A 72,089-nucleotide genomic window follows, 5' to 3' on the forward strand; every position below is an offset into this window, starting at 1 on the left:
TCCTTGTTATCAGCCGATATCCAAACATCCCATGACCATATCAAATCCCCTGTTTCATGCGGATGAAAACCAGAACCTTCTTTCGGATTTCCCATGCTCCTCTCCGAATCCCCTGTTTCTCGTACATCCCGTTCATAATCCCATATATCCCACGGATCAGCTCTATCCTCCATCTTCACGGGATAAACTCCAACCAAACTCGCAGCCGTGTCATCATCCCCTGCCTCAAAACAGAGTTCGTTCCCAGCCGTCCGTGAATCCCAACGTCATCAGATTCCTCGTTTCCTCTGTTCTGGAATCAATCCCAGCCGATCTTCCGCATCCTTTCACTATTCGTCCAGAATCAAACGGAACAACTTCAACGTCCGCAGCTTCTCAAACCTCTCCGGATCAAAATCCAAATCACAACAGCCCAGCGAATCCATGCAACGGCAAAGGTTCATCTTTATCCGAGAATCAAAACAGGGAAGGAGAGAGGGAGTGATGGCAGCCTATAAAAGGGGTCAGGCTTGAGCAGAGGAGGCATTCTTCTCACCCATTCTCTCCTCCGTTCCATTCTTCTTCCCCCATTATTCCCTCACAGGCCAAATCCCACGGGAAGAAAGAAACAAAGAAGGGAGAGAAGAGTTTTGGATATTTTGGGAATGATTTCTCATATGGAAAAAAAATGAAGTGCTGAGAGGGAGTTCTTCAATGGAAGTCGCCAGAGGAAGAAAGAAAGAAGAGCTGGTCGCGATGGAAGTCTTCTCCACTGCTACGGCTGTTCAATTCTCCATGGAAGGCTGATCTCCTCACTAGGGCTGGATGCAGCCCTAACAAAGGGCTAAGGGTTTTATACTTTATTTTATATTCTTGGGGTTGTATGAATTTATTATTTTCAATGGATATCTTCTTTTGAATCATATTTAATTTCTGTGATTTTAAGTATGATGTTCGTACAACTGTTCTTCATGATCACTAAGTAAATATAAGATAGTCCATGCTTAGGAAAGATGAGATGTGCTGCCACCTTAGATTAGGGAAGACATTTCATGCCAACTGAAGATGGATTATGCCCAAATTACTTTTATGAATTTTTATTTAAATGCTTATTAGGCTTGTAGCCAATTTGCATGTTAATCCAAGAACGAAATAAAATATAAATAACCCTTGTTCCGATGTTAGTAGTAAATTCCTTGCCCTAGGTTTTTCCCAAACTGATATCATTTTAATCGCATTTTCATTAAATTGCTTAGTTTAATTTTCTTCATAAATTTTTCCTTTAAAATATTTTTTTAAAAGAAAACAACTATACCCCAATCCCTGTGGATCGATACCCGTAATCACTATCCTACCTGATACGTGCTATTGCGTGGTCTTTAAAATTGACTATCAGCGGGCGCTTCGGAGGGATCCATCTCTCGGTTGGTTCTTCAGTCGAGCTTCCTCCTCCGATGGTGTTGATGGTATCGGCGATAGGCCTGTTGCCATTTGGATCTTCGGGCAGTGCGGTATTTTCTACCGGCCTCCTTTCTTTGCGCCGGTCCCGCACAAATCGGTTGAGTACTCCGCGACGAATGAGCACCTCGATCTCATCCCGGAGCTGGAAGCACTCCTCCGTATCGTGGCTATGGTCCCGATGGAAGCGGCAATACTTCCTGGGATTGCGTCGAGCTCCTGTATCCCGCATCGGGGGTGGAGGTCAGAGGTAGTCTCGACCTTCTATCTCCATTAGGATCTCTGCCCGAGGTACATTGAGGGGAGTGTAGTTCTCGTACTTCCTTAGGGGCATTTGTGGCCGCGGTGGAGATCTCGGTCGAGGTGGGGACCTCGATCGAAGCTGTCCCCGCTGTCGAGGTGGACTTCTTAGCCGAGGCAGGTTCTTATCTCGACGGGGAGACCGACTCCTCGGGCGGCCGCTCTCCTTGTGGCGTCTCTTCTGCTTCTTTGAGGCCTGCTCGGTCGCACCCTGCCTGGAGGCGATAGCCTCTTCGGCCTTCGCATACTTTCAAGCTCGGGCCAACATCTCAGTGAAGTTGGCGGGGAAGCTCTTCTCAATAGAGAAGAGCAACCTGTAGGATCGAGCTCCAGTCTTCAGTACCGACATGGCTATCGACTGGTCGAGCTCGCGAACCTTCCAGGTTGCAGCGGTGAAACGGTCGAGGTAGTCTTTGAGGGACTCTCCTTCCTTTTGCTTGATGTCAAGGAGGGAATCCGACGTTCGCCGCTGACGTCGGCTGGCAGCAAAGTTGGTGGCGAACTGCCTGTCGAGCTGCTCAAAAGAAGATACCGTGCTCGGCTTCAGTCTAGAGAACTAGAGCCGAGCCGTTCCCCAAAGAGTCGCTGGGAAGGTCTTGCAGAGCACAGCCTCCGAGGACCCCTGCAATGCCATGAGGGCTCGGTAACTTTCCAAGTGGTCAAGGAGGTCGGTAGTTCCATTGTAGGGCTCCACTTGGGGCATTTTGAACCTCGGTGGGACCGGCTCATCCTCGATCTGGCCGAAAAAGGGGGACTTGGTGGTGAACTCAAAGTCACCCTCGCGCCTTGCCTTCTTGCTGTGGAGCGCCTCAATCTGGCGCTCGAGCTTCTCGACCTTCCTATCGAGTTCCCCGCCCTGGGGGATTGCCACGATAGTCTGCTCCGGTTCGTGTTGGTCCGGGGCCGACTCAGCTTCCGAATGCTGCGGCCTTTTGTCTATGCTCCTTCCTGGCGGTTCTCTCCGATGAGACGCTCGGGCTGAACCTTGGTAGCAGCACCGTTCTTCATTGTTAGCTCTCGAGGAGCCATGAAGATTTTGGCCATGGGGCGCCGGTTCGTCTGGAGGAAGCACTGGCTGGACCTGGGCCTGTGGAGGCGGCATAAGTGGGGCCTCCGCACGTTGCAGGCCTTGGATGGCTGCGGCCAAGGCTTGAACTTGTTGCACCAGGATGTTGAACTGTTCCGACTGGACTTGGGGGGGCTGGGTCCGCCAGAGGTCTTGGTGGTGAATTCTGGACAAAGTGTCCAAGACTTGGTGGGGGACGCCGGGAGGCATTGGAGGCTCCTTTGCTTCTCAACTTCATGGCCAGAACTCGGGCCCTTCCTCTAGCGCCAACTGTTACTGAAAATTAGACCCGGGGGCAACCTCTGGCTGAGAAGGAGGGAGCTCTGGCAAGAGATGGTGGGTGGCGGTCTGTCGGTGGGCGGCGTCCTCCGAGGGACCTGCAAAAAGCCGGTGGCCAGGGTTTCCGGCGCCGGTCCTCCGATGCTTAAGTCAGAGGGAGCTGATGTGTAAGGGGAGAGAGATTATCCTCTCTAGTTTTTTAGAGTCCAGCCCCGCTCTAAGAGGGAGGGGTTTTCCTTTTATAGAGAAGTACAGGGTTACCTATGACGTGATGGGGCGAACGAGTTACCGTCATGATTGAGCACGATCGTATGAATTAATGCACGATCGTGTGAATTGATGCATTGCCATAGGAGATCAGGCCGGAGCCAGTGAGTCGTCGTGGCTGATCGGACGTAGCTGAGTGGGTCAACTGATCGCCGTGGAGGGCCTGAGATCCGTGAATAGCATGCGCATTAACTGTTGAGTAAGCCGGAGATTTGCAGAGGCCATGCGCATTAACTGTTGACAGTGGTAGCAGGGCACGGTCCCCGGACGAGCTGCAGAAGGATGTGACCGCAGCAGGTGGATAGTAAGGTCGGGCTTCCGAAGTCGGGCACCTCAAAGTTGGGCGCCTTCAGGTCGGGCGCTTCCAAGCCGGGCGCCTCCAGGCCGGGCGCCTCCAGGCCGGGCGCTTTGGTCACGTGCTGGTGATGCGTTCATGCATTTTGGGGCAATCCGTTTTTCCCCCAACACTCTTAATTCTAGGTTTTGAAAGAAATTTTTAAAAAAGTTGGATTTATTTGTACTTGCAAGTAATGATTCATCTTCTCTATATTTTTTTATTAAATTAATACAAATATATTTTGATATTAGATAAATTACAAATCAATTAATCCACTATTTATAATTTTTAAAAAACTATGCCATAACAGAACCTCAATTTGTAAATCGGAAATAATATTTTTATTAACAAATATTATGTATGTTGTTAATAAAACTTGCATTGATTACATATATTTTTATTAGAATAAAGCATATATGATTTTGTAAAATGTTTTGACATATTTTGAATTTAGATTCTTAGCCTGACTATATTCTGAACCTCGTGGGAGGTATATATTGGTATTTGATCATTTCGAGATTTGATTATTGTGCACCTACTCTGTAGGAGTTAAATTCGGTACTTTAAATTTGTTCTACGAGAGTTAAGGACGATACTTTGGACCTACTCTATAGAGGTTAAATGCGGTATTATGAATCCTATCACAAGGTCATAGACAAAGATACTGTTCAATTGAACATATTTGTGCACTTTTGGATATTCTGAATCTTTTTATTAAAATATAATGATTTTGTTTATATACTCTAAAAAAATATTTAATTTGTTGCATGAATTATCTAATTTACGTATTTTATTATTTGGCCACTCCTTTTCTTACAACCACAGGCCGATGCCATCACCTTCCAGCCACAGGCTGATGCCAGACGTTCCCAATCATACCCTCCTCTATTTTGCGGTCACTGACACCAACGAGGAGGCGTCGGAATTGTTTGACGAGGACCTTTCTCTTCAGCACCTCCGCCACCGCCACGAACGCTACCTCTCGATCTCCCTCCGTTGCCATCCAACCATCCGAACAACAGTCGCCCGCAATCTCTCCCCAAGCTCCGTTTCCCCACCTGCCTCACCTCCTCAGCAATCCATTGCTGCATCTTCCTATTATTTCGCCACGCCCTTAATTTGTCGGTGCTCCCATTTTCGTAGTCGCTTCGAGCCAGAGGTCATGTTGGAACTCCTTGCCGTGAGAGAAGAAAGGATGAGTTTTATTTTCTTTTATGTTTTTTCGAAATTTATAAGGACAACTGGTTGTCAATTGACTGCAAAACAAGTCTGCTTTTTTTTTTTTTTTATTTGGTCAAAACGGCAAATTATCAAGTCTGCTTTCCTCCCCATGGCGTATCGACGGCTAAGATCTTCCTTTCTAAAATATATTATAAGTGTTCAAAATTTGAGAAGGTAGATGGATGTACATGAAATCATCTGATATTGTCAATTAAGGGACCAAGAAAGCTTGCATTGCAAGCTCGACCTTGAAAAGTCGTCGACAAACTGAAGTAGGATTTTTTTGCCTTTTTTCTTTTTCTTTTTTTCCTCAAGCTCCTTGAAACTCAAGGATTCAGTAGTTCCTAGACTTCTACAACCTCTTCTCTAAAAGTCTGCTGTTCAGCTTAATGGGAACCCGACAACCTGGTTCCCTTGTCGGCAATCTCAAGTAGAAAGACCCCACTACATAAACCTTCAGCATTGCCGGCATTTTTTAAGGCATCTACTGATGCGAAAAAGTATCGCAAAACTGCCCCCCCGATGGTTTCCGAAACGTCAAAAAAGCATCGACAATGCGAGTATGGAAAAATATTTTTATGATGTTTTTAGTTCGCGGGCATTAAAGCGAACGACGCTTCTATGAGTCGTCGAGCCGCTAATCGATGACGCTTTACTGGGCATCGGCAAGGGAATGCTTGGACATTGCTTCCGAAGATGCCTACAAGCATTGCAAATTAATAGCGCTTATTTGTGACCCTAAGTAACGACGCTTATTTGCCCCACTAATTATCAATTAACGAAGCTTATTTGGGTCGTTGGTGTACCTCTTCATGATGCTTTCATGTGTCGTTAAATTAAGAATATTGCGACGCTTTTAAAATGTTGCAAAAATAAACTATTTTTAAAAAAAATATTAAAAAATTAGAAAAACCTGCACACACATATACACCAAACATATGACATAATAACACATGTATCATATATAAAAATAGCAAATATTTACATTGTCAAACATGATTATATTTATATTGTCAAACATGATTGAATGTCCATTACAACTCAATGTGCTTGGAAAACATAAAAATATACACATATAAAACTCTCCCCCAAAAAAAGTCTAAGGGCTATCATTGGTCCATAGCAGCAGCATCATCATCTCTACGACTGCTTGAAGTATCAGAAACCTATAAAAAAAGATAGAAACTTTAGAAGTTGAAAATACAAAAATCACAAAGTATTATAAATCTTTAAGCTCATACAAAAATATACATGATAATTATGTAAAATATATAAATAGATATAGTTATTTACTTGAGGAGGGACAAACCTCTACAACAGGGATATAATCTGGTCAAGCTAAGCCCTCAAGGATTGTATCTATGTCTCCCTCTAGCTTACGAATGTCTGTAATGCTATTACTATATCTAGCATTCTAGGTATATGTGTTCACTGCAGACAACTGAGTAAGGATAATTCCAACGTCATAATCTCTCACTCGACCATAATGCTACAAGTCCATCAATTCGGTGAACACCCGAGCTTTAATGCGACTGATCTCTCTAGATGATAATGAGCCCACGACATGCTATGCAATAAGGGATGTAACCCTCTTCTATATTTAAGGAAAGAAAAGTTATATATTAATGTTTGAAAAATAAAACTATAAATTATTGCACAAATTAATTATCAATACAGACGACCATCTCTCTCAACTCTTTCAGACAAAGCTGCTATCTCGGTGGGTATGAGTCATCCTGTAGAACTCTACCTTACCAAGCGTCCTCCAATGCTCTTCCATCTACAATAAAAAGTATATGTTATATGATACATGGCCCATGATATGTGATGTATGATAGAAGATACATGATTCATAATACACATTATATGATTCATGATATATAATACATGATACATAGTTCAATATAAAGATTAAAGTTTCAATTTGAAGTAAAAAAGTCTAAAAGTTTTAATAAGACCTATAAGTATTACGATACATGGTACATGATACATAGTTTCTCAACTTTTTCTTTAATTCTTTTCATTTGTGATTGAGGGACTTCAGCACCCGGTCATGGCTCTCTCAAGAAAGCATAAACTTGCTCCACACCAAAGTAAAAAATATTATAAATGTTAAATCAAATTATATAATTATGATAGTTAACAAATTAATCTACAATATCAAATTCAATTCTTTACCGATACAATTCATAGAAGCTCAACCTTATACGAATGAAGCATATTATTTTACTTAGCATATAATTGAGCAGATACAACTAACCTTTCTGGACAACCGATCCTCGAAAACTTGCTAATATACCAATTTGCTTGCAGGCTATATGGTGGAATCAAGTTATCAAGCTTGTCAGGTTTGTTCTCCTCTGGTTTCATGTGAACCACGTTATACATTTCCTGCACCAACTAAAAACGAGCCTAGCTATTGCTATGCGGTGCCTAGGTGGTTAGGATTTGGCATATAGCTTATGCACCAATGTAGAATTGGTTCTCACAAATGTTGCTGGCTGCTGAAAGTTAAAATTGAGCAGGTGAATCACAATGATCAAATGTGGAATGCTTAATCAAATGAATGTTCCTTCAACATGACACCTTTGATGCCCTTTTAACCAAGCACCTTGAAACAACCTTGATATGATTTTGAATGTCCCAAGGCTCTTTCGATGTTTCTATATGTATGCATCATCATTTATCATGCCCGACCTTCAGAAGCAATCAAATGACAGTTTTACTGAACATCAAAATGCTAACAAGGCCAAGGTAATAGTAACCAATCATATGATTCCAACAAGTTTGGCAAAGTCGTCATCAGCACCCAAATCCGGAGAATCCAATTGACTTCTGAAGGATGTCTAATTTTTTTTTTTTTTTAAGGGCTACCGTTACGGCGCATCAGTGAACAGCCCTGCACATTCACATGAGACAGTAAAATATTCTTAGGTTGCAGATTATTTTTCCCTCCAGATGGAGTCCTACGTAAGTCATTCAAAGCAGGTACAGCACACACTGGATTACCAGCTGCTTTCCACAGCAATCGAATGCAAACAAGTCATGATATGCTGTGTTTAGCTGTGCTTTTGGATAGGTTTTCCTCATTTTGCTTCTCAATTCAGTATAATGAATATTTCAAATGCATCACAGAATTTATTGTCCCGGTGATACCAGACATCCCCCTACAGGCTATCATTTCATCGGTGATTAAGTAGCAAACTAAAGCAAATGATTTCGAAAGTCATAATTAGGTCAAATCCATGTTTAAGCATCAAAAGAAATAAAACAAGTTAACAAGTCATAACTAGATCTAGTCATGAGTTTAACTACAATAAATTTATTGAATATCATTAACTGCATCTTCTTCTAGTGGTACATAAACAAAAAGTAACATGATTGGATCTCAGTTTTCTAGTTATTAGATAGTAACACCATTTCTAAGCCTAAACAATTCTAGGTTTTGAAAAATTTGTTGAAGCCATGAGCAAATAAAAGACCCACAAAAAATATTCAGAAGAGGGACACCATGGTGACCGTCCCTGGTCGTGAGGGCTACAGGGTTGTAACAATAAAACAAATGAATAGAGGACTTGCCGCATGGAGAGATCTTTCAAAAAAAAAAAAAAAAAAAAAAGTATACCAGTGATGTCATCCGACGGGCACTGAGAGGGAGGGGCTTCTCGTAGGCGGTGGTAGATTGAGGCCGGGCAGCCGGCTACAAGGAAGGTAAAAGCCATGTGAGGGAGTCCAGAAGGAAATCGGATAGGAGTATAGGGCGGAGTAGAGGTAGGCAAGGAGGAAACTAATAAAGAAGGAGGAGGCCAACGGAGAGGCGGAGGAGGAGAAGGAAAATGGCAGAGAGGCAGCGGAGGAGAAGGAGATCGGTGGCAGTAGTTGATTGATGGTGGGTCGAGCTAGAATTTTGGAAAAATAAGTGGAATCCAATAACGCTTATTAGCATCGTCTTTTTATTGACTACTGATGACGCTTTTAAGTATCATAAAATAATGACGCTTTTAAGCATCATAAAATAATGACGCTTTTAAGTATCATAAAATAACGACGCTTACCAAAAAGTAGTTTTACTCGCCGACATTTTTAAGCGTCATAATTTGCCAATACTAATAAGCTACATCAGCAAATCTTGGCATGGTACGCAACTTAATAATGCTTCTTTGGTAAATTTACGTCAAAATTTCCTCTTTTTCCAGTAGTGCCCCCAGTCTCATATATCTTCATCTCAGCCTCAAGCGTCCTAAACTGCTTTTTTTTCTCCTAGTGGTAGCTTTTCCAAACATTCTGAATGGCCTCAACCCAAGTCAACTAACAGGAGGAATCAAAAAATTGCATCATGTTGATGATAGGGCAATCTCCATGCCCAACTTAAAACTCATACCCTACAGCTTCGAATTAAGTTTAGGTCCTTCAACAAAAGCTCTCTTTTTCATCGCCCAGGTGAACCAGATAATCATTTTCTGCTGTCAAAGATTTTTGCTTGGAAGTTGTAAAGGGTACGACTTCTGCTAACTTCCAAGATGGACCAGCCTCCGAAGCAGTAATAACTCTGATTTGCAGTCTTAGAAAAAAAATTGTTTATACCAAAAACTATATGGTCAATTTTGCTAAAGCAGAATTTTGACTCAAAAATATTCAACAATGGGGACTGATTAGTTGCACCAAGTATCAGTTAGGTATACCAATTAGAATCAAAAAATTACATCAGCTCATTACATATATCAAAATTGATTTCGTGGCTCTTCAACCTGATACCTGAGCATGACAATGTAAAAAGATACTCTAGATCCCAGAGGAATTAACAAGCTAAGGCATTAACAACTCTGATTTAGAGTTGTAGAAAAAGAAATTAACCGAAATGACTAAAAAACTGAAGTTTGACTCTCAAAATTATTTAGCAATAGGATTTGATTACTTACACCAAGTTTCGGTTAAGTACATTAATTAGAATTAGCAAATTGAATCTGCTCATTAGATATATACAAATTTATTTCATATCTACTTAAACCTAATACAGAGTATGATCATGTAAAAAGACACTCTATATCCCTGAGGAATTAACAAGCTCAAGAGAGAGAGCTCAAGTCTAGAGAAATGAGTAGGTTTTCATGATAAACCTCACACCATCTATTTTATCATCCATGTAGTAATATCATTCAAGCCTCACAGGAAACCACCAGTCAAAAACCAAGGATCGCAGTGCAGCTGCTAGGATAGCTTAGTCAAGTTCAGGAGCATTAGGTCATCTTAGAGGGTTATTTAACAAGTACTCGGAATCTGTCAATGTAATATGCAAGCTCCAGATATAAGAACCACATTGTTAAAGGAAGATCAGAACTTTGCAGAGCATCAAAAGAATAAAAAAGAATGATGACACCTTGATTGCTGGTAAAGGAGTTCATGGTTGAAAGAAACAGAATTACATGGAAGACTTTCATATTTTACAATTAAATGAACTACCTGGAAAGGATTCCTGTTTATAACATCATTAAAACATGAGAACATTTCACATTAGCTTACCTGGCAACTTGAATTGCATTTCAGTGAAATGTAACTAAAAGCACCAACTCCAACAGGCAAACGAGGAAGGAATGCGGCCAGTTTTTCTGATGTACTCTGCTTGCTGTGTTGTTCTAGTGGCTTGTTGATTTCTTTTGGCCTCTGCTGCTGCTCGCTTTTCCTCAGCTTTATGCCTTGCAGCTGCTAGCTTGTTCATAAGCCTCTCATGTGCACGAGCTCTCATTCTCTCTACCTCAACCTGTCATACATGGCCATCCATAAATAAGAAAATTAAAGTGTTGCAAATAACAAAGCAAAATTTTCCCTTTCAGTGTTTTGTTCTTTTGGGTTAAGAGGAACCACTTCAGCCCAGCATGAAAGCAGCATTGATAACTAAAACAATAAAATCAGTCAAATTGTTGAACTGTGGCTACCATTTTAATTTAACATCTCCAACTTAAGAGAGATGGAAGCGAACTTGAGTCATACTAGATTCTGGATTGAGGTATCACAGGGAGGGCCTGCCAACTATATCAATAAGAATATTGATACTTCATCAATATTTCATCCTGCCATGATATATAGTCAATCATGTGCCATGTTCAGCTTAATTGGTAGGCTTTTGCTCTCCCTTGGTTCTGTATAGTTAGAGATATTTGTCAGTTTTCTCAACTGAGTACTAGTAATGTCAGCTTATCCTTCTGAAACAATACTGTGGTGGGCCATGTACTTTGAAAAATCCCATATTTCTCAGACACATAAAGGTGTCAGACAGAAAATTCTAGGAGAATTTCACATGCATGGGGACTGGAGTGTTGTACATCTTCGGTGAATGAGTTTTACAAGAATTAGTTGGAATGCATATTCCAAAAAGAAAAGAGCAGGTGCATAATAGGGAAAACACAAGTTTCCTGATGCATGCATATAAATTTCTATGTTGGTACAAAATCTGCCTTCAATATTGCCCACCAAACACATCTCTTGCTGACCATGAATGGTGGAAGTTGCTTCGTTTGCTGACCATGGCCATTCTCCTGTTTCGCCAGCCATTTTTTGAATTTCGCGATTTTTAAGTGACGAAACAAGGGAACGGCCGTGGCTTCCCCTTGTTGCCCCAGTGCCGGCCCTCCGCCGGCCTCCCTCCCTTCCCTGCTCGCTCTCTTTTCCTCTCTTTCCCTCTCCTCCGCCTCCGACAATAGTTTTCGTTTCCGTTGTTGGAACTATACTGGTAGGCTATCGGTACGGCTCGGAACGGCCGGAACCGCCCGATTCGAGACGGTTCTGCTGACCCTGCAGGCAACCTTCACTCTAATCAAGTCACCATATCAGTCAGTGTCATTTCCACAAAACTATCAAATGGGAAAATTACGATAGGAAAATGTGAATATTATCTATATTTCTGAAATAGGTATTCGAACATTGTAAAATTCACTAGCCCCTATTGTCACTCTTCAATATACCTCGATATTTGATTCTCCATTTTGAACAAATAAGCTTTTATTGCTTTGTTTATCACTTGAACTTTAAGATACACATCTTTGTAAAGCATCAAGCTCAAAATACTCGCTGTCCCTCGGTATTCAAGTGGTAATTTCTTTAGAATCTTGGCTCGCAAACAAGCTTCAGTTTGCAGGTTCTACAGCCCCAGAATCTAAAAGTATCACTGAGTTCATCAACTCAACGCTTGAAAGTTCCTTGCCTAAATTCTGACTTGCCATATTGCTGGAACAAATGCAGGTATCTTTGAAAACTGGCTTTCAGCCAGATTCCTACTTATAAAAATTTCTTCATTCATCACCCATCAGATTCCAATCTTTAAGATAACAAAGGACACTGCCTTAGTCTCCAAAATACTAATGAGATTGATGCAACATACAAAATGCAGACAATTTCTTTGACCTGCCAAACTGCTCCTCCAAAGTACACCCAGATTCTTTGCTAGTCAATGATGTAGTAGGAATCACGCAACAAAATCATATATCCATGGTGCAACTTGGTACATTCTCTCCACGATGAATGCTACTCTTTCATGGTTCAAACTAGCAGTCACCTTGCAAGACGAGCTGCCATTTTTCAGCAAAGGTCAGGTCATCACGAAACTCTAAATATGGAGGGTCTTCAATGCCATGAATGCCTGTTGCTGCCTTCTGCCTTCAGAAGATGTAGCCCAACCATTAAGAACTAAATCAAGCTTGAAACAAAAATTCCAGTCATATATTGGTACAATCCAATTAGCAGGGATTAGTGTCCTATTATTCTTGTCGTAGTTGTACCACCATGAACTGGATTCATCCCTGACTAAGTAAACAATTACAACATAAGCCATATCTATTTTGAAATCATTTGCAGACATGCGAAGCTTGATGTGTGCAAGTGTCCTGCAGAACCCCTAGACCGCTAATTTGCCACCATGGTCTATACACATTTTTTTTCTATTTAGCCTCTTCTATTGTTTTGTTCTTTCACTCCAACTTTTCTTCTTTTTCTTTTTTTTTGGCTACAAACTCCAACTTTTCTTCTTAGAAGCACAGCTTTTCCTATAATCTGGCTTCCTAAATTAAAAATGTTAATTGGTGCAATCTCAAACAATCATAAATGATTTCCGTGCAACATCTCAGATGAATAAAATTTAAGAATCTGGATTAATAAATGAAGCACCTTTTATTTCTTGTCTAACCAACCAAATTAACCATTTAGCTTTTATCGGAAACCAGCCTTAAATAAGTCTCCTTGCCAATCTATTATTATTTGATTGTCAAAGCAAAATAATCATTCGCAAATCATGCAATTACTTAATTTACGGTAAAACAAGATCTATTATCTAGTGATGAGAAAGGAAATGTCTACACATATTAGACACTTTTTGTCTCTCTTTGATCAAATGGCAGCAATAAATGAGATTATTGGAGATCTAGTTAAGTGTAATAAGCAAGCAATGTCGATATCAGGCCCTTGATTAAAATATTTTAACTATGTTGATCACCAAGAGGTTCTAGTATCATTAGCTTATCTTGGAACCACTTTTTTTGAGGGAGGAAAAATTTTTCCCAATGCTAGGGATGCGCGCATTGTGATTGGCATGGAAGCTGTAGTTCTGTACATTATGAACAATATGGATATGGAGAACTTGTTTCACCTTCCAAAAACATACAAACATCCTTGTTCAGCGTCAGCACAATTGATAGTCACTAGATTACACCTAACCAATCATACTTCATAAACAACACCAGCTAGAAACACATCCTTAAGTTCAGCAACCTGTACATCTTCTTAATGCAAGATCATGTTAATTCATAGTGAACACACCTAGCCTTTACTAGGATTGCAACTTAGATGGGGCTCAACCTGAACGCACCGGCCTAACCTGCTTATGAGGTAGGTCTGGTTGATGTTTTATAAACTTGGGTGGGGATTGAGCTCAAAAATCCAAACCTGCTCTCAAGTAGGATTGGTTAGGGTTGACCTTCAACCCAACCCGAACCCGATCTAACCCAATCCAGCCCAACTTAACCTGACCCTACGCGATATATAAATAATTAAATAAACAATTCATATTTATGTTTCATAAAGAGTGCCTACATGTTTATATAACTACCTTTAATCTTATTAAATTGCATGCAAGTGTATAGTTGAAATAATGAATGACTCAGACCTCAATTCAACAAATATCAATTCAATAAAAATGTCCTACTCTTTTCCTTATCTTCAAATTTTTATTCAACCTGATTTAACCCAATTAACATGGCATAATCCACCTTAACCCGAAAACCTAACTGGACCATGCCACTCCAACCAGAATTTAGCTTATAATAATAGAGGGGATGAGGTTGAGGGATTTAGAAGTTGGATTGGGTTAAGGATTGCCATCAACCTGACCTAACATGCCCGAATTTCAGCCCTGATCTTTATAACTTTTGTCTAACTATTTCAAGTCTTACAAAAAAACAACTAATTGCTTAGGTTGTCATAGGTGAGCACCTAATGTTGGAAGTAGGGTATGCCTTAAAAACCATTTACATATTTAATACAAAAGAATAGTTAAAAAATAATAGCTACCTCCTATTCACACAGTCATATATGGTACACGGTTTGTGCAAACATTGGTCACAAAGTTAGAAAAGAATCCATTGAGAACTCCAAGGCTTTATTTCCAAGTGTATGGAAAGTTTTTCAAAAGGAAGATTGAATATTTCTAAGTACTCAAAATTTGTTCACAACTATAGATGAGATTGAGCATCACACTTATAAGGCTGTTGAGGTGGATAGTGACTTTATGGAGTTTCTCCTTCATCAATTCAGACCTTCCACTGACACTTGGGTGTGCCATCACACTGAATGGTCAACACTCGCAATCTACCTCACAAAGCATTGTCAGCGGTAGGAATATGAACCAGGTACACGAGCTTGCAAGTGGTCCCTTGAACTAAAGGATAAGATACATTTTCATATTTTAGAGGTCAATAAATTTAGGCCAAACCCATGTACTAATCATAATACTTTGGACTTTGCCTTTGACAGGGAGCATAGTGATTTACTGGATTCAGATACGTGCGAGGTTTAAGCTATCCAACATAGAAACCATCAAATAGCATACCGTCCATATTAAAACAACAGCATGTTCAGACATATTAGACCTAGTTGCATACTAACTTGAAAGATTTTGAAAGTAAATATTTTGCAGAATTATTATAGTTACAATTATTTTGAAAAGGGATTCGCATGAACAGTTTTCGTAAAAGGATATCTAGCTCGATGCAAGGTACTAATGGGCTAGAAATCATATGATTAAGAATTTGACAATGCTATAGACAATGGTCATACGAGGACACCGAAATGATGGACTAAATTGCATGATATAGCTTATGCAAGATCAAGGAGACTAACTAGTTCCATCCTACTCAATAAGAGGTTCAGTGATGCGATATAGGATCCATATCTCCATGCTAAACAATGTAGCTAACGTGTGACCAAACAGATAGGAGTAGGTAGATCTTTGATGAGTGGGAACCAAAGTTGACCAATCCCAGTAACACATTTAGTACATATATTTGACTTCAGGTCAATTAGAATAAGATTCAAGTTGATTATTCTCTTATAGATCAGATTAAGAAAGATCCATATTTCATTGGTGAAATGATTGGGCTACAGAAATAGTCTAGATACAGGGATAAGGCTAGGTCGGGTCAAGCAAGAACAAATCTAGGCTAATTCTAGGTCCACCTGGATGGGATCCAAGTGGCGGCCCCTAGGGCCAATGCCCCTTAGTCCTCTTTAGTGGGAGTCCAGCTAGGACTCCTAGGAAGCAACATGGTTAAGCATGCCACCACCTCCTCCTTATCTCTTAGAGTCCTACTAGAACTCTTGGTTGCCAAGCAAGAAAAGCTCTAGGTCCTTCCCTCAACTATAAAAAGGGAAGGGGTATCCTAGGGTTAGATGAGCAATCTCACAAACCACAAGAGCAAGGTGTAGGCTAGGTTTTTCCTTCTCCATTGTACTGTGAGAGAAAGAGAGAAGGGTTGTGAGACTAGTTTCAAGGTCCGTAGCACCGAAACTGGTACTCTTTCAAGGTCCGCAGCACCGAAACCGGTACTCGTACCAATAGGCTGGCAGCATGGTACAATATGCTACTATATTATACTGTCTCGGCGCGAACCGAAAAAGAAAAACCAAAGGGGGAGAGATAGGAGAGAGGAAAAGAGAGGGAGGGAGAGAGGGAGAAACAGGGGGAGAGAGAGAGAGAGATGCTAGGGGGGAGAGAGAGAGATGCTAGGAGGGGGAGAGAGAGGGGGTCAGAAGCCCACCTCTCCTCCTATGGTCCATTGGGCGGAGCCAAGCCTTGTTTCAAATGATATAGAGGCCGACTTCACTTAAAGAAGCTAAAAAAAAATAAAATTGAGCCCCTGTTTCATTCGAAACAGGGCTTGGCTCCGACCAATGGATGATCGGAGAGGAGGGCTTATGTTTATGTGGGGTCCTATTAGTGTGATGAATCTTACTACTTTAGGAAAGTTTTTTTTTTGGCTTTTTGCTAGGGAAGTAAAGGAAAGAGTCTTTCTTCTAGGAATGTTATTCTGAGAGTATTAGGGGTGTCTAGAATTGTAAAAAGGAGATAGTTTGTTGTAATTGCATTTAGTATGGCAACGATTTATAAAAAATTTCAGAATTTTCATTCTTCTTCCTCTTTCTTTCTTTTCTTTCAAATTTTTCACTGGTTTCCTTGAGCCCAAGACTTGTTCTTTGCCTTTGGAATGTCAAGTTCCCATGACACAGGTTTTTTGCACCTTATTTTGTTGTTTTCAGATCCAATGTGAAAATTCAGACTATAGAAGTATCATGCATTGGCCTTTTGGAGGATTGTTCTGCATAACCTAGAATATGAATCTTAAATGTAATAAAACTAAATTGACATCATCAACAATTTATCATTAAAATGTCTTCAAATCTTGGGATTTAAAGTCCAATCGCATCTTTGAGTAAATATTAAATGTTCAAAATCCATTAACACTAAAATTTTAGACATGGAGAACCGGGTAAGCTACAAATAACAATGTGGGGTCCATCTTACTGTAGTTTCGATGGGAGATTCAAGGAACCTATTCATAAACCTGTTGAATTTCTCAATTGCAATAGAAAGCTTAGTAAGCCAAACTAAAGAAAGAGTATTAGTAGTAGAAGATAAGATTGCCAATGTCAATTGGATAAACAGATAATAATAATTATCTAGCCTATTTATTCAACACTTCTAATGGTGTACCTAAATCTCGACACACCATCTTGTCAAAGAGAACAAAGGCTTCAATAGCAAAAATGTCCAAGCAAAATGAAGGCGGTGGAGCCAAGGTACACTGTACCGGTACCGGTAGGCGTACCGGTCGCCTACCGGACCGGTATAGTTTCGATTCGGACCGGTTTGAACCGGTATCGAACCGAAAAACACGCACAGCGCGTGAGCTACACGAACTCGCAAGCGCGGATGCGCACCCGCCACGTTAAATGCCACAGAGTGGCATTAAACGCGACCGCGCGGGCGCGCTGCCCCGAGAAATAGTGCCCAAAACTGCGCGTGGGCGCGATTCCTAGCACGTTTATACATAACGCACGCAGTAATTATTAAACACCCGAATCAGGACCTTCTTGAATGGGTGGAAGCTGGTGGCAGGGCTTGCTTAACCGGATACATGGAATTAGGATCTCTCTCGCATGCAATTTTTTCTATCGGAAAACCCTCGAAACTTCTATGTCTGTTGGTAGGAGCGGCGGGATCAGGGTGATTTTTTTTTTTTAATAAAAAAAGTATGACCTAGACTAGACCTCTTCTACCGCAGAAAGAGGTTCCAAAAGATGCTTGACCAACAAGAGAGGAAAGGAACGATCCCGCATTTGAGAAAGTTTAGCTACGCTCACAGCTCTTTCAAAAGAAAGCAGTCTTTTCAAGAAGAAAGTCATAGTCACACCGAGCGGAAGAAGAGATTCCCTACTACTGACTCTAATAAGACTATTAGCCATACCGCAGAAAGATGTGACAAGGATTATGTGCGCTGCACCAGGGAATCGCGCCCAGAACCGCGCGCGGACGCGGTTCCCAGCTCGCACCTGCGTGGGTGCGCTGTCCCGAGGGCAGGTACCGGTGCGAACCGGTCCAGTTCGCATCGGTACCGGGCTTGTACCGCTCAATTTCGGCCCCTTTGGGGCCGGAACCATTTTCCATACTTGAATCGGACCGGTTTGGTACGGGCCGATTCAGCATACCATGGATGGAGCCTAGTGAAGACCCAACCAAGGATACCTTTTCTTTTTTTAACTGCAGTCTAACAGTAATGTCAAATCTTTCATTTAGGCTGCCAAATTTTGTCTATTTTGCGATTAGTTTCTTCTTTTAAAAGTTGTTTGTCGTATATAGGTGCTTTTGATTAGAGTTGGGCACTGGGCCGGGCCGCCCACGGCCCGGCACGGCCCGGCACGAAGCGGGCCGTGCCTGGCACGGCCCGCTAGCTACAGTGCCGGGCCGTGCCTGGCACGGCCCATTTGAGAGGGCCGTGCTGGGTCACAGGGTACTGGCCCGCGGGCCGAGCCCGGCACGGCCCGCTTCGGGCCTGGGCCGGCACGGCCCGCTCTAGGCCCGCAGGCCAAGCACGGCACGGCCCGCGGGCCAGCCCGGCACGGCCCATAAGGGCCTGGGCTGGGCTGGCCCGCGGGCCTGGCACGGTCCGGGCCTGGGGACGAGGCGGAGGAGGTGGGGGTATTTGGGGACGAGGGAGGTGAGGAGGTCGTCGGGGAAGCCGAAGTCGCGCTTGACGTTGAGGAGCTTCTCGGCGGGGATGACCCTGTCCCTGGACATCATGAGGAGCTTGCAGAGCTTGGCGAGGACGAGGGGCTCCTGGCGGGCGCGGAGGGAGGCTTCGAGGGCGAGGAAGGAGCGGAGGCGGGGGGAAGGGCGGAGGAAGGGGACGGGCTCGGTCTTGGGCTTGATGCGGTCGGGGTAGAGGTCGAAGAGGTTGGGGTAGCGGGAGAGGAAGGTCTTCACCTTGACGGGGAGGTGGAGGCGTTCGCGGCGCTTCTCGAGGTAGCGGAGCGGGATGGCATGGCCGGGCTCGTTGAGGACCTCGCGGACGACACGGGCGCAGAGGTGCCACCGCTTGTCGCGCTCGATGGCGGAGTCGAGGAGGCGGTCCTTGCGCCAGGCTACCTTGAGGCTGGAGATGGAGCCGATCTGGATGAGGAGGAAGACGGGCCATGGGGAACGGAGATGAGCATTTGGTTTAGTAGGGTTTAGGGTTTGCAGGGGGATGGAGAGGGGGAATCGCGCGAACAAAGGCATGGTCATGGTGGGATGGACCACCGAGGTGGTGGTGGCGGCATTACTCACCTCTCCATAAGGGCCCATAAGGGCCTGGGCCCCCCTCTCCAGACGGGCCGTGCCTGGCACGGCCCGTTTGCGCCCGTTGCGGGCCGTGCCTGGCACGGCCCGTCTCGTGCCGGGCCCGGCCCGGCCCGCCAATAGACGGGCCTGGGGCCGGGCCGGGATGGCGTTCCGTGCTGGACGGGCCGGGCCAGGCACGGCCCGCTTCATAAGCGGGCCGGGCCAGGCACGGCCCGTTTAGTCCTCGGGCCCGGTGGGCCTGGGCCGGGCCGGCACGGCACGGCACGGCCCGTTGCCCAACTCTACTTTTGATGATGGATTAAGGATTATGCCAAACTCTTGCTCAAAGGAAGGGGTCCTATTGAGTCATGTCGGGTCTACAAATCCCCTAACACTGACTTGTTAGTAAACTTTAACCAATACCCTATCCATCAAGAATTCAGGTCCGGTCCTCAACTAGATAGAATTCACATGAATCATCAGGTCTAGGCATCAGGTTCGGGTATGTACAGATCCGTACATTACTCAAGACTCATTGGATTTGAATCATGCATGAATGAGGTCCAGTTTTGGGTCCCAAGCAGGATTGAACTTCAATTCCTTCATACACTCAAACAATTAAACGATGACAGTCTTCAAGTATAATTAGTAAAATATTTATAAGAAATATGAAGATATAAGTGTAAAAATACTATGCATCATGAAATCTATCAGATCTGGACTGTCTAGTTTGGGTTAGGATCATAAAAAGCAATCCCATGTGAGTATTATATGATTGGTTTAGTTAAGAGTTCAGGTCAGGTAAAATTTACCAGAATCATTTATGGACTGGAAAAGTTTTAGGGGTCTATCCATGGTCTAGATTTGACCCATGGGTCTATGGATTCAGAACAGGTCCAAGTCAGGTTCCAGGTTCGTAAACTGTAGGCTTGCTCAGTGGTAGAGGCTATGAGAGGATTAAGATATCAACTTGGCTAAGGTTGAGCTTCAAAGTTGAAAGTTTGCATATATTAATGATAGCCCTACTCGATGGTGGAGGCTGGGGAGGATCAAGGAGTCAACTCAGCCTACGAGCTGAGCTTTAGCATTGGAAGGGCGACAAGATGGTAGTTGGATATGGGCTCATGAAAATATGCATGAGCATTTCTTGTCCCTCTCCCATCTCTTCTTTCAGGGCTAAATCTCGAAAGCTGGGTATTATGACAGTCATGCTAAGTATCTAGAGTTTTTCTCTAGCTTTTTAAATGAGCGGCCCTCTGTAGCATGAGTTTTTGCTTCAAATGTAGAGGTGTACCAGAATTTGTATACTGCAATGGAAATCATTAGGTGCAAAGTATTGATCCAATGCAAAAGTGGAATAAGTTTATTATAAAAGATGAAAGGCATCCTTACAAATTACCAAGCTCATTAATGAAGAATTTGAAGATCAAAAAGAATTATATCCAAGGTTGATTGATTGAGCGTTCAACAATGTAGGGAATGTACAAATCATAGGTCTAATAAAGGGAGTATGGCGTTCTTATTGAAGAAATAATGAAAAATGAAAACAATATTTCCCCTCTGAAACAAGATATCAGAAAAGATGCACATATAGTATTTTTCTTTGGTAATTACTGAATAAAAACTGGTTTCTATGGTATATGGGGATGGTTCGGCCTAGTATCTAATGATTCTAGGCTTTTGAGAGCCTAAAAATGAATCAGACAGAATTTTATTTTGGTTAATACTACTTGTTTATATATAACCAGCCTTGTATTGAGGATAGGGGTAGAGTTGAACACTGAAACCAGAGTATCGAATAAATTTTGACTGTTCCAAGATGGAATTTTTTCAGATATACACTGTTCCCACATATTACCCTTTCTACTCTTCTGCTTCTGCAATCTCCTTGGAGATCTCTCTCTTTAAGATCAATTGACAAAACATCTAACATTTTTTATGTCATGGAGGCCCACTTCTAAGCTCATTTTTTCTGGTACATGAGTTTTAGTCCTTGGTCTCTTGAGTTTGTTCGGTTGGGTTTAATCGTAATACGCTTCTAAAAGTTTGAGCAACTAAGGAGCTGCTATTATGAATACTAGTACTGAACAAATAATGAATTTAGGTAGATCTTCATTTGGAAAAGAGACATCATTATTTCTTCCCAAGACTTCATTCGGAACAAATAATGAATGCACGGTTCTTCTGCTCAACTCAAAATGATACACATGATAAAGGTACTTCATTCTTTCTTACCGAGAGACTTTATTCATTTTAGATCTTGAATTTGAACCTAATTCTCCTTCGAGTTTAATATTATGATTTAAATATTCCTTTAATGGCAACCAGGATATTGATAAGAGACCAGCAGAGTGATCTAAAACCATTGCCAATATTTTCAATGGACTGTAGGTGATGGTGAGTAGATATTAGTCGTATTTGATCCTTGGTCCTCTAATGTTCCTTGAACACACTTTCAATTACTTTTGATGTTACTCTTAACTGGGAAAGTCCTTATGACTCGGAAGTTATTTCGCCAGGCCACAACCCTCTTAGAACGAGATCTTATAATCAGTTCTCTTCCCTCCCTCTGCAATGTTTCATTGTTAGTCCACTTCTAGTCAACAATCAATAAATACTTTCCTATGGGCTCAGATCTTTAAAGCAAGGTAATTTCTTGAGAAGTCTATTTGTCTCCTAGTAACAGAGCTAATGATGTTGATGCTCCTAGTATATCTTATATTTGGAAGAAGAAAGTTAACCCTCAGATACAGATGTTTCTTTTGACAACTATTTCAAGGGCAGCTACCTAATGTGACTCTCTTAAATCATTGAGGCATCTATCTGTTTCAAACGTGTTCCGGGTTCTTTGGAACTGAGGATACTTTTTGGAGCATGTTACTGCTTTAGGTCCTCACTCTTTACATAGATGTTGGATATTAAAGCGGCCAGAAATTCATGTTTAGATGGAATAGTTTACAAAATTTCTTGTTAGATTTACACAATTACTGTAATAGTGTTAGGTTCTCAAATCTGCTACATGGCGTTGTCTTGATGGCATACCATCAAATGCATGGGTAATTAAACTATCATCAATTATAAGGTTTAATGCATTGCCAGTCCATGATGCAACTAAGGGCAGTTCTTTTGAGAAATCCATGACAAATAAAAGAGTTGGCAAGTGTTATATATGGAATAAAGAAGCATTAAATATCTGACTGCCTGCAATCAGAAACACATAGGTACATAATACATAAACATATATTCATATGCATATATGCCTACAAATGTATGCATGTATCTATGTATGTACACATTTATACATGCATGGGCATTTCTCATGCAAAAAATGACAGGTTTTACCTCAATCTTCCTCATTTCAGCTTCTGTTTTTGCCTTCTGGTGATTTTCCCAAGCTTGAATTTTGATTTCCTCACGTTTAAACCTGAGAAATTTTCTGCTACTCAGAAACTGAACCCTCATAAAAAGTAAACTACAGAAATCATACAATTTGTTGTAAGTAGCAATGTCTAACACATAGTTCAAGTTAAGCTTTTCTACACAGGCAAACTGAGTCTTACTGTAAAACTACCTGGCCAGATACTTGGCTTTTTCTGCCTCCTCCCAGGCTGTTGCTCGGGCCTCTATAACACTTTTAGCTGCCTGATCTACGGATACAGTCTTAAGTGAAACAGATGCATTTGTTTCCTCCTCTTCCTTGCTTGCCCAGTTGGCTATGTTCGTCTTGCCCAATTGTTGGCCAAGAACCATTATTTCTCTCCTAGTTTTCATTTGTAATTCCTTTTCAGATAGCTGTGTGTTTTTGGAATCCACATGGCAATCAGCTGACTCGGTTGGGTTTGCATTTGGAGCAGTTCTTTGTGGAGTTGATGGTCGAGAAGAAGTAGGGCTGCGTATTGGTGTCGTTGCTCTCACAGGAGTTCCTGTCCGAGAAGGCTCCTGGCTAGCAATTGGAGTCATTTCTGTGCCTATATCTCTCATAGATACAGATCTAACTGTTGATGGGGGTGTGAAAAATGTTGCAGCACTGTGAACAGACGTTGATGAATCATGCCGACTAAGACTGACTGCAGAAAGTTACACATTCAATACACACTCAAAATTGCTCCAACCTTGAAATTCAAAAACCCCTTCCTTCTATATTACCACAACATTAATAAAGATAATTAGGTTCAAATGAAAATGTTCTGAATATCCATAAAGTAGTTAAGTGCTAACAGATGATGATTATACAACTTCAAATGGAATGAAACTGGATTCTATGATTCCCTTAATATACCATAAATACTACAGCTGCACTATTCCTATCAGGTAAGAGATCTTCTTTGCATAAGAGAAGCAAAATGGTCTCAAAATGATTAATAACTTTTACTTTTAAACCTCGAAAGCAAGAATTCTAGTATAATTTTCATCCCTTGGCATCCATCTCCTAAGCATATGCACCATACAGAGGCTCCAAGTTTGACTTAAACGAAGCATCTCTCTCTTCAGCATCACACACACACACATAAACACACACATGCACAATGGATGCATTTGTGCATGCATCCACTCACCCACACATTGCCTGTTGCACGAATGCATGCACATGCACATGCTGACACCCATGCACACAGCCACATGCACACATGGGCACAGGCATGCATGGATGCACACCCACACGCACACAGGAGCACAGGCATGCATGGATGCACACCCACACGCACACATGCACACACCCACACCCATCCCTCCAGTTCCTCACACACCCACGCCCGCACCTACATGCACACCCCATGCCCACACACATCCACACCTCATCCCCCTCCCTTGACAGACAACCATGCATATGCCCATAGCCAAGGGCATGAGCGCACACCTGCTGGTCCGCCCATGCACATGTACACGCACACGTACACCAGTTCTAGCAACATGAAAAAGAGACACAATTTAGTGCTTGGTAACAATTCAGATAGAGGCAAAAACCAAGACTTCCAAAAAAAAAAAATCTGCTAAATTAGTCAAATATTTGGAAGGAATTCAAATAACTAATAATTAGAAATCAAATAACAAGAATATACAATATAATCTTTCTAAAATATTCATACATTTATTTAAGTAAAAGAAGTATGGACGAGGTAAGGTCTACTTGGGTCGGGACCGAGTTGGTTCACAGGTCGACCTAATTGTTTGCAGCCCTATTTGGACCTAGATAATCATAGTGCATGTGGATCTTCCTCTCTCTCTCTCTCTCCCTCCTCCGGTATGCCAAAAGGAAAAGAATAACATGTTAAGTCGTAAACTTTGCATATAAAACACGAATTACTGGATGATCATGGACTGACTCATTTACATGGACTAATTCAGAAAATCATTCAATAATTAAATATTTTTTTAAATAATCGATCATATTGTTATTATGACATGAAATCAGTTTATTGTCCTCATTTGGGATATGCAACATTCTAAAAAGCACTAGTATTGTGCACGTCACTAGGGAACTTCATCGTGCATATGTGGAAGTCCAACACTTAAAAGGAAGAAGCTTAAATATAGAAGTCTGATTGTATCATTAAATATTGAAGGTAAGTTATTATTAAACATAAAAGAAATAGATAGAAGGTTAAAAACAAAAAGAAGAAAAGAAAATCCAAATTAAGGAAACAATTTTACATTTATAGCTGTCATAAAGAGCATTAGATGATAATTTGTCTTACAAGGAACACAACAACATTGATAAATCACTCAAATGGCATGCTCTACCATTCATGTTATATAAGTGTGAAGATCCATGCGGGCGTCTGTTTAGTCCCGCATCAGTTATTCGCTGGATAAATCTTAGGTACTTATACAGGATCAAGGAGCCTAAATAATACCTTCCTGTAAGCCATTTTGGGTGAAGTCCTGGGTTGTTATAAATGGTATCAGAGCAGACCCGACCCATAATGTAATGTCCGGGCCCACTACCAACTGGGCCCAATATTTTAAGGCCCAGTTACGGGGGGAGTGGGGCCCGATTTTACTGTAGGGGCAGTACTGAGAGGGAGCAACCGTGAAAGGGTTGCCACCTCCTGCTGAGAAGGGAAGTGACAGGGCCATAGCTGGCCGGCAGAGGGAGAGCCACCGCACGCCCTTGAGACAAGGGGGGCAGCTGGGAGCTCCTGGACCAGAGAACAGGGGAAGATGGGACCTCACTGAGGGACCCTCACCCATGCAAAACTGGGGGCCGCCACCTCACCCCCTTGCTGGCAGCCGATTCCGACGGGCCTGAGACAAGGGGGGGCAGCTGGAAGCCCCCGGAGCAAGGGGGAAGAGAGGATGGGACCTCTCAGAAGGGGGTCTCATCCCTTAAACAAAAGTATTTAAGCCCCAGTACTGTACCCTCTATTCCCTGACCCCTTAGAACACTAAACTAGAGAGCCGAAGCCCTGGAGCCGAAGGCGATGAAGCCCTGAAGCTCTGAAGGAGAAGGAGGGACTACTAGGAGGAGGTACTGCCCGACTGCAATCGACCAAAACCAGGTATGAACCCATGTTAACAAAATTTTAAAGAGTGGAGAAACCCCTCTGTGGGGTGTTCTCCCCTCTGTTTCAATAATGAAACCGAGGGGAGGAAACCGGCACCGAGGAGGGAGAAAGGCCAACAGGCCGCAGGCCGGGCCGGATCCACAGGCCGCGGGTCGGCCTGAGAACGGCCGCGGCCCAGGCCCGGGCCCGACGGTCACCCGGGCCGAGCCCAACCGGGCTCGGCCTGCAGATGAGCAGGGCACCGCAGCTTCGGCTGCGGCTACCCTAGGGCTCGGGGGGCAGCCCCGAGCCGCCGGTCAGGCCAAGCCGGCAACCGGCGTGACCACGAGGCCACCAGCCCCGGCCGGACCACTGCCTCCTCTCCGGCAAGAGGTGGTGGTGCCAGAGGGAAGGACCAAAGAAGAAAAGGAAGAAGGAAAGAAGAAAAGGAAGAAGGAAAGAAGAAAAGAAAGAAAAGAAAAGAAAAAAAAAATAATGAAAATTTAAAAATGAACTCACCGGACCTTGAGGCTTCATCCCCTCCGGCCATGCCTTGCCGTGGACGGAGCGGGTGGAGGCTCTCGGGTATAGCCCGGATCCTGACCCATCTCCGAGCCTTTTCCCTCTCCGGCATCACTTCGGAGAGAGGAAGGGCCGGCCTTCCCTTCCGTCGGTGCACCGGGGGGAAACCCCGCCTCGGTCGGTGGATCGGGGGGAGCCTCGTCTCCCCGGTCGCCTGCGAGAGAAGAAGGGGAGGAGACGGAGGGTTCGGTGGGGACGAAGGGCCGGAAGCTAGGGTTCGGCGAAAACAAAGAAAAAAGAAAGAAAGACAAAGAGAGAAGGAGAGGGAAAGGTCGGAAGGAGGAATAGGCCGTGGATTCGGCCGGAGGAAAAGGAGGAGGCCGAGAAATCGGCCGGAACCCCCAGGACTTCTGGCGAGAATGAAGGAGAGAAGAGGGAGAAAGAGAGCCGGAGGAGAGAGGGAGCCAAGGGAGACGAAAAGGCGGAAGCCTCTGGAAGGGGGGAGAAAAACCCTGATGACAGGTTCGCGGGTCGGATCCGAATCCGAACCCGCACCCGTTAAGCCCCAAAAAAAAAAGGAAAAAGAAAAAGGAAACGGGTTTAGCCAAATTTGACTAAACCCGAGCCCAATCAAATTGGGCTAAGCCTGGACGAGCCAGACTATAAATTTAACCAAAATTATGCCCAAATGGAATGAAGCCCAAACCTAATTCGGCTGGGATTGGTCCCAACAGACCAAATTAGTGGAAATAAGCCCAATTCAAGCCCAATGTGACTAATTTGGGGCCAAATTGACCCCAGATTAATTCTAACTCAGACCCAAATAAACCACAGTGACCCTAAACCCGGAATTAAACCCAATTAAATTGGGGATTAAGCTTATTGACCAATTAGCAGGCCAATTAACCCATATGGACCCAATTAAAGCCCCAATACGGATGCATTAGACTTGGGCTATAGTTCGGGTAGGATCCAAACAAATAAAAAAGAAATAATATGCTTATTATGATGTGATTTTAGGTGACTCAGGATTCGTCACCAGGACGTGAGAAACTTGGGAGAGAGCGAATCACGGTAAGTAACCTGCTCTAATCTTTTATGGATCACGCATGAAATTTAACCTGTTATACTTGTCCTGTAGATCATGTACCCTAAATTATAAGCTATGAACGGTGAATGTATATGGCATGCTTTAGTTATACAAGTTATGATTATATGTGCTTTATGATTTCCATTATGCCTATGAAATAAGTAGATTACATTATATCCTAAGATATGGATTATGAATCATGTATATGAGTGGCATGCGTTAGCCATATAATTGGTGATTATGCTTATATCATGCTTATGTAGATTTCATGATGCATGTAGGATGAATGGAATTACATGTCATAATTTTCATTAACATGAGCATAAAGAATGATGATGAATTGCCTCTAGTTATTTGCACTGCTTGCAAGGGGTACCTAAGAGTTCTCGATGCTACGGGCCGAATGCAACTGAGCCGGCCTTGCCAGTGGCCGATAATGACTGAGCCAGCCCCGCCAGTGGCCGACTAATAACTGAGCAGGCCCCGCCAGTGACCGATAATGAATTCGCCGTAGCATCCATAAGGTACTACCTACAAGAAGTATTGTTTACGGACTCTTAAGAGCTACTGATCGAATGCAACTGAGCCGGCCTTGCCAGTGGCCGAGAATGACTGAGCCAGCCCCGCCAGTGGCCGCCTAATAACTGAGCGAGCCCCGCCAGTGGCCGATAACGACTTTGCAGTAGCATATGAGAGTATGACCACGGCATGCCGGCGGCACGATTTTTCTTTATATATATATATGCATATACAAGATTCCTTGATAATGTAGGATACTGAATTATTTACTCAGCAGGGATATTTTATCATGATGATTTATTAGATAGCATACATGTCAGCTTCTCAAACCCTGATAAGCATGGTTAGCATTTTTAGTTGATTCAACAAGATTATACAGGATTACTTACTGAGCCGTGTAGCTCATGTCTGTTCATTTACATTTTTTTTCAGATCACCACCAGTGACAGCTGCTAGAAGCATTTTTCTTTTGCAACAGGGCTTCTTTATTTTTGGGATGATATGAATATACTTTTGTGTATATAAACTATGTAGAAGCTCTGTACCTTATAGATACCCTCTGTTGTAATGCACATATTTTGATATATGCAAGTTTGACTGCTTTTGACTACCCTGTTACCCATGTATGAGGCTGCGTGCTATTGTGGGCGGTAGTCGGCAATAGCACGGCCGTGTCACGGATCCGGGTCCGGGGCGTGACATCTCGTGGTATCAGAGCTCTAGGTTTAACACGATCATAACTGTAAACATCTGGGTTAATGGGTAGTTAAGAATATTATGGCTTATCAAGATATGTTGATCTTACGTTAAACTTTGGCTGCAGTAACCACTGTAAGATATGGATGACGATAGGAGGGTACCGTCAGCATCCCCACATCCTGGCTACCTCTCAGACTCTCCGGATACGCCACACGTTGCGGCAGGCAACGCAGATCTAGCTGGGGTATACCAGTTGATGGCGCAGTTACTCCAGCAGCAGCAGCAGATGCAACTGGCTGCCATACAACCAGCTAACTCCTATTATGAGAGGTTCCGACGGTTGAACCCACCAGTATTTGACGGCGGATCGGACCCGATAGCAGCTGAGACATGGATTCGGGAAATGGAGAAGATGTTCCAAGCACTCCAGTTCCCTGAAGAAACAAAGGTCCGATTGGCCATTCCCCAGCTGATAGGAAGCGCCGAATTTTGGTGGACAACCATGGAACCAGCATACCCTGCCAGCAGGATAACTTGGAGGGACTTCATGAGGCTGTTCTATGCAGAGTATTTCCCGGACTCAGTGAGCCAGATGAAACAAGATGAATTTTTGACACTGACGCAGTCCGAGCAGATGTCCGTCCTACAGTATGCCAGCAAATTCAACGAACTGGGCCGGTTTTGCCCCCAGTTCATGGACAATGAAAGGAGTAAGGCAAGCCGGTTCGAGCGGGGGCTGAGGTACAGGATCAGATCCCGGATATCTTCTCACCTATTCACCTGCTACAGAGACGTGCTGGACCGGGCCTTGAAGGTTGAGGCCGACTTGATGAGGCCTGACATAGAAAGAAATGATCTGATAAAGGCCAGGCCAGCAGGAGGACAGAGCAGTAGGCCCAGGGGCATCAAGGGGTCTATGATTAAGAAAAGATAGAACCGAGGTTGCCCCAGCTGCGGCAAGCATCATAGTGGGTCATGTCTGAGGAAAATTGGGGCCTGTTTTACCTGCGGGCAGATCGGACATATAGCACGTGACTGCCCAAGGAGAGCCCCCAGACCTCCTGCACCTGAGGGCCAGAGGCCAAGGAACAACCCCCGAGGGTTCGCGCTGACTCGCCAGGACGCCAGTGCGAGCGATCAAGTGGTGACAGGTACACTGCCAATTAATTTGATTGATGCCTCTATTTTGTTTGATTCTGGTTCTACACATTCCTTTGTGTCGGTTAGCTTTTCCAAACAGTTACATTGCACATCTGAGAAAATAGAACCATTGCATGTTGCCACACCCCTCCAAGAAACAATAATAGTCGACACTAAATACAAGAACTGCATAATTCAGTTGGGAGGAAAGGAGTTAGAGGCAGATCTTCTACAGCTTGACATGCATGATTTCGACATTATTTTGGGAACGGACTGGATGTCCCAGTACCACGCCTATATTGACTGTTACCATAAGAAAGTGGTATTCCGGATGCCAGGGGAACCAGAGTTCTTTCTGAATGACGATACACCCCCTCAATGTAATTCAACACTGCATTTCATTTCTGCCTTGCGAGCCGCCAAAGCACTAAAAAAGGGGCGTACGGCTTATCTGGCATGTGCGGTGGATACCCAAAAGGAGATCAAACTAGAAGATATTCCGGTAGTCAGGGAATATCCGGATGTTTTTCCTGAGGAATTACCGGGACTACCCCCTGATCGCGAGGTCGAATTCACTATTGACCTCACACCAGGAGCAGGACCTATTTCCAAGGCTCCTTATCGAATGGCCCCTGCTGAGCTCAGAGAATTAAAGACACAATTACAAGAACTTTTGGATAAAAAGTTTATTCAACCCAGTGTGTCTCCATGGGGAGCCCCAGTACTATTTGTAAAAAAGAAGGATGGGAGCATGCGACTGTGCATCGATTACCGGGAACTAAACAAAATAACTATAAAGAACAAATATCCTCTGCCTCGGATTGATGACCTGTTTGACCAGCTGCAAGGTGCCCAAGTCTTCTCCAAGATAGATTTGCGGTCCGGTTACCATCAGTTAAAAATCAAGCCTGATGACATGCCAAAGACTGCATTTCGAACCAGGTATGGACATTATGAATTTCTGGTTATGCCATTTGGACTAACCAATGCTCCAGCTGCTTTTATGGACTTAATGAACAGAGTCTTCAAGCAGAATTTAGATCAGTTCGTGATAGTCTTCATTGACGATATACTGATTTACTCAAGGAGCAGGGAAGAGCACGAACTTCAGTTGAGAATGGTACTGCAGACCCTTCAGAAGAAAAAGTTATATGCCAAGCTGAGCAAATGCGAGTTTTGGTTGAACAGTGTGGCATTCCTCGGTCACGTGATCTCCGAGAATGAAGTGTCGGTGGATCCCAAGAAGATCGAAGCAGTGGTAGATTGGCCTTGTCCCACCAACGTCAAGGAAATTAGAAGCTTTTTGGGACTAGCCGGGTATTACCGACGGTTTGTGGAGGGATTCTCCAAGATAGCCACTCCCTTGACCCGATTGACCAAAAAACGGGCCAAGTTTATTTGGGATGGCAGTTGTGAGAAAAGCTTTCAGGAGTTAAAGCAGAGGTTAGTATCTGCTCCAATTTTAACTCTGCCATCCACAAATGGAGAATTTACTATTTATAGTGATGCTTGCAAAACTGGGCTAGGCTGTGTATTAATGCAAAATGGCAAGGTAATAGCTTATGCCTCCAGACAGCTGAAACCCTATGAGCAGAATTATCCGACCCACGACCTGGAGTTGGCTGCAGTGGTTTTTGCCCTGAAGATATGGAGACACTACCTATATGGGGAACATTGTGAGGTATACACTGATCATAAGAGCCTAAAATATATATTTACCCAGAAAGAATTGAATATGCGGCAAAGAAAATGGTTGGAACTTCTGAAGGACTATGATCTGAGTATTAAATATCATCCAGGCAAAGCTAACGTGGTGGCCGATGCTCTGAGTAGAAAGTCAGCGGTGACTTTAGCTGCACTACTCACCGCCCAGCCGCAGATTCAAAAGGATCTGGATAGGCTACAAGTCGAAGTAGTTGCACAAACTACAAGGAGTCTGTTGGCCACTCTGAGGATACAACCGACACTGACCGACAGGATAAGGATCGCCCAGCAGTCTGATGTATGCACAGGTCAACTCAGGGATGAAGTAGAGAAAGGGTTACGACCCGAACTCCAGATTCACCCAGATGGTACCCTGAGGTTTGGTCATCGATTATATGTTCCGGCTGATGCTGAATTGAAAAAGGAGATCCTAAGAGAAGCCCACCAATCTCGTTTCTCCATCCACCCCGGCAGTACCAAGATGTACAGAGACCTCCGAGAGCATTACTGGTGGAAAGGTATGAAAAGAAAAGTAGCTGAATATGTTGCCAGATGCATGACCTGTCAGCTGATAAAAGCAGAACACCAGAGGCCGGCAGGATTACTAGAGCCACTAGAAATTCCAGAATGGAAATGGGAGCATATAACTATGGACTTTGTTACAGGGCTCCCAAGAACAGTAAAAAGAAATGATGCAGTGTGGGTGATTGTTGACCGCCTCACAAAGTCAGCCCACTTCCTACCTTTTAGGGTTGGAACCTCATTGGACAGTGATGACCCAAAGATTGATTCAAAGATTGATTTTGATGATCACAAAACCTTGAAGTATAAATACTAATGTTTGTGTTGCAAGGAGAAAGATATTTATTTTGCAAGGAACATAGCAAGTTGGAAGAACACAAGAAGGCCTCCAAAGCTCTCAAGAAAAGTTGGAAGAAAGCTACAATTTATTGGCCCAAGTTTCAAGTTCAAAGAATTCAAGTTGAAGGAGCAAATTCAAAGAAAAATTCAAAAGAATAGTCCTCGAGTCGACTCCTGAAAGTTTAGAGTCGACTCTGGCACTCTAGAGTTTCAAGAAACAGTTCTCGAGTCGACTCCGATACTCTACGAGTCGACTCCGACTGAGAACAAACAAAAAGACAGAGAGTTGATTTTCAGCGCTACAGTGATCTCGAGTCGACTCCAACTTCAGCGGAGTCGACTCCCAGCTACAGTGCCGGCAGACTACTATTCACAGGTTGACTCTTGTTTCAGCCGAGTCGACTCCTACTTCAGCCGAGTCGACTCGAGCACGCTGGGAGGCATAACGGCTAGTTTTTTCTTGCTTCCAACGGCTCTATTTTTGTCTCTAACGGCTAGATTTTTGTTGGAACTCCCTCTAAAGCTATAAAATCAAGAGGAGAGCTAGGGAAGAGGGTATGAAAGTGGGAGAGAACATTTAGGAAAGAGATTTCAAAGAGATTACAAGGAAAATCTCCTATAAGCACAAAAGGGCCACTCAAAGTGAAATAGAGAGAAGAAGAGCATCCAAGTGCATCCCAAAGCTTCCTCTCCATCCGTGTGCTGCCTCGGTGATCCTCTACTTCGTGCCAAATCAGAAGAGGGTCAAGTAAAGAAGAAGCCGAGCTCCTTCATCTTCAAAACTCGTTTGAGGGCTTCTCTTTACTCTATTTGTTTATATTGTTATATTTGCTTGTTTAAGAAGCTTTGATTTGTTTTAAACTTTGTTTTTAATATCTTGTAACTTGATTCAATCAAGGGATTGAATCAAGGGGTTAAGGTTTGTTGGTGAGCCTTTGGGGAAAACCAACCGGGTTGATTGTGAACCCGGAAAACAATCATTGTAAGGTTGTGGTTGGTGAGCCTTTGGGAAAACCAACTGGGTTGGATTGTGAGCCCGTGAAAACAATCGGTAGGTTCTAGTCGGTGAGCCTGTGAAAACCGACCGAGTTCGTTGTGCGCTCGTAAAACAACAAGTTGGGTTGTGAGCTTGTAAAACAACCAACTGTAATCTGTAGGATTATAGTGAAATTCCCAAGAGGTCTTGGGGAGTGGATGTAGGTGCTGGGGTGCACCGAACCACTATATGTTTGTTGTGTTTGTAATGCTTCTTGTTATTGTCTAACTAACACACTTACTTACTTAGATAAATTGCTTGCTTAACTCTTATCCGCGCATCCTTTAGTTGCAAGCATATTCAATCAAGTCATATTCTATACATCAAATTGTTGCTAAGTTTAACTTTCACTGTGCATCTATACAACTTAGCATAATTAATCAAAAAGTGCTAGAAGTAGCTTAAAAGTTTTAAAAGACCCAATTCACCCCCCCCTCTTGGGTTGTATCTACTGGGCAACAAGTGGTATCAGAGCAGGTGCTCTAAGATTAATTATTGATCTCACGATCAAGAGCCAAAGATCATGACAACTCAAATAGATAGTTTTCTAGGAGAAGGACAATCAATTGATACACCTCCACTATTTAATGGCATAAACTATACACATTGGAAAATACGCATGCGCATTTTTATTCAATCACAAAACTATTATTTATGGAAAATCATAATAAATGACCTTCACACACTCTCTCAAACTATTAATGAAAAGGACTTAGCACAATTGAATGCTAATGCTATGAACATATTATATTGTGCTATTCATGAAACGAAGTTTAATGAAATTTCTGCATGCTTATCTGCTAAGGAGATCTGGGATACTTTAGAAAATATTTATGATAAATCTCAGATTAGCTCACATGTGCTTCAATTGCGTACTAACAATGAGATTGCAGAATCCTCCACAGTAGCCGAGTCGACTCCCAGTTTGTCCGAGTCGACTCCTAGAGAAGAACAGTCTGAAAGGCAGAGACACAGTCTTGAAGACCCTGTGAACGAGTCGACTCCAAGTAGTTCCGAGTCGACTCCCAAGTCAGCCGAGTCGACTCCGACAAGGCCCGAGTCGACTCCGAGGCAGAACAGTTCAAAAGACAGAGAATCATCTTTTAGGCCTCTGAGAACGAGACGTCCCCCGAAGATCTCGAGTCGACTCTCAAGTCAGTCGAGTCGACTCCAAGTAAACCCGAGTCGACTCGAGGAAGAAAGAACAACAAAAAAATTCAAAAGCTTCCTAAAGACAAAGAAGAAGAGGAAGCAAGAAGAAAGGAAGAAAGAGATAAAAAGCAAGAAAGCCTTGACCAAGGAAGAGTCAAGCAAAAAATTGAAAGCTAGAAGCAACAATGAACTACAAGAGGTAACTAACTTATGTTTTATGGCATTAGAAGATAAAGTAGAATCTGAATCTAATTTTACACCAAATGAATTTCATGAAGAATATTCTTATGATGAACTATTAAATGCTTTTCATGATTTGTATGGTGAATGTAGAAAATTAGCTATCAAAAATAAAAATCTTAAAAAGCTAAATCTCGAAATCTCAAAAGAAAGAAATTCTATTGCTGAAATATATGACAAACTAAATTCTGAAAATGAAAGCTTAAGGATAAATTCAGAACAATTGATTCAGAAAAATCAGAATTTAATTAAAGAAAATCAAAACTTAAGTGAAAAAATTAACCAATCAAAATCTCTTATTAACAAATTCACTGTAAGTTCAGAACGATTAAAATTGATGTTTGAAAGCCAATATGTTGCTTATGATAAATCAAAACTTGGCTTGACTCCTTTACTTAACAATAAATCTCTAGAGAAAAAGGTTATCAATGCATCAAGCAAACCATTAAATAAGATAACTTATTTCAAACATGAAAAGAATGGGCATAACAACTTTACCCATCGTTCTAACACAATTAAATCAAATGGTAAAGTTATTACTATTAAACAGATTTGGGTTCCAAAAGGAACCATATGTCCTAACTCTCAAGGACCCAAGCAAGCTTGGGTACCCAAAATGAAAATATGAGGATGTAAACATAGGTGTGCCAAGATACCCATGGAACAAATGAAACTTAAAATATACTTATGAAAAGTAATTAACAAAAATAATAATGAAGTCAGTAATCCTTGCATCTTATCATTATTTTGCCTTAGTATTTGATTAAAATATGAATTGCAAGTATTGATCAATTTTGTGATATAGAAAATACTTTTATAATCAAATCACTTCATAGTATGCTCTACTCACTATTGGATAAGTTGCTAAATGATTAATCAATTTATTAAGAATAACTCTATGAATTCTCTATATGCTTGATTGAGAGTTTTTATCCATGGCATTATTGTTTATTGATCATAGATATGATAATGTGTACTTGGTATGCTTTTGAATATGTGCACTATGAATACCAAGATTAAAGAAACCATCTTTGGCATATAAAATCAACTCATGCTAGTATGTACTTAATCTCAAAAGACCTTGCCATTGGCTTACTTAGATTATCTTCTGAAAGGCCAAAGTTTGCTATGCATGTTAACTAAGGAAACAAACAAGAATCAATTTCTAAATCTAAAGATGTTGTTTCCATCACTAAGTTTTCAAAAGCTTACATTGGATTTGTTCTTGGCAAATAAAATTGAAATATTTTCTGTATTTGCTAAATCTTGTAAAAGTGTTTCAAATGATAAAGGTTTCCAAACTGTGAAGGTATCATGGCACAGTGTTGAAAACCAAAATCCTGATAAAGTTTATACAGAAATTAATTATTTCAGCACCAAGGACACCTTAAGTAAAATAGGGTTAATAGAATTCTTGAAGAAATGAAAAAGACAATTGTGTATGATAGTCATCTACTTAAATAATTTTTAAAAAGCTACCATCACTGCTTGTCATACATATGATTTCTATTAGATCTATTTTTTGATGAAAACTCCTTTTGATCTTCTGAAAAATGGAAAATGAACCATTGCATATCTTTCATAATTTTCAGTCATACACGTTATGCTTGATATATTCTTTTGAAAATAATGCCAAATCTGATAAAGATACTTCTATCTTTGGATATCATTCATCAAGCAATGCATATATAATATTCAATGAAAAGATCCTAGTTGTAGAAATATCAATTCATTTTATTCTTTATGAGACTAATGATCTTTCATCAAGTCACTAAAATCAGATTATATGTGTATATGTTAATCTTTTTGCTTGCATATAACAATCTAAAACTAAAACACCTTAAGAAGAATGAGCAAGATTATAATTGGTCAAGTTAAACTAAATCATTTTTTAAAAGAGAGAGAATTTGAAATCTTGCCGATAAAATCGGAAAACTTGTTAATAATTAGAACCAAATTGAGTTTTCAGAAATGCACTTAATGAAGAAAAATTGGTGACTACTAAAAGATTCAATCAAGAAAAGATGAATTAGATCTTGATGAAATCCTTGCATGATTAGAAGTAAAGATCACCATTATTATTTGCTTGCTTCATGAGCTTTATATTCTGTCAAATGAATGTGTAGAATGCACTCCTATGTGGTTATTTCATTAAAAAGGAGATCTATGTTAAATAACCACCATATTTGAAAACACTCATTACAAATATGTTAAAGCAATATATAATTTGGAACAAGCATTAAAAGCATAATATAAAAGCTTAAGTAACCTTTTTGATAGAAAGTAATAGTGATGAATCTATACATCAAAAAGAAGAATTTGTGATATCTTATTTGCTCAAAGTATGCATTGATGACATCATTTTTGGTTCTACTAATGAAGAGTTATATGAAGATTTTACTTAGCTCATGTAAGGTGAGTTTGAAATATGTATGATGAATGAATTAACATCTTCTCTCAAACTCCAAATTAAGACAAACAAGAAAGGGGATCTTCATTGACCAAAGTTAGTCCACAAGAAAACTCTCATAGAAGATTGGCATGAAGAAGGTATGTCTATGACCCCATCTTGTAGAATTTGAAAAGAATGAGCAAAGTTGATCTATTGTTTTAAAGCTGTATTGAAGCATGATAGAATAATTATTTTATCATACAGCTCGTAGACCAGATTGTATTCTCATTATGCTACCTTGTGCAGGACTTCAATCTAACTTTAATGAATCATATTTTATTGATAACAAATAAATCATTATCTGAATTTTGATAGAAACAATTGTTTAAGATAAGTTGATTAAAACTTAGCTAGCATGTCTTGTTGATAATTATCTTAAGCAAATAGAATCTAAGCTAAATTGATTCTAAAAACAAAAAAAAAATTTTTGATTTGACCTTGATGAATCTTCCTATTGCCTCACATGCTTGTCCTTGAACCATCTTGGTTAATGAAACTATCTCTTTAGTTCAAGTGACATGTGCTTGCTTTTATTTAGGCAATCTCTTGAGTAAAGCGATTCAACATTTGATTATTGTCATATCTTATATTGAGTCATCTAGTTAAGAAATATGTTGAATGAATATTTTGTATCTTAAAGAAACTAAAGACTTTCTTTCAAGAAAGAAAAGGAGTTTGTTAATAATGCAGGATCCTTGAGCAAGAAAATGAGAGATTTCAACTTGAAGGACACCTCCACATAAGATACAATAAACATTCACATGCAAACAAGAGAGAGGATCTTCTTCAGCCAAAAGTTCACACATAAGAAATCTAGTTTGGCTTGAAGAATATATAATGAATAGGTAATTTTAGATATCTTTCTCATAAATTAATTGAGCAAAGTCAATAACTTAAATCTTATTATGGCATGATTAAATTCTTTAATTATTAATTTTTGATATCATGTCTATATGTGTATTGACTGACTTATACTTTTAGAAACTGTTTCATGGTTTGCCCAAACTAAATTATTTCTTTGACTATATCATAACCATGAAATACACAAGTATATGCTTAAAATTTTGATGTAAAATAACTTGTGAGAAGTTATGAATCTATGAGCATAATGAAAATGTTGTTTGCATGATATATATATATATGATACATAAGATTAACTCTTTATTCTGCTCCTTCATGTAAATTACTTGAGAATAACAAAAAGAGAGAGAGATAAAGAAAAGAAAATGGATATTATTCAAGAGAAGTAAAATCTAAGTAAATGCAAATACTTCAATCTTAAGGAAAAGCAAAACAAACATAATATATTCGGCACATTTGTAAGACTTGTGTGAGCATTCTTTTGGAAGGGATAAAATCCATAATTAATTATACTTAAACAGGGAAAGTTTGAAGTAAACATTTTAATCTTTCTATATTGCTCATCATAGGGATGGTGCCAATGGGGAGGCTAGTGGTAGTACCCGGCACTATTTGACCCAACTATTCGGTGTAGGGCATATTAGGGACGGCACAAGAGGGAGGCTAGTGGTAGTACCTCGTGCCCCTTCCCAACTCCACCGGATAGGGAGCAAATAGAGTGTAGAGCATAAGAAAGTAAAAATGAAAGACAAAGTTAATGAAAGTATATAAGAAGAATCAAGTCATTTTGATTCTTGATATGCTTACTCTTAATATTCTAATGCATGACTTAACACATAATATATTTTGCATATGGCATGATGCTTTGAATTTTGGGTTCTCAATATTTTGTAATGCTCCATGCTTGGACAATTTGATTGAATGTTTGGAATACTACATAAAATTTTTTTTTGTTTGGTATTATTGAAAAGAAATTTCAGATTTGTCATTCACAATCATCATTAAAATCTGAAAGTTGAATAAATTTGTAAAAAGGAGAAGAGAAGGATATCTCTATTTAGGCAAAATGAATTGAGTTTGTTTTATCCTTCAACTTGATTAACTTTGGTATATAATGTGCTAACTCATACCAAAACTCAACATAAATACAAATATTCTGAATATGCTTGAAATATGTGTTTTCAATCGTAATGATTTAAGATGAGCTATAATGTGGACGATACATATCTCAAATTATGATTTTGAAAGCCTCTATTGAAAATCCTATGTAATTCAGAATCTGATTTTGTATAAAAGCTTAAACTCCATATAATTTCTAAATAAAGTCTTAATTTAAGAAAAACAGAATTAATTTTGATGCCTTGGTTGATTGCGCCGATACGCATCCGAAACATATCATTTCTTATCTTCAAAGTATACTAATATTGGTCTAAATGATGTGTCTGTCAATGATCTTGATTGCAAGCAAATATTTTTAAATATATGATTTTATTTTGATATTAAAAATATTTATTGTGATTCATGTATACATTGCTGAAAAACTGTGATTAAGAAATTGAGTTCTATAAATATACATACCTCAATGATCATGTTTTTCTCTCCTACATTCTTAAAGACTTCCATCAGAATATATATATATAGAGTGAATGATCTTAAAGCTAGAAATATTTCAGCTCACTCAAATGATTCTAAAAGAAAGAAAATGTAAATGCTTTTGAAAGAAACTGAGCTTCAAATGAATCATTTTCTGACTAATATTTCTATACATTTTCTCTAAGATTAGGAGAAAGCATAACTTGTTCTTAAAGAATTAAAAAGAGTGATTGCTATAAATTTTGAACAGTTCTAGATTACTCTACATTCTCGATATCATAGAATTTCAGGTTTATTCACGCTTGTCAGTAAAATCTGAAATTCAACAAAAAAAAAGAATGATTAAAGAGGAATGCATCTTTTGAGGGGGAGCTTTAGATTCTTATCCTAAAGTTACTTTAATGCATACCTTGATTTTTATGAACCTCCTTATATAGCAAGACTTGCTTTAATTATATAATAAGTTTATACCTTGAGATGAGTTCTATAAAGGAAGTCCTATCTCAAACCTTGAGTCTTATGAAAATAAGCTGAAACTTATAGAAAATATATTTTTGAGATTGACAATTTTATTGAACATTATCTTCAAATTCTAAACTTTTAAATGGAATGATCAATTAAGGGGGGAGAAAGAAAATTTTTTACGATACACCTTGAGGCTTGTTATTTGGTTAGTATGTCTTATGCATCAATCATGAACCAAATTGCAATTCAAATAGTTGATCTTAAGAGCCTCTAATCTAATGAAAAAGGGGGAGAATAACGTGTTGAATTTTCTTGAGTATCTCTTAGAAAATCTATTTTGGAATTCACTAGTGAGTCCTAATTAGCTTGCTCTTTAGAACTTCAATTTTGTGCCAATTCATATTTTTATATATGTATCAAATTGTGCTTATTTTCCAAAGGAATAAAAGAAAGTTTGTAAAAGAGCTCTAAGATGTATCAAAAACTGCATGAATTCATATTTTGGTATTTGTGCCCCAATGCTCTTATTATCATAAAAGAACTTTGAAGTCATTAAGAATTAATGATCCAACATGATGATATGTCTTTCAAGTATATAAGTTTTGATCTTTTACTCTGAAAATTAATTAAATTGCTCTCATGTTGATAAAATACTTAATAGATTGGGCAAAAGATCTTAAATGAACAAGCTTTCATACTTATTATTGAAGAGAGGTTAAATTTCCACTCGAACTTTCTTTGAATATCATTCGTGGTACTTCTTGAATTAACTTAAGAAAGATTCTACCTACACTTGATTAGAAAACTATCTGTGGTATCAAATTAGAAAACTTCTTGAAATCACATTCGATATGTTCTGCTCTAAAATTATCTTAATTGGCTCTGATCTATGCTCATTAATCTGATTCTAATATTATTGCCTTGAGTTATATGATTCATATCCTTGCAATAATTTGACATGCAAATCAGAGTACAATAAGGAAAAGAAATATTTGAGTATTCTTATCTTTGTGCTTAATGTTTCATTATCTTTTTGATGTTGTCAAAAAGGAGGAGAAATATCTAAGTATATGCTCATAATGCTTTGTGTTTTGTATTGAACACCAACTCAGCTTAAATTGAAATAGGTTGATTGTGTTAAGCTGATTAAATCTAAAGCATCATCATGAAGTATGTTTTAAATATATATGTTTTCTACTTCATGCAACTCAGCTATGTATTACATGTTTTCTACTTCATGCAACTCAGCTATGTATTACTTCTAGAAAACAATATCTTTTATATTGCATACACTCCAAGTTTTGTCATCATCAAAAAGGGGTAGACTGATGACCCAAAGATTGATTCAAAGATTGATTTTGATGATCACAAAACCTTGAAGTATAAATACTAATGTTTGTGTTGCAAGGAGAAAGATATTTATTTTGCAAGGAACATAGCAAGTTGGAAGAACACAAGAAGGCCTCCAAAGCTCTCAAGAAAAGTTGGAAGAAAGCTACAATTTATTGGCCCAAGTTTCAAGTTCAAAGAATTCAAGTTGAAGGAGCAAATTCAAAGAAAAATTCAAAAGAATAGTCCTCGAGTCGACTCCTGAAAGTTTAGAGTCGACTCTGGCACTCTAGAGTTTCAAGAAACAGTTCTCGAGTCGACTCTGATACTCTACGAGTCGACTCCGACTGAGAACAAACAAAAAGACAGAGAGTTGATTTTCAGCGCTACAGTGATCTCGAGTCGACTCCAACTTCAGCGGAGTCGACTCCCAGCTACAGTGCCGGCAGACTACTATTCACAGGTTGACTCTTGTTTCAGCCGAGTCGACTCCTACTTCAGCCGAGTCGACTCGAGCACGCTGGGAGGCATAACGGCTAGTTTTTTCTTGATTCCAACGGCTCTATTTTTGTCTCTAACGGCTAGATTTTTGTTGGAACTCCCTCTAAAGCTATAAAATCAAGAGGAGAGCTAGGGAAGAGGGTATGGAAGTGGGAGAGAACATTTAGGAAAGAGATTTCAAAGAGATTACAAGGAAAATCTCCCATAAACACAAAAGGGCCACTCAAAGTGAAATAGAGAGAAGAAGAGCATCCAAGTGCATCCCAAAGCTTCCTCTCCATCCGTGTGCTGCCTCGGTGATCCTCTACTTCGTGCCAAATCAGAAGAGGGTCAAGTAAAGAAGAAGCCGAGCTCCTTCATCTTCAAAACTCGTTTGAGGGCTTCTCTTTACTCTATTTGTTTATATTGTTATATTTGCTTGTTTAAGAAGCTTTGATTTGTTTTAAACTTTGTTTTTAATATCTTGTAACTTGATTCAATCAAGGGATTGAATCAAGGGGTTAAGGTTTGTTGGTGAGCCTTTGGGAAAAACCAACCGGGTTGATTGTGAACCCGGAAAACAATCATTGTAAGGTTGTGGTTGGTGAGCCTTTGGGAAAACCAACTGGGTTGGATTGTGAGCCCGTGAAAACAATCGGTAGGTTCTAGTCGGTGAGCCTGTGAAAACCGACCGAGTTCGTTGTGCGCTCGTAAAACAACAAGTTGGGTTGTGAGCTTGTAAAACAACCAACTGTAATCTGTAGGATTATAGTGAAATTCCCAAGAGGTCTTGGGGAGTGGATGTAGGTGCTGGGGTGCACCGAACCACTATATGTTTGTTGTGTTTGTAATGCTTCTTGTTATTGTCTAACTAACACACTTACTTACTTAGATAAATTGCTTGCTTAACTCTTATCCGCGCATCCTTTAGTTGCAAGCATATTCAATCAAGTCACATTCTATACATCAAACTGTTGCTAAGTTTAACTTTCACTGTGCATCTATACAACTTAGCATAATTAATCAAAAAGTGCTAGAAGTAGCTTAAAAGTTTTAAAAGACCCAATTCACCCCCCCTCTTGGGTTGTATCTACTGGGCAACAGACAAGCTAGCCCAAAAATATATTGATGAATTGTGCGCCTACATGGAGTGCCAGTGAGCATTGTATCTGATCGCGACCCCCGATTCGTATCCAGATTCTGGGGAAGCTTTCAGAGGGCTATGGGTACCGAATTGAGGCTTAGTACAGCATATCACCCCCAGACCGACGGTCAGTCAGAACGAACAATCCAAACTCTAGAAGACATGTTGAGAGCATGTACCATGGACCTAGGCGGAGGCTGGGACAACCACATACCTCTGGTAGAGTTTGCCTACAACAACAGTTACCATTCCAGCATCCAAATGGCACCGTATGAAGCTCTATATGGACGAAAATGTCGATCTCCTCTGCATTGGGATGATGTTGGAGAGCGAAAATTACTGGGTCCTGAATTGGTTCAAAATACTAGGGATAAGGTACCTCTGATAATGCGGAGATTACAGGCCGCTCAGGACAGACAGAAACGATGGGCTGACAAGGGCAGGAGGGAAGTGGGATTTTTGGAGGAGAACTTTGTCTTTCTAAAAATTTCTCCGTCGAGGGGTGTTACTCGATTTGGGCGGCATGGTAAGCTGAGTCCCCGCTACATCGGCCCATTCGAGGTTCTTGCCAAAGTAGGCAGGGTCGCCTACAAGCTGGCCTTACCTCCGGAGCTATCAGGCGTACATGACGTCTTTCACGTCTCTCTCCTACGCAGGTACATCCCAGATCCCAGCCATGTAATACAATATGAACCCCTGCAGATAAATGAAGACCTGACCTATGAGGAAGTCCCTCTACGCATCGTCGATAAGGAGCAGATTCTTCGGAGGCGAACCATACATTATGTCAAAATCCAGTGGACCAATCACACCGAACGGGAAGCTACTTGGGAACTTGAAGAGGAGATGCGTCAAAGTCACCCCCAACTCTTCCAAAATTGAGGTATGTTTAATTTCGAGGGCGAAATTTATTTTAAGGGGGGGAGGATGTAATGTCCTGGCCCACTACCAACTGGGCCCAATATTTTAAGGCCCAGTTACGGGGGGAGTGGGGCCCGATTTTACTGTAGGGGCAGTACTGAGAGGGGGCAACCGTGAAAGGGTTGCCACCTCCTGCTGAGAAGGGAAGTGACAGGGCCATAGCTGGCCGGCAGAGGGAGAGCCACCGCACGCCCTTAAGACAAGGGGGGCAGCTGGGAGCTCCTGGACCAGAGAATAGGGGAAGATGGGACATCACTGAGGGACCCTCACCCATGCAAAACTGGGGGCCGCCACCTCACCCCCTTGCTGGCAGCCGATTCCGGCGGGCCTGAGACAAGGGGGGGCAGCTGGAAGCCCCCGGAGCAAGGGGGAAGAGAGGATGGGACCTCTCAGAAGGGGGTCTCATCCCTTAAACAAAAGTATTTAAGCCCCAGTATTGTACCCTCTATTCCCTGACCCCTTAGAACACTAAGCTAGAGAGCCGAAGCCCTGGAGCCGAAGGCGATGAAGCCCTGAAGCTCTGAAGGAGGAGGGACTACTAGGAGGAGGTACTGCCCGACTGCAACCGACCAAAACCAGGTATGAACCCATGTTAACAAAATTTTAAAGAGTGGAGAAACCCCTCTGTGGGGTGTTCTCCCCTCTGTTTCAATAATGAAACCGAGGGGAGGAAACCGGCACCGAGGAGGGAGAAAGGCCAACAGGCCGCAGGCCGGGCCGGATCCACAGGCCGCGGGTCGGCCTGAGAACGGCCGCGGCCCAGGCTCGGGCCCGACGGTCACCCGGGCCGAGCCCATTTGGGCTCGGCCTGCAGATGAGCAAGGCACCGCAGCTTCGGCTGCGGCTACCCTAGGGCTCGGGGGGCAGCCCCGAGCCGCCGGTCAGGCCAAGCCGGCAACCGGCGTGACCACGAGGCCACCAGCCCCGGCCGGACCACTGCCTCCTCTCCGGCAAGAGGTGGTGGTGCCCGAGGGAAGGACCAAAGAAGAAAAGGAAGAAGGAAAGAAGAAAAGAAAGAAAAGAAAAGAAAAAAAAATAATGAAAATTTAAAAATGAACTCACCGGACCTTAAGGCTTCATCCCCTCCGGCCATGCCTTGCCGTGGACGGAGCGGGTGGAGGCTCTCGGGTATAGCCCGGATCCTGACCCATCTCCGAGCCTTTCCCCTCTCCGGCATCACTTCGGAGAGAGGAAGGGCCGGCCTTCCCTTCCGTCGGTGCACCGGGGGGAAACCCCGCCTCGGTCGGTGGATCGGGGGGAGCCTCGTCTCCCCGGTCGCCTGCGAGAGAAGAAGGGGAGGAGACGGAGGGTTCAGTGGGGACGAAGGGCCGGAAGCTAGGGTTCGGTGAAAACAAAGAAAAAAGAAAGAAAGACAAAGAGAGAAGGAGAGGGAAAGGTCGGAAGGAGGCATAGGCCGTGGATTCGGCCGGAGGAAAAGGAGGAGGCCGAGAAATCGGCCGGAACCCCCAGGACTTCTGGCGAGAACGAAGGAGAGAAGAGGGAGAAAGAGAGCCGGAGGAGAGAGGGAGGCAAGGGAGACGAAAAGGCGGAAGCCCCTGGAAGGGGGGAGAAAAACCCTGATGACGGGTTCGCGGGTCGGATCCGAATCCGAACCCGCAAACCGTTAAGCCCCAAAAAAAAAAAGGAAAAAGAAAAAGGAAACGGGTTTAGCCAAATTTGACTAAATCCGAGCCCAATCAAATTGGGCTAAGCCTGGACGAGCCAGACTATAAATTTAACCAAAATTAAGCCCAAATGGAATGAGGCCCAAACCCAATTCGGCTGGGATTGGTCCCAACAGACCAAATTAGTGGAAATAAGCCCAATTCAAGCCCAATGTGACTAATTTGGGGCCAAATTGACCCCAGATTAATCCTAACTCAGACCCAAATAGACCACAGTGACCCTAAACCCGGAATTAAACCCAATTAAGTTGGAGATTAAGCTTATTGACCAATTAGCAGGCCAATTAACCCATATGGACCCAATTAAAGCCCCAATACGGATGCATTAGACTTGGGCTATAGTTCGGGTAGGATCCAAACAAATAAAAAGGAAATAATTTGCTTATTATGATGTGATTTTAGGTGACTCAGGATTCGTCACCAGGACGTGAGAAACATGGGAGAGAGCGAATCACGGTAAGTAACCTGCTCTAATCTTTTATGGATCACGCATGAAATTTAACCTGTTATACTTGTACTGTAGGTCATGTACCCTAAATTATAAGCTATGAACGGTGAATGTATATGGCATGCTTTAGTTATACAAGTTATGATTATATGTGCTTTATGATTTCCATTATGCCTATGAAATAAGTAGATTACATTATATTCTAAGATATGGATTATGAATCATGTATATGAGTGGCATGCGTTAGCCATATAATTGGTGATTATGCTTATATCATGCTTATGTAGATTTCATGATGCATGTAGGATGAATGGAATTACATGTCATAATTTTCATTAACATGAGCATAAAGAATGATGATGAATTGCCTCTAGTTATTTGCACTGCTTGCAAGGGGTACCTAAGAGTTCTCGATGCTACGGGCCGAATGCAACTGAGCCGGCCTTGCCAGTGGCCGATAATGACTGAGCCAGCCCCGCCAGTGGCCGACTAATAACTGAGCAGGCCCCGCCAGTGACCGATAATGGATTCGCCGTAGCATCCATAAGGTACTACCTACAAGAAGTATTGTTTACGGACTCTTAAGAGCTACTGATCGAATGCAACTGAGCTGGCCTTGCCAGTGGCCGAGAATGACTGAGCCAGCCCCGCCAGTGGCCGCCTAATAACTGAGCGAGCCCCGCCAGTGGCCGATAACGACTTCGCAGTAGCATATGAGAGTATGACCACGGCATGCCGGCGGCACGATTTTCTTTATATATATATGCATATACAAGATTCCTTGCTAATGTAGGATACTGAATTATTTACTCAGCATGGATATTTTATCATGATGATTTATTAGATAGCATACATGTCAGCTTCTCAAACCCTGATAAGCATGGTTAGCATTTTTAGTTGATTCAACAAGATTATACAGGATTACTTACTGAGCCGTGTAGCTCATGTCTGTTCATTTACATTTTTTTTTCAGATCACCACCAGTGACAGCTGCTAGAAGCATTTTTCTTTTGCAACAGGGCTTCTTTATTTTTGGGATGATATGAATATACTTTTGTGTATATAAACTATGTAGAAGCTCTGTACCTTATAGATACCCTCTGTTGTAATGCACATATTTTGATATATGCAAGTTTGACTGCTTTTGACTACCCTGTTACCCATGTATGAGGCTGCGTGCTATTGTGGGCGGTAGTCGGCAATAGCACGGCCGTGTCACGGATCCGGGTCCGGGGCGTGACACATAACCTATGTGAACTAGGAGACACTGCAGCACGGACTATTGAGGCTAACTACAGGCCGATTGTGGTGTTTGTGATTAGATTTGAATGGAATTGAACTCTTAGCTTGACGAGGACATCAGGGCTTGAACGAGGAAGTATGTGAGGACCCGTGCGGGCATGTTTAGTCGCACATCGATTATTCGCTGGGTAAATCTTAGATACTTAAACAGGATCCAAGAACCCAAATAATACCTTCCGGTTAGCCATTTTGGGTGAGGTCCTAGGTTGTTATAATAAGCAAACAACTATACAAAATAACAAACAATTAACACAAATTAGAAGTAAACAACATCTTAAATATTGGCATTCTGACAGGATGTCAGGACCTCTTTCAACTGTTGCCATGAGTATTAAATGATAATTTTTTTTACAACAATCACAACAATATTGATCGGTCACTCAAATTGCATGCTTTATTATTCATGTTCATATTAGCAAGCAACTACAACAAATAATTTTTTGCGTGCATACACTTTTAAATATTAGAATTTGCGTGTATAGCCTCCCAAAATTGATATTTGTATGTACATTGTACACCCTCATCAAACACTTATTTTGTATGTATATCCTTCTTTTTTTTTTTGTATGTACTCATGCCATCTAATGCCACTAAGAAGTTATCGGTTTAAAATTGAAATGACAAAAATACCCTTAATGGGTAAACATGCAAAAAAAACTTTTATAAGGGTATACATGCAAATAGCAATTTTGGAGGGTATTCATGCAATTTCATATATTTAGGGGGATATACACGCAAGAAAAATCTTTAGATTTGCATAAATACCCTTTTAAATATTGAAATTTGCATGAATGCTCTCCAAATCGATATTTACATGCATGCTCTCACAAAATACTATTTTTGTATGAATATCTTTAACTTAGCTATTTAGCTAATGTGATTAGCCAAAATTATATTTATTTAAATTAAAAATTAATTAAAATTATGAAAGTATCTATTATTTCGGAAGCAGGTAACAAATTAACAAATTTTACTGGAAACTAATATATCTACCTTCTTTGAGAAATTTTTCGATCTCTCTCGACCCTCTTTTTTACTTCTCCATCCCGAATCAAAACCATTCCCTCGACTTCCTTCTCCACCATAGACAGCCCTTCATTGTATTTTTTTTGTATATGAAAATAGTCAGATCTTGCCTTTAGCTTTATGAATTATATAAAAAAAAGTGTTGTAAGAGATTTGCAACATTTATCTTTTAGTGTATGAGATTTACAATGTTTATTTTTTAGAGTTGAAAATTTTTTTATGTGCAAGCTGGTGGCTGATTTGAAATTACTGTGACAAGATGGTCCCCATACACTAGATCTTTTCTTGTTCTAAAAAATTGAAGCTCCAGAAAAAAGTGACTTAAGGTACACAACGTAAGAGGTAGCCTTCTACCACATGGCCGTGGAGGTTGTTAATAAGTCTGAAGGGTTCGAAGTTCTTCAATGATTTTGCTTGAGGATGATTGATGTTGTTCTTCCACCTATGAGCATAGCAGTAGCAAAAAAGCTTGATCATTGTAATCTATCGTGAGCTTTTAAGAGATTCTAATCTTTTTCTACTTTCTAATACATACCCTCATATATGTATCTATAACAATAAATATTATAGTCTATGTTTCGATGAAATAAGATATAGTGGTTGTTATAAATGAAGAAAAATAAAATAAAATAATCCCATGATTAGTGAAAGAACTTTCATAATTTTTTTTATTATCTTAAATATCGAATCAATCTTTTTCTTAAGCAATATTTTTACAGAAAACATTGAGGAGCAGCGGCTAGACAAATCCTAGTGTTTTTTTTTAAGGAGGATATGTATGCAACCCAAACAATTAATATGGCATTGGAAGTAAACAACTGCTCAAATACTAGAAATTAAGATTAGTGTCAAGACCTACACAACTTATCCACTACTTCAACTTGCCTCACATAGTGTAATACCCAAGCCCTTTCGGGCCTGATATTGTATTAGGCCTAGTCCAATTGACCGGCTTGGGAAAACTTGAATTAGCTCAAGAAACCCATGTGGTCCAAACCAGAGAGGAAAGAAAAAAAAAAGATTTCTTTTGGCCCGGCATGTGCTCTGCATGTGCAAGGAGGCAGACTTGGGGTGCATATGTATCACACAAGTTGGGAAAAGGCAAACTCTCGTTGGGAGTCGCCTCTCTCCCTCGACTCCGATAGGAGTCCGACGCCAAGAAGGATTAAAGAGCTGGTTTTCAGCTCTATTTAAGTTGTCTAGCCTTCTTTTTGACCTCCACCACCCGGGCTCAGTCGCTAAGGTCAAAGATTTGCATGTGTTTTGTTCTTCTCTCAATCCCAACACCGTCCGCCGCACTAGTTCTTTGTGCCGCCTCGAGATCTCGTCAAAATCCAAAGACCTCAAATCTTCAAATTGACCTTGTTTCCATCCTCTTTATATTTTATATTTTTGGTTTCCAACCTGCTAATCGTCGGATTTTAGTTGAGAAGTGGGGGCTCTGCTTCGGTTTCCCTATTTTAGTTTCATTGCGGCCCCTTTTCTTCCTTTTATGGCCATCTTCGTCACTGTTGCCTATCGCCGAAGCCCTTGTCCAGTCTCTCAAGATAGCTCATGGCCATGGTCGAAGCCTCAATTGTCAGAAGTCGTGGATCTTAGGATTAGGACCGAAGCTCCTATTTTAGTTGATTTTTTTGGTTGATTCTTCACCACCGGCTATCTGTTGGCGCTAGCCATCGTCCATGGTGGCGACCATCGGGCCTCAAACTAGTAGTCATCACCCTCAAGCTTCCTTTCCCCCTGTTGGAGAGAAAGGCTATGTTTCCTCACTTTCTCTCTTTTCTCTCTCTTCCCCTCTCTCTCTCTTCCCCTCTCTCTCTCTACACTGCCTCTCATGTTTCATTGGACGTTAGAAAAGAGCTTTTCCTCAGTGACCTTGATCGATGTTGGCAAAGGGGTTCTGACCCTTAGTCGCCAAGCAATGTCCCAACCTCCACCTTGGCCCTTATCGAGCATTGCTAGATTTAATCATCCTTAATTTCTATTGAGCCACCTGTACCCTGGTCCGACCATGATTGGATGAGATTATCATGATCGAACCGACCAGGATGTCGAACACTCCCACTTGCCAGCCCCGTAAGGGTGCTGGGACTTAAAATTTTTATTCTTAAAATAATAATGGATAAATTTTGATAAAAATATAATTTTGGAATATTAGACTCCAAGGAAGATTTTCAAAATTAATTAGATCTATCAGTTGATTTCACTTGCAAGGTAGCATAACCTTTTTTCTAGATTTATCGGCAAAGATTATAAATTATTATATTTAATGACTCAAAGTTGTATTTAAGAATCATGAATTTCGTGCAAGGTACGTTATTATTAAATATATATTATTTTGAAGTATTATATGATGCATGATCGAAAGCATAGTTTTTGTTATGGATTATCCTTGATTGAATTTGATATGACATGGCTTTATGTATTTTGTTGAATTGGATCATGAAATATATTTTGTAAAAAAAAAAAAGTTTTGATTTCGAGATAGATTTGGGCTTTCAGCACAACTATGTTAAGGACCTTTCCAGTGAGGATTAAATGTTGGCACTTGACTAGTCCTGAAGAGTTTATACTGCAAGAAGATGAGCGGCATTACCGCAAGCAGATATGTAAATTCGAAAGACTTCGCCGCAAGAAGATATGCGGCACAGTGCAAGAAGATGCGTTGGTATGATGACCCTGCCACAGAAAAAATATAGTCATAGCCCATGGCTGATGAGAGGAACTTGATGTTTTGAAAGAAATTGGTTTCATGAATGAAAATTTAAATTTTGAGAAAGATCGAATTTGGAATGCATGATGTTTTGATAATGCTGCATATTTAGAATTGATTTTTATACTGATGTAATTCTTATTCTTATTTCAGTAAAATTATTATTTGTCTTATTGCTTGATTTATCTAACTAGATGTTCATTGCTTACTGAGTTGTCTAGTTCATTATTCGATACCTTACTATTTTTATAAATTCTGAGAACTAGCTTGGCTTGGGGTTTCACTAGGCAAGAGTGGCTTGAGGTAGAATTTTGATATCTTTATTTTAATTAGGATCATATTAAAGTTTGATGTAAGACTTTAAAATATTGTTCGTTTTTGTGAGACATTAAATTTTGGTTTTAGTTATTTAAACTAAAGTTGAATATTGGTTATTTAAATTTGGTTGCTTTATGATATTGTGATGAAATGCCTTGCATGTCTGTAGGAAGAGTTCCCTATGAGTATAGGGTAATTACCACAACCTTAACTCACAATTTCGGATCAGAGGCGTGACACAGTACCAAAAAAGCCCTAAAAGGTAGCCCAAAACTGACCAGCCTATACTGAAGAGGTCTGCTTAGACTCTAACGACTTAAGATGTGTGAACAAGGGCTTGTTAAAGTCTAGGCTACCGCCTTCAAAACATTTGAGGGACTTCACACAACGATATATTTGCATTTTGTCTTCACATATATTATGCTCAAAACATATATACAAATAGGCATGGGTTGTACGTAAGGTTCACCGTCTCAATACTGGACTCTGTACTGGTGCCACACTAACATAATGTCGGTATGGTACGGTAAGAAATTTTTTGGCATATCGAGTGTCGATAAACCACCCGTACCGGATACCGGTACCAAACTGGTATGGTAATGTATGCCTCGTACTGCCCGGTTCAGGCCGGTACAGCATACCTTGGTTGTACGTATACAAATTACAATAATGAGATAGGGGGGAGGTGGTTTCTTACCCAAGTTCTTATGGTTCTCCTATAGAAGCTTCAGAATTCCAAATTTTCTAACTACATTCATGATGCCGGTCGAGACATACTCATAATGACACCAATGACGAGGTTTCCACGATAGGCTGCTATCTTTGGAGTTTAATCTTAGATTTTAATGCACGAGTCCTCATCAACAATGAATTTCCATGTATGAGAAATCTACAATACATTAAATTTTCTTTTGATAGCATGGACATGTGGTTTGCTTTTGTTTTAGAATTTTTATGGGCTATTCTAATCATATAATGTGGTGTTTAAGTTTTTTCCAACAATGAGACCTAGTGGTTTAGGTAGACCGAACCGGACTAAACCTTCCGATTCAGCCTGTACCGAGACCAAGAGCAGCAGTTCTGGTGGTCATGGATCTGCTGGCCAGAAAAAAAGTAGAGGATATGAGACCACCGTTTATGAGACAGTCGCAGAGTGGTCTTCGAATCACCGTGAATTCAAGTTTACGCATGCTATACATGATAGGGACTACGATATACGATCTGGTAAAGCCCACGAAGATCCGATTGCATATAGGAGATGGACTTCTCGAGGTCATTCACGAGGATACGATGCAGTAGCAGATGATATCACACATGTAGTAGGATCCATAGATATCTAATTCCAAGTCGTATACTGGATCTTATTACTTGCAGCCATGGACAGCCTATGGCCCATACGGATAGAAATATGGATATGGTGCGTTAGAGACATCTTCTGATAACTATTATCCTACGTAGTCCGGAGCATCTTATGGATCGGATTTTTGCTGTCGGCTTATTTGGATGGACTCTTTCACAACCATTTTATCAACCAGAGGACACCTCTCAAAATCAGAACTTCAGCAAGAGATCTGAGAGTGCTTATAATCCGGAGCGCGTTTTTTATAAGATGAATATAAAAGACTACAACACCGCTTGGTTAGAGAGATTGGCTGATCTGCTTTCTGACTATGCTAATAATCCGGATATCTATAAGTGGCATCGCCACTCGATGAGATTTTAGATAACAATGTGTATATTTAAATATATATAATTGATTGTATTATTTTATATTTTTTGCCTCACTACTTGATTGGAGGATATTTCATGCTGCTTTTTGTAGCATGCAACATCTCACTAATCATTTTATATTTTGTATCATTTTAAAACAATAAAATGCATCATTTAGGTTCAACCAAAGTCATGAAAACATCAAAAAAATAAAAAAAATAAAAAAACATTAAATTAGACTTAAAATCATTGAAAATATTGAAAAAGATTGATTATCAATTAATTAAAGTACGGTACCGAACAGGTACCGTACTGACCCATCTGCTGACCGGTACGGATTCCGGTACCGGTTCGACAGACCTTGAGAAAATCTAAGCAATTTAAATTTTTATGCCCACTTTGGGTTCTCAAGTGGTGTCCAGATTTGTAAACCTAACTAAATTTCAGACTGAACTTGCCAAAGGAAAAACAATGTTAGGCCCACTTGTCCTAGCCCAAAATTTTGTAGCTTATATATCTTTTATTATATCAAGTACTATATTATTATATATTACATGGCTTTTACTATAAAATTCAAAATTTCTATCAACAAGCCTCCCAATAAACCCCTTTTTACCATCTTAGTTCCATGCTTCTCACCTCTGCCCCATTAACTTCACCCGCATCTCTCCTCCCTATCCTCCCCCAAGTGGAATGGCACCAAAGGTACCCCTCCATTGTCTCTATTGGATGATCATTACCAATAATACATGATTATGCTCTTCAATATCACCAAGTGCCATGATACCTGATCAACATTAAATCCCCCCTCTCTCTTTCTCTATCTCTCTCTCCTCTAATGCCGTTACTAACCATCTCATTCCATCATTGCCGACACAGTGCCATCAACCAAGAAGACCCCTCTCTCTCTCTCTCTCTCTCTCTCTCTCTCTCTCTCTCTCTTATCTATTTGTCTATCTCTATCTTTCCCCACCAAAGGTATCCCTCCATTGTCTCTATTGGATGATCATTACCAATAACACATGATTATGCTCTTCAATATCACCAACAAGTGCCATGATACATGATCAACATTAAATTCCCCCCCTCTCTTTCTCTATCTCTCTCTCATCTAATGCCGTTACTAACCATCTCATTCCATCATTGCCGACACAGTGCCATCAACCAGGAAGACCCCTCTCTCTCTCTCTTATCTATTTGTCTGTCTCTATCTTTCCCCACTTGCTCTCGAGGTTGCCAATTGGGGATTTTGCTGCCTAATAGGGTGATTAGATCAAGCCAAATCCAACACAAGTTTGGGATGTAGAAGCCCTGCAAACTCAGGTTGAAACCTTTAGGCTTCATGCCAGCCAGGCATAGGCCAGCTAGTTCATGCCTTCACATTAAGCTCAAGCATGGACCATATGATGTAGCTCTAGTTGAAATTTTGGGTGCAAAAACATAAATCTGTTGCTTCTTTAGGCTTCAGATCTAAAATAATTTTGGACTAGATTCCTAATCAATCACTTGTGACGAAACAAATCACCAATATAATCTTCTGCCTGACATTAGTTTGAGGTGTGCAAACAGACCTCCATGTTGTATAAGTATGAATTCATGTCCAATATTCATTATCATCTTGAAATTGATGCAGATTAGCCTTTCCTTCCACCAATTGCCAACATTTTGGATCATCTGCTGTTATAGCAATTGAATGTAGATCTAGTTGGAATTTTGGCTACAAAATATGAATCTACTGTAGATTAGGGTTGCGATCTAAATTAGATCTGGATTAATTTTTTAAAAAACCATTTGTGATAAAAAAAAGTCACCATAAAAAAAACAAGGTCAAGATTTCAGCACAAAAATGCCGAAAAGAAGCCCTATCTTGTCACAGCAATGAAGAAACTAAGTTAAAATGAGAGAAAGGCGAAGAATAGAGGGAAAAGAAAGACAAAAGAATGAAGGAAAAATGAGGTATGTGACCATTTTATATTCTTAAGTAAGCTCCTAATATTATTTCCATAACCACCTAACAACGAGCTATCGAACCCACTATCTATCATTGAAAATGCTTTTTCATGCCAATTATGCAGATATGAAAAGTTCATCAGGCCCAAAACTGCTGATTTGGGGTGTTACATGGACTGAGCATGTATAAAGGCCTTAGGTCCGGGCACACAGAAAGCCAACAAGCCTCTACGTGTGAGAAATATTATTTCCTCTCCTTGGATTCCCACTCTTTCTATACTTCTCGGTAGCTAAAGGAATCCTTGGGTCACACCTCCACGTGATCGTACTCATGATAGAAGGATTTGGGCTAAGCCAGGTTTTTTGTACCTTGGGGATGATATCACCCTGTACTTGCACGAGAGGGTGAAATTTGTTCTTAGGACAATGTTCTCTACACCCCTCAATTCCAAACACGCCTTATTTTTCCTTATTATAATATCAATTTTGCCTAGGTTTTTAGAATTATTTATTTGATGTGCAAATATTAAAAATAGATTTCCAACAGCTAATCCAACTAACTTATGTTTCTAGCTTTTCGAGTAGAGAAGAAATGGACTTTAACTTCTATGGTTTTCAAGGAAGGGAGGTTATAGATAGGGGTGGCAATCATGTCGGGTCGGTTTGTATACGAGTCGGGTTGTACACGGGTTGGGTCGTATACATGTCAGGTTGTACACAGGTCGGTGAAATGTTGTTCCGGCCAAAATATCCTAAACCTGAACCTGAGCTATTTATTAAACAGGTGAAGGTTTGAATCTTGCACCTATCATGTTTAAATAGGTAACCTGACCTAACCTGTTTAACCTATTTAATGAATAAGTCAAAAGAGTCTATAAACTCTTTGAATAACTCTTAAATCAAAGAGTTAAATCAACCTTTCTATTAAGCCTATGGACACACATCATTAACATAAAAAATAAAGATGTTAAGGTTATGACCATTCCCTTACAAGAAAACAAACAAACAAAAACGGAACATAATCCCACATCTGATAATGAGAGAGGAGAACACATTTACTTAGCTAATCTTAACTCTAAAACATTATTCAAAAAAAGAAAAGAAAAAAAAATAGAAGAGGTTGGTAGCATTAAGTACTTCTGATACATAAACAAATATCTAGAAAAGCAAAAAATCTACACAAGTAGGAGTAGAAAAAGAGTCATGAACAAAGTTTCGACCAAAACTTAATCAGGCTATCCAAATCAACGTACGCCATCTTTGTACTAGGCCCTGTACTGGCACCGGGTATTACTACATTGGTACGCCCAATATGAGGGCAGATTTGGCATACCGAGTGTCAGCATGCGGTACGTCCTCTGTAGTGTATTGGTGCCAAAACAATATGGCATACCTTGATTTAGATATTTATCTATTAAAACAAAATCTCAAATCTCTAAACGTCGTATTTCATACTTTTCAATAATATCCAAGAAGAGGTAGTAAAATCTTGAGACAAGTAGAGTAAAGAAAGACCAAGAATTGCGCCGAGATAAAATCATAATCCAACCAACCTAACTTACCTTTGCTGGCCATGCAGGAACTTCCTTGACCTTTGCCAGAACCAAATCCCCCAACTTAAACTAGTCCTTCACCTTGCTCCGGTCCCCACCTTTCCTGCACCATGTAGGGCTTGAGAAGAAGGCGGTGGCAGCAGCGATAGAGGGTTGGGAGCTGAGATCTAGATGTGGATGACGACTGGGAGGGCTCAGAAAGAAGGCGGTAGGGATGGATGAGATCGGGGGTTGATGGCTAGGATCTTGGTGTCATGAGGCAGCATGGGTCATTAATTGGTGCTTGAAGGTTGGGATCTTGAGGTGCCCAGTGGTCAGAAGGGCCCAAGTCCCCGCTCATCACTTCTTCGAACAAGAAAGAAGGTAGAGAGAAGACATTGTCGGTCAGTCGATGGTTGGAGGTAGGGATCATAAGGTCGCTTGTGGTCAAAAGGGCCCAAGTCACCACTCTTCGCTTCTTCGAACAAGAAACAAGGTAGAGAAAGGGCATCATCATTGATCGAGGGTTGAGAGGTTGGGATCTTCAGGTGGCCAGCGGTCGGAAGGGCCCAAATCGCTGCACGATTGTGAAGAATAGAAAGGGGTTGCTCGCTGCTCGAAACTCTCTAGAAAATAATAAAAAGTGAAGTGAAATGCTAGTCCCTAACTGGTTTAATACCCTAAATGAGGTCTCAAGACTCGGGACTCGACCACTGTAGATAATGTGAGTAAACAGGTTAAACAAATTAAACGGGTCAAGAGTTTAGAATCCAAACCCAGCCTGTTAATTGAACAGTTTAATAGGGTAGACTTGTTTATGACCGGAACCTGTTTAGCGCGATCCAGACCTGTTAACGGGTCGGGTCATCTATTGCCACCCCTAGTTATTGCAACAAGGTGACTTGTTATTATGGTGGGGCTTATTTGGTTTTTGCTTTATGAAATCACATTATGGTGATGTGAAAAATATGAGAATATTCATTCTCTATGATTATAAAATACAAGGCAAAAGGAACTTGGCTTTAAGCAAATGCACACTACAAGGAGAAAGAGAAGTAATAGTTGTTCCTTTCTTTTAAACTCTTGCGAGGGCCTCACTTGCATAATTGTAGAGGCCCAGCTGTGCGAGTAGTAGTTCACTTCGGTAACGGCTTGAAAGTCAGGCTGCAATTTAGCTTTTCTTAGTGGAAGCAGAGTAGGAGGTCCATGTTTGATACTAACAACTTCAGGGTAAGATGATATGCATGTTGATGTAGAAAGAATGAATTTTTTTCCCGTTTGGTATGTGCAGGTATGTAGCCCAATAGTAGCACTTAATCTTTTTGCTATTAGGGCCTTCATTTCAACTTTTTCTCTGTTTTCTCCTCTTTGTTCTAGCACCCAAAAGAAAGAACCTTGTTTTGCTATTGCAATCTAACAACAAGGTATTCGACTATGTGATATCTCTCTAGCAAGAACTATCAAAGGTGCTTTTGTGTACCAGGTCTCTGCATTCTTGTGATGGTACCAGAACTTACTACAACATAAATTGTAAGTTCAGGAAGCAGGAAACAAAATTTTAAATTTATCCTTCAATTTGACCGCTTTACTTATCCAATCATAACCAGAGAAAGGCTACTGGTTTTACAAAACATCAGGCATATAGTGCTAAAAATAGATAATATATCATGCCAATAAAAATCAACAGAATGAAGAAGCTTTTCTTACTTTCAGAATCAGCAAGTGGGTTGTCAACAATGAGCGGAGGCTTCGTAGCTGAATCCACAGCAAGGTAAGGTTCAGGTACCCAATTCACACTCTTATGCTCTCGAACTAACTTCTTTTCTTGGCTTGGATCGATCCTCTTAGTGTCCGCTTCCTCTGTAACCTCCAAAACAACCCTGGTGGCAGCCTGTCGATTCCCATACCCAGTCAAACCCGGCTTCCTGGACTGCACTCCGCCGGCCTTCCCCCCGCGGTGCGACGTGGGGCTCGCAATCCACTTCTGGGCATCATCCCACTTTGAAGGTGCTGGCTTCGAGAACGGCAGCATAAGCGCAGACCGGTGCAGCGCTCGGTCCGCCTTCTGGAACTCGAAGCCCGATGACCCGCTCTCAGACTCAAATGCATCATCCTGCTCCAACCGAATCCTTGGGCCGGCCAGCGATCTATGAATACTCACCGCCTCCATCGAAGTAGAGCATTCCGGATGCGAGCTCACCATGTCTACATCCCTGCAGCTCTCCACAGCACTTGCACCTGCCAAAATTCACCACATTTCTCTCAAGAAAATAGCAAATTTAAGCCTGAATTCATCTCAAACACAAAGAAAAGGAGGAAACTTACGTCTATCTTCGATCTCAGGGGGGTCGACTCTCAAAGAGAACCTGGCCTCCAGCTCCTCCTCCTCCTCCTTCCGCTTCTTCTCCACTCCAGGAAGCATCGCTCGCAGCTTCCCAGGGGAAAACCCACGGCCCTGAACCAAAAAATTTGCATCAAAATCTCATCGATCCAATGTTTCCCATCAGATCAACATCTATTACCCGCTCCATATCCAGTCTTTTTCACGCTTTAATCATTGCAAAAAAAAGGCAGGGATCTAATCGGAGGAAAAGCAGAATAAGACGAAAATTGCAGCAAAATCGAAGCAAGGGAGGGAGATAGGGAGGGTCCCAGAGGACCAGCTTTCCCGTGGGAATCTCTGAGAGGGAAGAGAAGAGTTCAGAGAGACAGAAACGGGCGGGGGGGTACCTGAGGGGGAAATGGCTTTTCGATTCTTTCGTAGTCCATCGGAGGTGGGGAACGAAATAAACGGAATTGGGGAAGGAGGAGGAGACGGGGAACGAGGAGGAGACGGGGAATGGGGGAGAGGGTGGCCCGCCTCTGGCCGCTTGCAGTGCCGCCCTGGTTCGGCGGTCAAATCTTAGACGTAAATCGTAAGGAAGCTGAGGCGAGTGGTCCGGCTTTCGGACAAGCGAAGTGAGCGGTTGAAGGTAAATGGAGTTGGCATTGAGTCGAATTGCGAGGTTGCCACTAACGTCAACAACTAGTGATTTCAGATATATTTATGTGGATACACTTTTTATTGGGTGTAAATTATGCTAATATTACTATTTTGCTGTCGTTGTTTGCCAAATCAAAACTCAAAAGCATGTGTAAATTATTACTGCAATAGTTAGTATGATCATTATAATTGATAAAAAAGATAAAAATAACAAAATCTAATAACAAAATAATAATATAAATAATTCTTGTTTGGCTTTTTCAGGTCATACATATATGGCTTTTTCTTTTTTAAGAAAAAACTGTCAAAAGATCAACGAATTTTGCGCGTTTATGAGACCGATATTACTGAGAGTTGAATGCTAAATTTCAGGCCGATCATGAGATAATTAAGTTTGACAACTACGAGACCCAATTTATACTAATATTCATGATTTAATGTTTCTAAAATGGAGTGTAAGTATTTTTTTTTATAACTAGAGTGAAACCAATCCATTTAACTTTGCATAAGATATAGATTAACATGCGGATGATTTTTAAAAAAATTATGAAAGGATCTACTATATGTTGTATCCCACACAAAATTAATATTGTTGCAAATTGAATGGTAAATTTCACATCGATCATGAGATAATCGAGTTTGACAACTTTGAGACCCTGTTCATACTAGTGTTCATGGTCCAATTTTTTTTGCAAAAAAAGTCTTGGCACGTTTCTTACATAATCAGAGCGAAAACCAATCTATTTAACCGTGCATAAGAAATAAATTAATACGCGGATAACTTTTCCATGAAAAGAAAATGCAGACAATTTCGAAATCGCGCGTACTTTCGGGTCATGTCCATCGGATGGCAGCTTTGGAGTTTGACCGTTCTTTCACAAGCTGGTGTCCTGATGTTGTTGAATGAGTAGAGTTGAAGAATCCGCGACTTATGCACCCTCAAGCTTTGCCTTTTCAAGCACGCAAATGGGCGTCATAAATCAAAACCCTTGCAGATAGGGAATTGCGGGAAGACGTGTCAGGTGATGAAATTTGACCACAATCAATGTTGAGTTCGGGACGTCCTCAGACATTCTGAGCTGCACCGTTTTAAAGAATATTTGCTCGTGTCCAGTAAATAAGCAGTTTAGTACGATCACGGCGTTGGCTGGAAGCCAAGTCTTCCTTGGTTGCTTGCAAGCATTCATGGATAATGAATACGTGGGCCTGCATGAAAAAATTTAATACGGCTTCCTGATGGGTGCATGATTTCCTTCTAGATTTTTGTTCTATTAAGAAAAAGTTCGCATATGTTGCTTTCATTTAAGTCTTTTTCAAACGCTTAGACTTTGATCAGTATTTTGAGTTGAAAATTGGACGTTGTGATCACGGAGGCAGCACTAGCTAACACAGGAAACATTCTTTGATCGAGCGAGACGGAGGCCAGGGGGACATTTTCTCTCTCTCTATTTTTTCCTTCACATTTTTTAGAGATAGAGAGAGAGAGAGTGTGTGTGGATAAGAGTGGCACGGGTTCACAATTTATAAAAAATATGCAAAGCCTATTAAGTCTTCAACTTGGGTTCGGATATATTAAAATGCACACTTAAACCAATACATCAGTTGTAGATTGAGTATACATTTTCATCAGGTAGGAAAATACATATTTCAAATACTTAATAAAGCTAAATTTGTTTATGCTTCGAGAAATTTATCAATGAAATATCTAATTACATGCTCCAAAAACTAAATCATGAATGATAAATGCTAGATAGTTTATCATATAAAAATGATTGATTAAAAATTTAAAAATATATCTATTTTTATTTATATATCTAAAATAGAGGCTCAACTTGTGTAGAGCTCTCCATGAACCATATTGACAATAGTATTAATAATACCGATATTAATATGCTTGATCATTATTAAAGTTTATTGGTTAATATGCAAGATATTAATGACATCGCTATAATGTGCTCAACCATAAAGCTTATTAGTTGATGTGAAATAGAAGTTTGGCTCTTCCATCGCATTTTAAGAAAAGAAAAATCGTACTCCTCGTATCACAAGGGGAGAGTTGGAAAAAGGAGAAAAATCGTATATCACGCATTATGCAGGTTTGGTATCATAGATACCAGTATTAATGATAGGAGTTTCTGCACAGAGGCTCTTATGCAGAATTTTTCATGTGCCATATGGACACCATTATTAATGGGAGGAGTTTTTGCTTGACTATCATTAAAGTTTATTGTTTAATGTGCACAAAAAATTTAGTTATTCAAGATTTTTATTTATTATAATTTATTACATTATTATATTGTATTTCAAGAAAAAAGGTACTTCTCGCATCACGTGGAGCCAATATTCATGGTGTCGGGAGTTTCTCCATAGAGGCTCAACTTATGGAGAGTTCTTTGCTTGCCATGTGGATGTCGATATGAATGATATTGGTATTAATGATAGTTGTTTCTACTCACTCATTATTAAAGTTTATTACTTATTATGCAATTAAAATTTAACTATATTAAATGGTCATTTCTACTCACTCATTATTAAAAAATTGTACCCTATGCATTGTGCTAGATATATGCATGCTAGTTTAATCGAAAGTCAAGAGCAAACGCCCTAATATGTTCTACCATGTTTGGATTTTTATTCCTTCTACTCACAAGGTCATAGATAAGTTTCATATGTCAAGAGTTTTAGAAACTTAAATATATGTATAAATAAGCATTAATGTATATGTATATATAAATAAATTAGGTAACTAGTTGGGACCATGTTAGGTCAAGTCTAAAAACCTCAAATCCAAATCCGACTTAAAATTTTCAGAAGTCTAACCTTGGATCCATAGCAAAACATTCATCGACAGATCGAGGTCAAGATTAGGTTGGGCCCACATCTATACTGGGTTTACACATTGGGTTGATAACTTCAAGGACAAGAAGAATTCTAACAAAAATAGTGGTGATAGCAGGACCTAAACTTATGTCCTTAGTACTAGTTTCTCAAAGATTTTACCAACTAAGCTAATTGAGATTCTTATGGTCATGTAATTAAGAAAGACAAAAATTAATGTTCAAAATCTGTGGGCAAAGTGGATTTAAGTCTACAAAATTATAGTAGTGACAATGCACCAGCAAATGCATGAAATAGCAAAATGATAGAGAGAACCTCCAATAATTAATGCCAATGTGATTGAAATTTTGCATATTACACATGGTCTTTTGGATATTCAAAATTGTAATTGGTATATGATGCAAGCAACGCTCTTTCCTAGTGCATCAAAATAATATTGATCACGAGCAAAACATATATTTCAAATATGTAATGTATTTTATATTTGTCTTAATAGTGCAAATAATATTTTTACACCATATAGTGACCTAAAATTTGTCTTGATATAAATAAGAGAAGTAAGGGTTATATGTAATGATCTGCACAACATTTTTGATAGAAATCATCTTAAATGTATGTTTCAGTATTTTCTACTGACCAACTACCCTAATTACATCTTCAATAGGAAATTTCTTCTAATCTTACATAATTTTTTTTTGGTCAAACAAAGAGATTTCTTCCCCCTTACATAACTTGCACAAGAAGGACCACAAAACAAAATCTCTAAAAAATCAATAGTAAAGTTAGAAAAGCAGCTGCAAGGACCTTCCCAGGCATGTATTTAGTTTCACATCGACTATGCACTAGATAGATTTTAGATACCTATATAGAACCAAAAAACTCAAATAATAATTTTCGACCAATCTTTTTAAGTGAGGTCCTGGGTATTACAAATTATATCAGAGCAGGCCCGAACTATAGCCTATGTACACTAGGAGATATTGTAGCACGAGTTTATTTGGGATGAACGTTGGTTATGCTATTTGTAATAGAATTTGTGATACTTACAATTAGATTTGAATGAATTTGAACCTTGATCCTAAGTAAGGCTGCAAATGGGGGGTTGACCCATGACCCAACTCGACCTGTTCCATTTAGACCCGACCCAACCTATTTTGGAGGACTCGTGGAATCGAGTCGGATCTTAAAATTGGACCCGTTCTATAGTGACCCGCATATAAAGTATTAAAGTATTACTATAAATAATAAATAAATTGGGTTTTAAAAATCCGCTCTTCACTCTGTGCTAATTCTAGCACATGTAACGTAATAAATATGCATTTTGACTTTGTGAGTAAGATCTGGCAGCTACGGGATGAGCTACGGCTTATGTTATTGTTGCCCAAGAAGACAACCCAAGAGAGGGGGTGATTTGGGTTTGGATTAATTCTCGACCAATTAAAAACTATGATTAGTAATTAACTAAATCTATTGCAAACAAATTAGTTAAGTTACTAGATGAAGTGAATGAAGAGAGAGAGAGGACAGCAGCCAATACAAACACAAATCAGTTTATAGTGGTTCGGAGATAACCCTTGCTCCTACATCCACTCCCCAAGCTTTACTTGGGAGTTCACTATAATTCCTTAGATTACAGCCGGTTGTTTTACAAGTTCACAACCCAATTTGTTGTTTTCGCGAGATCACAACGAACTCGGTCGGTTTTCACAGGCTCACCGACTAGAACCATCCAATTATTTTTTCGGGATCACAATCGAATCCTTACACCGTTGGTTTTAACTTCGGCTCACCAACAAACCTTACAACCCTTGATTCAATCTCCTGATTGAATCAAGTAAGAAAATAGTTTAGGAAAAGATACAAAGAAAGCTTCTTAACAAACAAATATGAATCAATATGAATAGAGTAGAGTTAAAAGCCCTCAAACAGATTTTGGAAGAGGAAGAGAAGGGCTTCTCGAACTCTGAGTCTCCTCTTTGAGTGCACTGAAGATTTGATGTCAGAAGAATAGCCTTGAATGCGAAGAAAAGACTTCTAGGAATGTATTGAATGCGTTTCTTCCTTTTTTTGCTTGTCTTTTCTCTCAATAGACTCTTGGTAATTGAAAAACACTTAATGCATAGATGGAGTAACTCTCTTGATGTCTACTACTATTCACTCTGGCTATTCAAACAGTCCCCCTTGAAAAATAGCCGTTAGACACTGATTTGTGGCTGTTCTGCACAGTCTGCACTTCCTAACAATGTATCCATTGGGGTCGGAGTCGACTCGTTCGATCTGGAGTCGACTCGGCTGTTGCTGGAGTTGACTCATGCTTTACTGAAGACGACTCGCCCACCGTTCAGGATTTGAAATAAAGTGCTGTCCCGTCCTGGAGTCGACTCGGACCAAACCTGGAGTCGACTCGCCAATATCCGGAGATGACTCGGCACTTTTGGAGACGGCTCGTTCTCAGGATTCCAAAGATCTATTTTTCTGCATTTCTCTCTCGAGTCGACTCGGCTCTCAGAGCCCGAAAACTGATCCTCTGTCTTTCGAGTTGAACTGCCTCGGAGTCGACTCGCACTCTGTTGGGGTCGACTCGGCTGACTTGGGGTTGACTCTCGTATTCTCGGAGTCGACTCGTTCACAGAGTCACTTTGTTTGATTTTCTGCCTTTCAGTTTGCTTTCCTCTGAGAGTCGACTCTTGCATGTTTAGGAGTCGACTCGCCAAACGTTGGAGTCGACTCGCATCCTTCTAGAGTCGACTCGGTAACAGGGTCTAGAAAATGCTTCTCTGTCTTTCTATCTGTTACTCCTTGGAGTCGATTCGAAACTGTCGGGAGTCGACTCGGCAAGCATCGGAGTCGACTCGAAATCATCGGAGTCGACTCGGTGACAGGGTCTGAAATTCATCTTTCTGTCCTTCTGTCTGTTCTCAGTCGGAGTCGACTCGTAGTGTACCGGAGTCGACTCGAGCTTGTGCCAGAACCTCTGAAACACTTAGAGTCGACTCGCAATCTTCCAGAGTCGACTCGAGCTTCAGACTTTGGCTTAATTGAGTTCAACACTTAGCCAAAAGATCTTGAGCAAAAGCTCAATGCTTTTAAAGATAAATTCACATATATTTGCCTGAAACACTAGATTGAATTCATTAGTACAACATGAAATATACTCAAATACTTTGAGCTCATCAAAATCAAATATGGGTATAACCAGTCACTCCACAATCTCTTCCTTTTTGATGATGACAAAACATTGAGTATTTGTAAAATGAATTGCTCAACCAAAAGGTGATTTATAGTAAAGTTTTGAAATGAATTCAAATGTCTAGTCATTTAATTTATCCAAAATTGAAAGGTATGAGTCAGTAAATCCTAAAATTAAAGCTCCCCCTTTCATTTGGAATTATATAAGCCTTCATATCATGCAATCAATTGTTTGGTTTTTATGTGTTTAATGAATTTGCTTTCTTAAGATTTCAGATTCTTCCTCTCAACATATGCATTCAATTTTGTTTAGGTTCTCTGAATTTTCTTTTAATGTCTTGAAGCTTTTGAGCTTAAATTCTTACTTCCAGAGGGAAAATCTGACAATTTGTTCTTAAGTATGATTCAACTAATCTCTGAATATCCCTTGAATAGATTCTGGAGATTACTCCTTGAGGAGCACCAACAGAGAGATAATGAGCCTCGAGGTATCGAATCCACTAAGAACAAATTACTTTTTGCTTTAAAAATTTTCTTTTTAGTGATTCCCTTTACATTTCAATTCATCATATTTTCTTCCCCTTTTTGTCATCATAGCAAAAAGGCACAAAACACAAGAAAAATATAAGAACTCAAATTGCACAGTTTTGAAAGGAAATTTCTATTCATTGTATTAAAGTCAAATTGAGTACAAGTGTGAATACATAACAGAAAAAGTCCTCAAGGGACTGTACATCATAAAATAAAAAAAAAATACTAGGATTTTTTAGTAGTGGAGGATGTGGCTCCCGTACTCAGTCTAGTATGTTTTATGACCAAGCTTAGCCCCTCAGAGACGTTCCCTAGTTGTTCGATGATCTTCGAGGTGGCCCTAGACTGTATCGCAGTGAGCTGGGTCACACTTTTCTGAATAGTGTCAAGCTTGAATATTAAGGCATTTGCAAGCCTTTCCGCACCTTGACTTTGGCTGCCCAGCTCTTCCCTGATGCTATTTCGCATCTTCCTCGTGTCATCCTTTATATCACTAAGGCTCCAGTATTGACCTTGGACTAGACTCCTTATGTTGTATATTTCCTCCTTCAGGTCTGCTATCATCTTAGACACTGCTGCTAAGGAGGGAACGACGTCAGTGGAGGGAGCACTTAGTGGACCTCGGAACTCTCTCAATAAATCATCTCTCAGCTCCCTCACAATCTCCTGTCTCATCTCCTGGAGCTGCTCAGTGCTGATCCGGACTTCTAAAGGTTGCTGAGGTGGTGGAGCTGTAGATGGTCCAGCTGAAGTAGATGGGAATGAAGGACCAGAAGTGGAAGGAAAAGTGGGAGGAGCTGAGCAGTGGTCCTGGTCATGGTCAGTGCTAGGTGAATGGTGAGTAGTGGGGTCAGAAGGTGTGCATGAAGATGTTTTTCTAACCCAGACATCCTCTACTTTATGTAACCCCATTCTGTGGAGAGTCCCCTCACCCATGTGATCAGTATTTCGAAATGAACGAGAGGGTTCCCCCTTAGGGATAGGGACCTCTAACTCCCTAAAGAAGAGTGTGAATAGCATGTCATAAGGGAGACTCAACCTAAGTTTATCTAGGGGTTCACAGATATATTTGTAGATGAGTTTGGGGAAGTTGATGAGAGTGTCTTGGAGAATGTGGAACATCAGTGCTAGGTCTCTCTCAGAGATGAAGTCAAATCTACCAGTTTTGGGAAAGAGAGTCCTAGAAATGATACTTAGGAGAAGCTGCAATTCAGCTGAAAGCTGATTTGCAAACACCTCCTCTATGGGGGATTGAGGTGGGCTCCCTAAGATGGCCGTAAGGGCCTCTGTCCTATCATGGGGATGAGTAGGAAAAATTCCCTCTCAGGAGAGATGGAGGATTCGAGCAATGAAGTCCTCCGAGATAAAAATAGGGACACCCGCTACGGTTCCCTAGATACCACCACTACCTCTAGCGACAGTCCCATAAAATTTCCTAACTAACCCTGCGTAGGTAGGGAGGTCTAGAGAACAGAAAAACTCTAAGCCCTGAGCCCTAAGACGATGCCCTAAGGTGAATCCTTCCCAGGAGAAGAAGTCAAAATTGACTTTTCTCCCGGTAGAGACTGTCTTCACAGCGCATGAACGCGAGGAAACTGGCCTAGGCGGGGAAGGAACCGGAGGTGGTGGCCTCATGGGTTCGTTCCGGACCTTGGACCGTCGCTCGGCGCCGCTCGCGGAGAGAGGTCTCTTCCAGCTCGGGACAACGGCTTTTCTAGGCATTTTGACCTAAAAATCGAGGGATGGACAAGAGAAATGGAAGAAAACTCAAGGGAAAGGACCTAAAAATGGGTCGGAGACGAGGTCGGAGACGACTCTAGGGTTTTGGAACTGTGGCGGCCGAAAATAGAAGGAAAGAATAAACGTTTCGATTAGGGTTAAAAATCGGATTTCCGAACTCGAGTCGACTCTAGTATGTCGCGAGTCGACTCGATCTCGAGTCGACTCCTAAATATGCGCGAGTCAACTCGCCCACGAGCCGACTCTAAAATCTATTCGAGTCGACTCGAACTCTGGCACATAACCAAAAAACTCAGTTAATTCAATGCCAAAGGAGAGAGATATGGAAATCTTTATAACTTAAGGAATGATTTGATGACCATAGACGTGAAATCCTATATCCAATATAAGCTAATCATCAAAATCAATGAATTATAGGGGAGTATCACAAGAATGGATCAATCACTCCTAATCCTCTTCTAAGAATACAAAATCGATCTTCACTCAAGGGTTTTGTGAAGATGTCAGTGTTGGAAATTGTGTCCCAAAGCCAATTTTTTAATTTTAAGAAATTGAATTATGTATATGTTTTATTAAAATGAATAAAAATTTATTCTGGCAATTTTCTATTCATCACAAGTGTTGCATCTTCAAATTGAACTCCTGTGTATTGTGATGAAGTCCTTAGGACTAATTTAGTGGATAAAAGAGGTTTTATCATTTAGTCCTTGAACCAGTTCGCGACCAAATGACGAGCTGTCAATTGGACGATAGCTATGTCAAGTATAGGTCGTTGTGTGCCATTTAGTTGGTTGTCCTCTTAAACCAAGGAGTGTGGAGACACTGTATGGCATACAGGTGAGATGTAGGAGTACATCGTCACTGAATAGTGACTCACCTGAGTAGCACTCCACTGTCGGGAGTTAGCTCGTAAAACGTATGGGCATAAGTACCCCTTAGACCTGAGACTGTCACGGTGACTTGCAAGCAACTCACTGTACTTAGGCACTGGATGACCTGAATTTCTAATTCAGGGATCGGAAGGATGCTGGGTGCAGTCAAGTACTCGCGAAGTCTGTGTATGAGTCAAGATGGGATTGACCGCTCCAGATTTTAGGAGTTGATGTCTCACTGTATTTCAATTCAGTAAAACCTTGGCCAGGGTAAACCAAGTGATAGGTCACTTGATTTGATTATTTGAAATACACTATGGATGACCGGACCCAGAGGTCGACAGTCCACTCTGAGGTCATCTTGAGCATCGAAGGTCATAGGGATGAATTATGCAACAACCATACGTCTAGGTTCTTGAATGTTGCTTTGCATATTCGACCTATCCGGACGTCGGGTATCATTGCTAGATGGTCACCTCGATTAGTGCATGGAGTAGTCCATGTACTACCGGCTTAGTGTTCGAACCTATCGGAGTCACGCACATAAGTCAAGTTAAGTAGGAAGGACTTGATCCAATTTAATTGAGAATTAAATTGTGGGTCATTTGAGATTTGATTTTGTCTATGTTCAGCTAGCACTGAACATGAGGTACATACTGAATTTCATGGATGTGTATTTAATTATGTCTGTATTCTGGCTTAATCAAGTTTCAATTAATGTAATTGAAATTGATTTGGACTCATTTGTTGAGTTTGTTTTTGAATTGGATTCAAATGAATGTAATTGGGCTTCATGATGATTTTATTAGAATTTATTCCATATTTATTCTAGTCCAAGTGTGACTTGGATTGATCCGAAAATTGAACTAATTGGAGTTCACATGAATCAGATTCATGTGGAATTTTTCCGGATCCAAAACCTTTCAAATTGGTCTTCAATTTGGTTTAGAACCAATGATGGACCCAAGCCCATTTGATTCAGCCCATTTGAATTAACCCATTTAAGTCAAGTCTGGAAATTTACGTGTTTGCCCCTCAAATTGAATGACACGGTTTAGTTCTGGTTTCTTCCTCGGTCCATGGACCAATTTCTCTGCAAATATTCTCCCGTGGACCGCGTTCTTCTTCTTCTTCCGAACACATCGAAGGCCGCTTGATCTTCCCTCTTTCGGCTACCATTTGAAGATCCGAAGAGACGTGTCTCTTCGGTTTTGAAACCTCTTTAACATAGGACTGATTTAATTGAAATCAAACGGTTAAAAAAATTCAATAAAATCATGAATCGTTTGGCGTTCACTCTTCCCTTTTGGCGTTTTCTCTTCCCTGGTTCAGTCTTGTCTTTGCCTATAAATAGGCTAGCTTTCTCTTCATTCTGTGCTAGAGATTTTATCTGAGGAGAGGGGAGATTCGTGATCTTTTGAGTAGCTTGAAAAGAGAGGAAAAGGAAACGGGAAGAAAGAGGAAAAGAAAGAAAAGAAAAAAAAAGGGGAAGAAAGAATTTTTGAAATTCTTTTCTTCCAGGGGTTTATTTGCAAAAAGGGTTTTTGCACTATACAGACATCATCCTACCTTCCTGCATTTCTTGGCGTGCGTGTGAAGTAGAGGGTCCGTACATCCGGGCCTCGCATAGCACCAGATCCATCAGTACCAGATCCGGCACCAGATCCAGTTCCAGATCCAGTTCCCGATCCAGTATCAGATCTAGCATCTGATCCAGTATCTGATCCAGCACTTGGCCCTGTACCAGATTCTGTTCCTGAGTACCTTGACCATCTTCCGCTGCAGGATCGAGGTATGGTAAACATAATATAGTTATGTTATTTATTTATACCTGTTATAAATAAATAGATAAAATTTTAAAACTGATTTTCTGACCTGGCATCCGATTTTATCGGATTTTGCGGGATATTTTTCCTTCAGTCAGCAAGTTGATCATCAGTGCAAACAAATTCAAGCATTTCATCACCATTTAACACATGATTTCTTATGAAGTGATGTCTTATATCAATATGTTTAGTTCTTGAGTGTTGAATTGGATTTTTAGTTAGATTTATGGCACTTGTATTATCACAATTTATGGGAATCTTATTTTGTTTAATGCCATAATCTTCAAGTTGTTGCTTGATCCATAAAATTTGAGCACAACAACTCCCGGCAGCAACATATTCGGCTTTCACCGTAGACAGTGCAACCGAGTTTTGTTCTTGCTAAACCAAAAGATTAAGTTTTCTCCTAAAAATTGACATGACCCGCTAGTGCTTTTTCTATCAAGTTTACAACCAGCGAAGTCAGAATCAGTATACCCTATTAAGTTTATGCTTGATTCTTTAGAGTACCATAAACCTATGGTTTTTGTTCCTATTAGATATTTAAAGATTCTCTTTACTGCAATTAGGTGTGATTCCTTAGGATTAGATTGATACCTAGCACACATGCATACACTAAACATAATGTCAGGTCTACTTGCTGTAAGATATAGTAATGAACCTATCATACCTCTATACAGCTTTTGATCAACTGACTTACCTGATTCATCTTTGTCTAATTTGCATGATGAGCTCATGGGTGTGCTGATTGACTTGTTTCCATCCATATCAAACTTCTTAAGCATCTCCTTGATGTATTTAGCTTGATTGATGAAGATCCCTTCCTTAGATTGTTTGATTTGAAGTCCGAGGAAATAATTCAGCTCTCCCATCATGCTCATTTTAAATTCACTCTGCATTAACTCAGCAAATTCTTCGCAAAGGCGATTGTTAGTAGCACCGAAAATAATATCATCTATATAAATCTGCACTACCAACATATTTTTGTTTTTCTTTTTCAAAAATAAAGTTGTATCAGCATTTTCTTTAGAAAATTCATGGTCTAATAGAAATTTGTTAAGTCTTTCATATCATGCTCTAGGAGCTTGTTTTAGACCATAAAATACTTTGTTTAGTTTATAAACATGATTGGGGTATTGATGATTCTCAAAACCAGGAGGTTGTTTTACATAAACCTCCTCATTAATATACCCATTCAAGAAGGCACTTTTTACATCCATTTGGAATAATTTGAAATCTTTGTTGCATGCAAATGCTAGTAACAATCTAATTGCCTCAAGTCTAGCTACAGGAGCAAAAGTCTCATCAAAATCTATACCTTCTTCTTGATTATAGCCCTTTGCTACTAGTCTAGCCTTATTCCTAATCACAATTCCATTTTCATCAAGTTTATTTTTGTATATCCATTTAGTTCCTATTATTGAGTATTCAGTGGGTCTTTCAACTAAGTTCCATACTTTATTTCTT

At 40.6% G+C, this 72,089-nt stretch overlaps 1 protein-coding gene across 1 annotated transcript; it reads right to left on the reverse strand.

The window, feature by feature from the left end:
- Positions 1-10,277: 10,277 nt before the first annotated feature.
- Positions 10,278-59,562, reverse strand: LOC103723115. Its single transcript, XM_039121512.1, has 6 exons — positions 59,374-59,562; positions 58,969-59,098; positions 58,351-58,881; positions 22,838-23,333; positions 22,609-22,690; positions 10,278-10,665 (listed from the first exon to the last, which is right to left on the reverse strand). The coding sequence occupies exons 1-6, from the start codon at positions 59,410-59,412 to the stop codon at positions 10,462-10,464; spliced, it is 1,482 nt and encodes a 493-aa protein (XP_038977440.1). The 5' UTR covers positions 59,413-59,562; the 3' UTR covers positions 10,278-10,461.
- Between the last annotated feature and the right edge of the window lie 12,527 nt (positions 59,563-72,089).

Source organism: Phoenix dactylifera, unplaced genomic scaffold (genome assembly GCF_009389715.1).
Source record: "Phoenix dactylifera cultivar Barhee BC4 unplaced genomic scaffold, palm_55x_up_171113_PBpolish2nd_filt_p 001101F, whole genome shotgun sequence".
NCBI classification, from domain to species: Eukaryota; Viridiplantae; Streptophyta; class Magnoliopsida; order Arecales; family Arecaceae; genus Phoenix; species Phoenix dactylifera.

Excerpts from the sequence above, each read along its gene's own strand:
- LOC103723115 (XM_039121512.1), bottom strand. The coding sequence starts at position 59,412 with ATGGACTACGAAAGAATCGAAAAGCCATTTCCCCCTCAG. Across the intron at positions 59,099-59,373 it reads AAAAGCCATTTCCCCCTCAG|GGCCGTGGGTTTTCCCCTGG; the intron begins GTACCCCCCCGC and ends TTTTTGGTTCAG. Across the intron at positions 22,691-22,837 it reads AAAGCCAAGTATCTGGCCAG|GTTTAAACGTGAGGAAATCA; the intron begins GTAGTTTTACAG and ends AAAATTTCTCAG.